Genomic DNA, 72,089 nt, shown 5'->3' with positions numbered 1-72,089 from the left:
GTAGAATGTTAAATGTGATGATTATGAAAAGCATAGGTTTATTTTAAAACTTCATTGCAGAGGACAGAAGACGACTTCCGTCACACAAACTGGTAGAAGAGAATCAGATAATTACAGACTAGAAGTTTTAGAAGATGATAAATGACATAATAAAACAGTTGACCATGAACTCAAACCAGCTCCGATTGAGTGACACATCCCCAAATGCTGTAATTAAATACCTCAGAAACACTTCTTGCAGTGAGTAAGCTTTTCTTCCTTTATACTTTCAGTAGCTTGAGAAGTACAGTCAGTTTTTTAGGTTACTAGATCAATGGTTCTGCAAATATGGTCTACAAGTCTAGACCAGAGATCAAAGCAGCCCAGAGGAAGCACAGAAGGATTATGAACAAGTCCAGCCTCAGGAAAGGACCAGGCTGGCTGAGTGGCCTTTCAAAGGTCACACAGGATGCACAGTGGGCTCACTCCCAGGACCCCAGGCTGGTCTGAGGACCATGTTGTTCATCCATAAAACACTCCTAACCAAACACTAATGAGCTAGTCTCTGGTGCTCTTCTTGAAGTCATGGCTGTATTTCACCTCTACCATTGATTCACATACTTCATCTCTGGGACTGCCTATCAGCTTGGGTAGGTGATAAGCAATGAGACCTTTTGCAGTACTTGAGTTCTTTCATCACTCTGGGATGGGACTCAGCACGGACACCTCCTGCCTCACTGATGGAAGTAAAGTCTCTTTCTAATGTGAGTCCAGTGAGTACAATCACAGGAGACTCTTCAGACACACCATTCAAGTGTTCTCTTTTTATTTCTATTTCTTTCCAATGATGGTGGAAAACAGGGCTGCACATACCTCTGAAGTCTTATGCCTCCATCAGTGTGCAGTTTGGAAAGTTAGCTTTACCACACTTCGTACATGTTCTGGATTCAAACTAATATGCCAAAAAAGTCAATCCTCACATAAACATTCAGCAACATATCTCTTCTCTGAATTTTACCAGATAGAGTATGGAGATTAAGGTGTACTCTCATGATGGAAGGTAACTCCCTTCAGTATGGCTACTGGCAATAATAAAGACAGACTTGTTACCTGCTGTGGAGATTGTGGTTTCCACTTTAATGTGTGATAGATCAGAATGAACCTACCAACACATCTGTTTTGGCACTGCAGTAAACCATCTTTAGCACCTCCTGGGTTAATCCCCACACTCTGCCAAAGTTAGAGGAGAGCCAACTTTTCTCAGTTCACCTGTTCTGAGCAAAAACCACTCTCTCCAAAGCCTTAGTATGCAGAAAGATAGCAACAGAACCTACTGCTACATATTCCCTTGCAAAATTTTCTTATGAAGAAGATACAAGCCAGGCACAGTGGTGCATGCCTGTAATCCTGGGGCCCCAGGAGGTGGAGGCAGGAGGATCGAAAATTCAAGACCAGCCTTGGCAACTACTTAGTGAGACTGCCTGAAAATTAAAAGAAAGGACTGGGGATGTGGCTCAGTGGTAAAGCGCCTCTGGGTTCAATACCCAGTACCCAAAACAACAAAACAAAACAAAACACATATTTTCTATTAGGTACAAAGTATCTTCAGGACAAACAAGAATGTAATTTCCTGATTCTTGAGGTCCCCTTTATACTATCCATAAGTCCTTCCTAATCCTAATGAGACTCTAGACTTTTTCAGGTCTTTCAAATTTTTTGTCATCCATAATCTTCCAATGAAATGCAAGTGTTAGGTTTTTTTGTTGTTTGTTTGTTTGTTTGTTTTTAATCAATTCATAAGTTTGAGAATTCCTGACCTGGAGATTTGGATTTAGAAGGATGTAAGGTGTGAGACCCTTGTTCCAGAGAAACAAGACGTATACTTTAATTCCTGTCATCATTCACAGGAAGGGGAAGTCATGGAATCATGAGGTTCAGACCACCTGAATCTGGATCCCTTCTTTAACTTACTAGTTGTTTGAACGTGTGCAAGTCATTTCACCTCTTTAAGATTCTATTAATTCGTCTGTGAAAATGTTTGATAACAAGCTTGACAATATGTGAGCAATACATCTCAGCAATAATTATAAGTTCTGCTGTGAAGGTGCTATGTTTTGAATGTGTTCCTTAAAGCTCATGTGTTAAGATCTCAATCCCCAGTGCAAGCAACTGGTGTTGAGAAGGAGGACTATTAAGAGGTGATTAGATCTTGAGGGCTTCATTTTTATGAATGGATTAATGTCATCACTGAGTGGGTTTTGTCTGTTTGGTTTTGGTACTAAGAATTGAACCCAGGGGTGTTTTACCACTGAGCCACATCCCCAGTCCTTATTTTTTATTTCAAGACAGTCTTACTAAATTGCTGAAGCTGCCTCAGCCTCCATAGTCGCTGGGATTACAGGTGTCCACCTCCACACATACATAAACGTGGATTTCTGATAAAAGAATGAATTTGGTCTCGCTCTTCCCTTTCCTTTCCTTTCTCTTCTCCTTTCCTCTCCCCTCCCCTCTTTCCTTCTCTTCCTCCTCCTCCTCCTCTTTCTCTCCCTCTCTCTCTCTCTCTCTCTCTCTCTCTCTATATATATATATATATAGTATATATATATTGTATATATTGTATATATATATTGTGTATATATATATATATATATTATATATATATATATATATACTCCATCTCTATGTATCTCTATCTCCCTCTCTGCCCATGTGATGACTTCTGCCATGGGATGTTGCACTAAAATAACCCTCAACCTTGACCTTCCCAGTCCCTCAACCTTGACCTTCCCAGCCTCCAGAACTGTGAGCCAAATAAATTACCCAGTCTGTGGTATTTGTTAAATCAGCACCAAACAGACAAAGACAAGAGGCAATGTCACATAATGTTAAGGCTTGTGCGTTCTGAAATTATACTGCTTGAGTTAAATTCCTGACTCCGTTCCATACTAATTATGTGACTAGGGAAAAATTAATTTCAAGTTACAGGTTTTCTCCTGCAATCTAGGATGAAGGTTGTTATGAAGAATAAATGAGAAGGAATTGCAATATATCCATGGAAATTATGTGGCACATTGCTTGGTGTATACTAAATGTTTAAAATATTAGTTATCATTATTATAGTACTGTAGTAGTGGCAACAGCAGCAGTAGTGGTTGCAATATTGCTCTAAGTTGGGAGACAACTTGTAATTATTAACTGTGGAACCCTTTGGAAAATGTTCTTAGCAAAAATAATATTCTCATTCCTGACTGAAGCTCATTACAAATACCCATCTTCTCTGAATAGTAAAAGGAACTTTGAAAGAAAATTTGGGATTAACTGGAAATACACAACCAAGAATATTCTAGATGGGAAACATATTTTCCCCCCTGAGCTGTCCATTTGATTTATTAAAAAACTCTTTCTTGTGTCATACTAATAGCTGGGATAATAATAAAAATTGTGATAATTCCTACCCATATTTCTAATATGAAAATTTTCACTGACTTAATATTATGAATTTTAAAGTACTTACCTAAAGTTCATTTATTCTCAGGAGACATTATTACCTAATAGTAGTTCAAACAAACGATTAGAAATTAAAGCAAAAACAAAGTATATGTTTAATGCTCTTTCATCTACAGTCTTGGGTAGAACATTATAGCCCTGGGCCATTGCTGAATATTTTTTAATCTGTTTGCCTCATTTGTGAAAATAGGGAACCCAGTATCTGCCCTGCCTGTCTTCCAAAGTTGTTATTGAAGTTCAGAAGAGAAAAACTTGGAATGAATAAAAATTGAATTCAATAAAAATTGAAGTTGTTGTACAAATTTAAGTTATTCTGTTTCAAAGTGTAAGTTCACTACCCCACACTAACGCTAGTTCAGAGATTTTGTTTTTATTTACTGAAAAATATCTTATTTGGTAGGTTGGTCCATTTACTCCATCAGGCCCGACTTTGACTCCCCTTCAGGAGGAACAGTTTTAGAATATGCCATAAGGTGTTCAGGATGCACATCCATATTCTTTGAGCACAGGGGACTGTACTTCCACAGCTGGAGCCTCTCACAGGCTGCCTGAGAATTTTAACAGGCCTTTTCAGAGCTGTGCACTTGCCAAAATATATATTGACATGATAAACCACAATGGATTTAAGTGTTTAAAGTCAAAAATACACTTTTAAAAATAAGTACTTAAGTTGGCTGATTGAGCAAAACTACCTGGATGCTGAATTGAGTTTATGTAGAATGAACCAGAGTAAACTCTCATTTTAACATTTTGCATTGAAGCAAGGAAAGCCAAAGAGGGAAAAGCACAATGCCATGAAACATTTCCTCATTTCTACCTTATGAAACAATTGCAACTTGTAACAGAATTGTAGAGCCAAGCCAACAAACCCTGACAGTCTCTGTAAAAATGTTTAGATTCAAATTAAAACTAAATGTGCTTCCTATGCCCCTGGCTCTGTCTGCTTCTTCTTGTCTTAACGCTTGTTTTTCACATCCCCTGTAATTCCCTTTCTGGTGCCCAGAAAATCTGCTGCAAAAGAATCTCCCAAGTTTAAAAACAAATTGCAAAGTCACTTCAGGTACCTATTTTTCATTTATTTATCCTATATTTATATGTACGTTTTAAGAGACATGTAGAATCTCTCTTCCTTTAGTTATGTCTAACTACTATTACACTTTCCAGTCACTGAACTGTTTTAATTTGGATGGAATATTGTGAAATATTTTGATTTGAGCAACTTCTTATATGAGTGGAGCATGGAGAGTGAACTCCAGTGTTCTGAAGTGTGGAGATGATTTTGTCTTATTCATTGCATTCATGCAGCTACCACTGCATCCAGCATGTCCTGAGAGGCGATATACTGTTGACCCTCCACATCTGTGGGTTCCACATCATGGATCCCACCAACCACAGAAAGAAAATATTTGAAAAAATTTGCACCTGTATTGAACATGTACATACATTTTTTCTTGCCATTATTCCTAAGTACAGTATAACAGCTATTTACATAGTGATTACATTTATTTTAGCTATTATAAATAATCTAGAGATGATTTAAAGTATACAAGAGGATTGCATAAGTTACATGCAAATATTACACTTTTATAAAAAAGCCTTGAGCATCCACTGATTCTGATATCTGTAGGGGTATCCTGGTACCAATCACCCAGGAATGCTTTGGAATACTTTGGGAACTCCTGCCCCTTGTCACATCTTTCAATGTACATGTTCAATACAGATGCAAAGTTTTTCAAATATTTTTCTTCTGCGGTTGGTATTATTTTATTATGTTTAAGTTTTCAAGCACCAACTTGGAGCATCCCAAGGGAGAAACCTGGTTTAACTAGATAGGTGGTTAAGAAAACTCCTGCCACTTGTCACATCTTTCAATGGGCACAATGTTAATGAAACTTAGATTACACTAGGGTTGGCCCTGGGAAGATTTCGAATTTGCGGAAAGTCTCTTCCATATGTCCTAAATTTGTTCTCTGGTCCAGGGATGGGAATTGGAGAGGAGTACCCCACTGTGCCATAAATTTATAGCAGTAACTCAGAGATTGCCAAATTCTCCCTGTTGCTTAGATAGACCCTCCACATTTTAACACATGGACTCATTTGGTGTGCTTGCCCCTGTCAGAGAGGAAGTTTCCCCAAAAAACATGGTCATTATAGCATGTCCTCCAGCAGTTAGGGCAATAGATGGCATGCTTCCTAAAAGGGAAAAAGTGTTTCCTCTGCCTGAGATTGTTCTAATCCACTCTCAAACTAGTATCTAGATATTTTATGACAGTCTTCTGATCATAGTTCCAAACTTGACCATGAGTCCTAGAGAAAAGTGGTATACTGAAGCAATAACGTAGGAAATTGGCATTGTATTCAGAAATAACTGAGTTTTTCAGTTAAGATCTTAGAATCCCTGTGGGTGGGGTTTTTTCTTCAAAGATACTCAGCATTCTAGAGATTCAAAATTGAAAATGCTTTTGGACTTCATGTACAGTCATTGCTTACTTTGTGGATAACAATATACGTACTCATTCCCTGCTGTGTGTGGTTTTAAAGTTCATTGCACTTACTCATTGTCCTGGCATCTCTGGTGCATTTTGCTGCCTGGACCCTGGAAAGCTTTGATGCTACTATGCCCTGGTGCATTTTCTTTACTTCAGTAAATATGATTTCCAGGTTCTTTTAAGACCGATCCTTCATATAACCACTTTAATTTCCACATTCTAAGTCCCCGGAGATGTTCATTCGAAAAGTAAAATTCAAATACTTTACATCCTTTGGGGAACAGCACCAGCTACCACTGCCAGAGAAGAACAGGCTTTACTCCCCTGACCCTTACCATGCTGAATAGTTCCATACCCCAGCTTCCTGGTCTGCCAACCTCCTTTCATCCTCACCCTTGAGGCACCCACACCAAGCTCTTATCTTACCTTATGGGTTCTGTCAACAGCACTTGCAAACTTTTAATATGTTATCTATTTCATTTATCATGTTTATTGTAAATTGTCTGTATCTCTACTTTATTGTATACTTTCTATGTGGGCAGAGATCTTTGCCTATTTTGTTCAGGCATGAATCTCAAGTTCTAAGGACTGTGTAACACACAGCAGGTATTCAACAAATACTTGCTATACAAATAAATGAATGCTGAACATCTCTAATTTTCAGGTCATTATGCATGCCCTGCTGACTCCAAAATCTTTTCCTTGCTTGCTTTCCTTGTAGTATGAAACTATGGCAAAATTTTACATTAAACTTTGTCCATGTCATTTGTGTTTATCTCTTTCCTTTCCTCTCACATTCCCCATCCCCAAGAACTTTTATTAATCTAAACACACTCATTTCTTTGACTTACCCTAATCCATATTCTTTAAAATGCCTTCTCTCTTTTTGTTACTCACTTTCAAATTAATTCATCCATCATTGATTTTATCGTTGAGAAAAGTATTAAGAATCTTGGAGCCATAAGTATTTCTGGAGGAAGGTCTCTATTCAAACTAAATACCATAATACTGTCTTTGTCAATATGCAGTTACTATGTCTTCTTGAAGATGATTGAGTTGCCAAACCATACAGTCTCATTCAGCTAGCCCTCTCCCTTAGAGATACTCAGATACTGAAATAACTATCATGAGTCTTGTAATCACTCAGCACTAAAAAATTCTTACTCAAGACTGACTTGGATGCTATTTAGGAGCTCAGCAACATGGAGATAGGTAGTATTTATCTATTATTCTAGCAAATAAAAACCAAAATGTAAACTCCTTGATTTTCCAGATACATACCCTGTTACTTTAATGGAGATTTCATGACCACCTTTTTGCTTTTCCCACTACTCAAAAGGCAGGAATAGAGACCAACAACAGCCAAAATTTATCAGTGCTTCCTAGAGTCCAGTCACTGTGTTAAGTTTTTTGCAACATCATCTTACTGGATGAACAACCACTTTCTGAGGCTAGCACTTTACAGTTGCAGAACATGAGACTTTTAAGCTTAAAGAATTTTTTCCAAAGCCCACAGTTAGAAAGAAGTTAAGTGATATTATAAACCTAGCCAGTGAAAACAGTAGAGGTCACACCTCCAACCACCAACAATGTACTTCCTCCCATACTATATCTTCTCTCCTCAGTTCTTTTCACCTTCTCTCCCATCCCCTGATATCAAAATTTACAAATGGACAAGGAAATAATGAAATTAATCAAGGAGATAATAACAGACCACAATCCTAGTGTAAATGCTCTTGCCCCAGGTATGGAGTGTCACAAGGCTATGGGAAGCTGGAGATGAACAGCCTGTGGGTAGCAGGACTGCAGGAGAATTAGCCAGGTTTTTTTGTTTGTTTGTTTTTTGTGGTGGTGGTGGTGGGGCGGGGGTGTTGGTGGGGTGGTGGTTTGGTTTGGGTTTCCTAAGAACTAAAGAAATGTAGTTTCTTATGATTGTGAAAGACATTCTTCAAAAGTGGGAATTATATATAGACGTTGTCAAAGGATTGGAATGCTGTTCTACAAGGTGACATATACATTTGAAGTAAAAGAAACAGAGAGATGAGAGGACATTCTGGTTGCCAAGTGTGTACATTATAAACTGAAAACACCTTCACCCTGATCCACAGGTCCCTGTGTCTTTAAAGAGCCCGTATATGTGTCAAGAAACTTGTTAGTACAAGAAAATAACAAAACCAACTTACTTATCCAGGAAAAATAAAAATTCCATTTTGCAGTCATCAAGACTTTTTGCCTTATTTTTCTCTCACTATTTCATGACATAAAGCATTTTTTCATCTCTTGCTAATGTCCCCGCTATCAATTCAATAGCAGACATGAGACAAGGTGGATAGGACACATAGAATTGATCATTTTGAAAGAGTTCTTAGAATCAATGAAAAGGTTTCATGGACAATCAGTTATCTAGTAAATGGTGCTGGTTAATTTATAACTTCTTCCTAAAATATAATGGATGTCCCTACTGAATTATTATTTTTTGTATACTAGTTCAGTAATATGAGTGAAATGAATGATCATTTAAATAATGGTCACAGAGCTGCAAAGGAAATAAAAGACAAAGGGGAGGTAAGGTCCACTGGGACAGAACAGGGGAAAAATATGGAAATCACACTGAATAGGCAGGTTATCTGAACTGCATGGGTCTTAGTCCCGTGCCTTGCAAATGAAGAAGAATATTGACTTCACGGGGTCATGATGAGATTTAGATATGCTCACATTTCTGACAGTATTTTATATACTGCAAAGTGCTGTTCAATGTGAAGATCCATTATGGTCTCTGCTTTTGCAGTTTAGGACAAGATATGACAGAATTTCTGTATATAGTGCAGGGACAAAATGATAAGCACCAACATGTAATTGAGTATGGAGTTCCGGAGAACCGTACTCAGTGCTAAGACACAGGGAATGGGTAAGGAGAGGAAGTTGCGTCTGAGGTTTAGAGTTACTTCAGAAGGGGACTAGGTGAAGTACAATCAGCACAGAGAGAGACTTCAGTGGAAGTGAAAAGAGGCTAGAGCTCAGAAAGAAGGACAGCTTTTAAAGAGAACAACTCTGGATCGTGGGTAGTGGAACAATCTAGCCAATGACCAGTTGTATTATGTGTGTCATGTCCTGAACATTGATGAACAATATTGAGTTTCTTCTCAGTGACTTGGTAAATATTTCCAGTTCCTTTTACAATCTCCCCATTGCTTGCCAGGGGAATTTTTTGTTGTTGTTCTTGCTTACTGGATACTTTAGGTGTGTACAAGGGAACTGGGATAGTGGCAGAGTGTGATTGAGAAGGAAATGAGAAGGAGAGAACGTTCTGGACCAAATTATAGAATGAAACCATAAACCAAAAGGAGTAATATAAAAGAACCATCAATTTGACTTTTTGTAACCTTTCCTAGCAGAAATGGAAAGGTTTATTTTTTATTGTGGTGGGTTTTTTTTGGCAGGAAGGTTTAAGGGGACAGTTAAATAAAACAATTGTTGTGTCCAATGTTAAAGCTTTATTAGAGTTGACAAAGAATTTGCTGAGACCTTCGCTTATTACAAATAAATCAGTATCTATATATACGCCCTTTGAATATCAACAATATCTATTAGCACAACATATGGGAGAACTTTTTTGGGTTTCACAATAATCTATAAGTTGTTATTTTCTTAAGTACATGTTTCACATAAGGAAAAGTGCTCAATGATGAAGTAATTAACTCATGACCATCCAGGTAATAGGTGGCAGGGCCAGATCGCACGCCCAAATGCTCTTTCCACATCCCGCCATGTTTTACCTTGTGTCCTAAGCTAGACTTGTTAGTTGAGATTCTAGCATGGGGACCTTTATTTCCATTGTGAATGGTTGTTTCTCTTTCAGGGATCATTGTGATCCAGTCAGTGTCCTGCACTCAATGGGATCACTGTCTTCCTTTCTCAGCATCTCATTGGTCTCTGTCATTCCCTCTCTCTTTCCCTGCTTGAACTTCCTTGTAGGCAACCTGCTCCCTTCCCCAAAGCCTACCAGTAATGAAATGCAATGCTTTCAAATGACTCTTTCTTTTTATTTCTTTAGGAAGCCTACCAAGATTTGGGGAAGAAACTCAAGTTGGTCCCAAGCCTACTTGCTTGTGGTCATCAAACACAGATAAGTAGCAGAAAAACTGAGTGTACAGACCTGGGTCACAATTGTAGACTGGGAAAACTCTTGTAGGTAAATAGATTTTTAAATTTAATTGAAGAGTTTCCCTAGAGGAAAAGAGGTATTCCAGAACAGACTTGCATTTCATTGTGTAATAGCACCATCCTGTTTTCAAAAGAAAAGCCCAGCCACTCTGAGGGTAATCCAACAGACTTCAGGGATGCCGGGGGACTGAATGCAAAAGCAGACTGGATCCAGGCCTCACAAAAACTACTCTATACAGTTACAGGACTGTCATGTGCTGTCTTACACAAGCAACCACTCTTAAGATTGAAATTTGTCAGTGGAAATTGTTCTTTTGTTTGTAACTGAAAAGCAAAACAATTCTACCTCTGTGAGCTTCCCTTTTAAAAAACGAACAACAAAAAAAGGATTTGATGTTTAAGCTACATTTTATTGCTTATTCTTCCTCTGCAAAATAAAAACACAAGAAGGAAAATTAAAGGGTGCGCTTAGGAGACTTCATTTGTTTAACGTTAACACCTCTAACCGTGCACCCAGCTACCTAGGGCACATGGTTTGATTGCCATAGTAGATTTGGGATGGAATGAAGAAGAAGTACTAGAAATCCTGAGTGGGGATGCCAGAAAGGCTTTAAGAAAGATAATGTGTGGACTGTGCAGCAACAGAAAGGAGACAGAACTGCAGCAGTTGGGGTACCACTATTCAAGTTCAGAAAACAGGATGCCCTTAGGGATGGTAAGGGTGGCAGGAAGACACTGTGTATAGAAGGGATATAGTTATTTTCATGTCTTACTCTTGGAATCTAAGATCATGGAGGATAGGGATTGGGTTTTGCCAATCCAGAAACAAATTCTTTCATAACTTCCTACAAGCTGCCCACTTTATGTGTCAGATCTCAGGGGATTTTAAATCAGGGCAAGGAATTTGGGGATTAGCCTGAGATGGTAGACAGGTCTTTGGAATTTTAGGGAAGGAATTATTGCATTCCCATTGGAAGAAAATTCACCTGGTAGAGAGAAGGAATTGTAGTAGTACAAGAGTTGATGGGGTTAACAGTTAACTCGGTTTCAGGGAACCAGGATGATTGTAATAATCTGTCTCAATGTCTCCAGAACGTTTTAAAGCACAAATTGGATTAAACCCTCTCCATCTCAAAAATCCTTCATAACTTTCTTTTACAAATAAAGTCTAATGTACCAAACACAGCATTCAAGGCTCTTTGTAATTTGAATCCATTCTACCTTTCTTGCTACCTTCCTTTGCATTCTCTGGCTTTAACCAGTAAGGACTTCTCAAATATGTCACCTGTGAATGCCACTTTGTGCTTTTTAAGGGTCCCCATTCACATAGGCATTTTTTATGAGTCGTACTATGGTGCTATTTCATTCTTCCCTGAAGCACAGTGGAGTTCTTTGAAGGCTGGGATGGTGCCTTAGAATCCACATTCTCTACAGTTAGCCTCAAATGATGGCACTTGGCAAATATTCATTAAGCAGAATTGAACTGTAATAGCAGTATTTATACTAGGACTATTTCATACTTTTGAACTCTAGAAACCATAAAAAATGATCCATTTAACTACATAAAAACATAAAACACTATATAGAAATTTTTAAAAAGCCAAAAACAAAAAGAGGAACTGAGGAAATGATACAGAATACATATGAAAAGATACATCTACCAAAATACATACTCCAAAAATTTCCCAAATCATTCACACCAACAATCTAAAAACAAAGAAGCAAAGGAAATGAATACACCAGTTCCATTGTTCCCTCATCAGACTGACAAGGAGGAAAGAGTTTTAAAATACCAGTGGGACTGAGGGTGTCAGGAAAGAAACTCACAGGCTTTATTTATGGAAGTGTTTCTCTTTGGCAGGTAATTGTCAATATTTACAAAGTTCAAAATGCAGAAACTTTTAACCTAGGCATTCCACTCCTAATGAATTATTTCACAGATAAAAATATTCAGGGCAGAGACCCAGCTAAAAAGCTGATTGTTGCAACCTTGTTGGTAACAACATACCCATTAATAGATTGGTTCAATAATGGTATTCTGTACAATGGAAATGTCAGCCACTGACTAAAATAGAGTAAATCTACACACCACTAACAGAAAATTATCCCAAATTGTGTCATCAAGAAAAATAAGTAAGTTACTATATATCTCATGTATTAAGATGTTTGTTTCCTGCAAAGCAAATGTATACAAAAATACTTGTATATGCATGGAAAGTCTTGAACACTCTTGACATTAACTGCTACTGGAGCAGATTCATTGTACATTGTCTATCCTTTTGCAGTTTGAACCTGCACATTTTTCAATTTCCAAATCCCCCATTTCCAAAACACATGCATTTGTTGGCCATTTATTACACATGAGATGCACACCAGGGTAAAACCATGAAAGATACTGTTTATTTCTCCCAGGAAGGTACAGATGGTGATAATCAAAAGGGGTGCTTTTACATACTACAGATGCAGTGTGCCACCCTCCCCCATGCTATTGAGTCTGTCATGAGATACTTCCTAAAAGAGTGAATACAAGACAGTAAATGACTTCTCTTTTGATATCAAGACTTCCCTGATATCACGGCATCCACTAACATTCTGACACTAATTTATCACATTAATTAGCTTCTCTTCCCTTAAAGCAGAATTTGGAGAGAAATACAAAAGTGACAAATTTAACAGTGGTGGTAAAGGAAACCCTTTAGACTCTACCTCTCAAAAGTGACACAATGAGATCTTGAACAATCAGCTTATAAGAAGGGCACAATGAAGTTACCAGCATGGTGTAGAGAAGCTAAGAATCAGGGAATTACTAAAAAGAGATTTTGAACTGAACAGTTTTGCCTGGTGGAGACATTACATATTAAATATATTGTTTTCCAATCAAAAAATCTCAAAAATGGTTAGTTTGTCATCAAAATACTTCACAGAAACCAACCATCAGAGAGCTATGCCATTATCCCAAAGCTACAAGAGTCAAGAGAGTGGGGTGCTGGCATAAAGATAGAAATACATAGATCAATGGAATACAAAGTTCAGAAAAAAACTCACAAATGTATAATCAATTGATTTGCACCAGGTGTTGTGGTCCACGTCTGTAATCCCAGCCACTCAGGAGGCTGAGGCAGGAGTATCACAAGTTCAAAGCCAGCCTCAGCAATTTAGCAAAGCCCTAAGCAACTCAGCGAGACCGTCTCAAAATAAAATATAAAAAAGGGGCAGGGATGTGGTTCAGGGGTTAAGCATCCCTGGGTTCAATCCTCAGTACAAAAAAAAAAAAAAATCAATTGATTTGCAACAAAGGTACTAAGACAATGTAATTGGGGAAATAACAGTCTTTTTAACAGATAGTACTGGAACAACTGTATAGATGTAGAGAATAAATAAAGTTGGACTCCAACTTCAGACCATATGCAAAAATTAACTCAAAATAGATCAAAGATCTAAATGTGAAAGCTAAAACCATAAAACTCTTTGAAGAAAACAGGTATAAATCTTTGTGACCTTGGATTAGCCAACGCTTTTGTAGCTATGACACCAAAAGCAACAAAAGAAAAAATTAGAATTTTATAGTGAAGAGGGCAATAAATACTCTGCTGACTTAAAAGGTTAATGCTGTACAGCTTCACATTCACCAAAATTAAACTTTTGTACTTCAAAGGTCACCAGAGTGAAAATACAAACCATGAAATGGGAGAAAAATTTTGTAAACTGTATATCTGATTTTTTTTGTATCTAGTATATATAAAGAATCCTTACTATTTTATAAATAAAATGACCCAATTAAAAATGAAGGAGCTGAAGAGACATTCTCCAAAGATATACAAATAGCCAATATGCACATTAAAAGATGCTCAACAAACATTACTAGCCATCAGAGAAATGCAAAGCAAAATCACAGGAGATAGCAGGTCACATCCTCTAGGACAGATGTCATCAAGATCAGATTAACAAGTGTTAATGAGGATGTTGAAAAACTGGAACTCTCACAAACTGTTGGTGAACTGTAGAAAACAGTGCAACCACTTTGGAAAACAGTTTATCAGGTTCTAGAAAAAAAGGTTTAATGGTTATTACATGACCCAGCAACTTCTATGTATATATTCAGGAAGAAATGAATGCTCACACAAGGAAGGCCCTGGTGGTTAAGGCAGGCACCCACGTCTGATAGGCATATTAATAAGACAAAAGTGGTAAAAATAAATAAATGGAAATTCTAAAAGTTATGTCAGGAGAAATAGCTACATAATGAATATTGATACTAGTATGTACATTCAAAGAGGTGACATTAAAATTCCAAACTCTTAAACAAGCATGTACTGAAATGCTTCTCACCTAAGTAGGAGGTCATTCCCTTCAGGTCCTATTTTAATCCATTATTTCTACAGCATTACAAAAATTGAAAGAATTTTTGAAACAATCCATTTTTTATTCAAATAGAATCACATTTAACCATCAAGGTCATATGATTTAAAAACTTTCGAGCTCTGTTTTGGACTCGAATAGCTGATTGTCAGCAGTCATTAAAATAATGCTCTTGATCCAGGATCAGGTGAGAAGGGACACAGCAATTTATGTTCATTGATTTTCTACATTAAATCTTATTAAATAATTTCTCCTTATAAAACTATTCTGTAAATGAAACAAACTAGATTTTTAAAGGCAGCAAGTATAAGGAGAGCTGCTACACAATCCACCAAACTGAATACTCAGTTTTTATATCACAAAATGAAGGTGAGCTCACCAGATAAGCCCCCATGTCCTTCCTTGTCTACCTCTTTCTGAAAACAGAAATCCTTCCAGGGGAACCCATTTCTTTTTGTCTTTCTATAGTTCAAAAACTGATAATAGAACTTAATAAGGTTACCCAGAATTTATGGATTGCCATCTAGGATCCTAAGCCTTTCCTTAAAGAAAAGAAAGAACACCAGTTCTTTTTCATGTCATTTATTCAGAACAATTTTCCTGCAACCATTTCCCCCCTAATAAATTTATTAACCTTATTTAAACAAAGATGAGTTAAAAGAGAGATTTTAGGTGTAAGTCTGGGGTTTGAGAACCATCACATATCTACCTTAACTCACCTTTCCACTCTTTCCCCTCACCTCTACACACTTCAAACTCTAGGTGAAACAGACATTGCACGTGCAAGGAAAGCTTTCCTTCTATCATGTTGTTCTTCTCATCATTTCCTTTCTTTGGAAACACGACCTTCCTTCTCAGTCCCATTAAGTCTTTACTTGTTCACATCTAAACTTTCTTTCGAGACCCAGCAGAGAAACTCAACTCCAAAAGCCTTTCCTAACTCTCCTTACCTGTAGGAAGTACAGCATGGCAGTGACATATTATCATGGCACTGAGAACAAACATCAAAGACACGGCACTAACTGAATTCTGTCTCTCCTTGTAAAACTTCAGATCTGTCTGGGTAAGGCCAGTCAAGTCTTACAAGATTATAGCAATTGTGCATTAAAAATATTTATCTGCTTCCAGTTTACATAAACAATTTTAGGGCAAACATTTAATAAGGCATCTTTCCCATTGCTCCCAAGATTTCATCTCTTTCTGCTGCTGTGGGCATAGATGGTTTCACTCCGTTCTGTCTTCTTTGGATCATGATGGAATTCTGTGTATAGGCATAAAAGAAGAAACCAAAATCAATCATGTATGAAATGCTAATCATTTGCCAGTGATTTGCTACTACTTTCTCAAAAAGAAAACTCTGAAAATCAAGTTAAATAAATGCAAAATGTAGTTCTGGGACTCCTGATAAATGTTTCAAACAAACAAAATGAAAATGCTTATCCTCACAGAAATATGCTAATAGTAATTGAATTGGGGACATACCATGTGAGTACAAGAGCATAAGAGTGTATGTATACAGTCTACCAAGAAGAGCTACTGTGTAATTGCTAGATAAAACCAACAGTCCATTTAGCAAAATAAAAGGAAGTAACTGGATCCAGTGCTCAGGGAAACAGAAATTACATATCAATGCATTGGGAAAAATGGAACCATTTTAACTACCACGAATGGCGGTGGGAAAGGAGGCAGAAATGGAAGCCTAATATGACATGACAGCAAGGTAAGTTATATGTTCTATTCACCTTCAGGAAAACTAAATTTACAACAAGGTTATTATTTTAGGGCTGCAGATTTATGTACTTAGGAATACTCGCTTATATTAAAACTGCATTCAGATACCATAGAGTAGGATGAAATAATTAAAAAGAGTTCTCTAGGATCCTTCAGGGTTGAAATAACAACACAGAGGATAGCAGAAAAGTTGTTTCCTTACGGCCATCACTGGTTCAGGACTGTGGCTATTGGTTAATCTTGGGTCTAAGTTTCATGCCTAAGAGATGGGTTTTAAAATAAAGTTCATCAAGCTAGGCTTACCCAGAATCTCCGGCAGTTTTTGTACTTCAAGAAATAACTGGAACATCTTTCCCTGTCATAATTATTTTCATCCATACATCTGGTAGAAGCATCAGATTCCTTAAATATGTAAGAAACCCATTATTTAAAAGGTAGAATGAGATCTTAAAATGATCTGAACAACAAAAACTTTGAAACTACTTCATCCCAAGACAGATAAAATGGACCATTTTATTCAATAGGTACAATAAAACAGAATAATGTTGCCAACTATCCTGGGGAAGATATCTTACTTTTTCATAGTCTGGGCGAGTTTTCTGAATATCTGATCACAGGAGTTTGAGCCAAAGTATGAACTGGGATCATGTGATCCAGAAACTGTAGCAAAGAGCAATACCCCAAAACCACTGCTGCATAGTTAGAATGAGAAACAAGTCCCTTGACTCACAGTACAGCTCTCCTGGATTTTCCAAATTCTCAGTGTGATTTGATGTTTGATCTTAATGCTGATTTTGAGATTTCAAATAAATTGCTAATAAGTGGTCTACATCAAGGCAACCTAAATTAACACCATTCACCTCAATGCATTTTTGGCTATCATTCACTCTATTATGCAAGTAAGTACACTATTATGCAAGTAATTTTAATAGTTATCATTAATATCACTTCAAAACCAAAGTGAACACAGGGCTGTGAGTTTAAAAGAGGGTAGGTGCCATTTGGGAATTAAATTTAAGCTGTCTGAACTGGAAGGAGATTGGATAACAAACTTCAAAGTGAAATGGATGATTATAAGCAGCTATCTAAAAGAAAGAATTAACTAAACAGGTAGGCAATTTGCTTCACATATCTAAGAAGTGTTCTATTTAAACAGATTTACTTAATCGAGTTGTTGAAATCTGAACTAATATACAGAACAAATGTGTATTTTTGAAAAATGCACATAGGATCAGGCAATGTAATTTCTCACAGCATCAATATGATGACAGCATTGTTCAAGGGTAGCAAAATTACAGGAAAGTATTATAAGAGATACCAGATTGATGCAAATAAAAGATTATTACAATAGAATATCCTATCTATAAGATAACTTTGCGAAAACCTTTAGGCTTAAAATAGGTTTTCTATTATCATCCAATTTCTCTCAGTCAGGTTGTCTCAAGGACATGATGAAATCACTGCTATTAAAACCACAAACTTCAGTGGCAATTTAAAAATGTGATGCCTTCTAGTTTTCCATATTTGGACTAAAGATTTGTTTTTAGTCTTACAAATGCCTGTCTACTTTTATAGTGCCAACTAAATGTGTGCATATTTTACAAAGAAGCAAAATTAAAGAAGAATCTTTATTAGCTATATCATGAACATCTAAAAATACTCTAGTGAAATAAAATACACTGGTCAGGAGTAAGTTTTGTACAGAAATAACTTTATTCAGCTACAGAAAACAGATGCCCAAAAAATTAGAAGTCTGTTTTATTCAACTTAACACTCATGAAAATGAAAAACAAACCACCCTACCGACAAACAAGGATTTATGTCAGGATCTCTCAGTCGCCGCATCACCACAGGCATCCTGTCTTCTTACTGAAGGTTGATGGACAAAAAATTGTTAGGCAGTGGATGACAGAAAATGAATCAAGAAGTTTCACTGGCCCCACAAATACTGAAAATTTAATTCTGGCATAATGATCACTTAGAATTTCATGGATCCTCTGTATTTTGGATATGTTTCTCCTTTGTATTGCCATCGTGCCTTAATACAAAGCCCATATTGAAATACATCTATTGAAATTTGATTATAATGCCCAGTGAGAAAGATAGTTCAAGTATATTTAGTTGTGGCTTACTTAAGTGTAAGCAACTAAATATACTAATAAAATCTAATAATACTTCCTTATTATACACTGATTAGCATATCAAATAAGGAAAGAAAAATCCAGTATAGCCCAACTTTAGCAAAAACTTTAGCCAACTGATGGACCAGAGTGACTACTTTGTGGACAATAGGACAGCCAATATAGCAGAAAACCAAATTATGGTTTAGTTGACATTCTGCAAACCCAGAGTTAAAAAAAAAAAAAAAATCAAAAAACATTTCTTCAGTTAACTCCATTTGGGAGGGTTCAGCTGAAATCGGTATGGCTATTACCTTCAAAGAAATGTCATAGAAAGGACTAAAAGCAAAAAAATTAAAAAAAAAAAAAAAAAACACTTAAGTAAACTATTTCAAAGTAATTTTGGTTTCAATATATTGGTATACTACTAATAAACCACCCACAATATTTTTTAAATGCTCTGAACTAAGCCTAAAGAGCTGATCTGTCTTGTAATCCCAAATCTAGTTCTAGCTTAATCATCCTTCTACCTAATGGTCAAAGGAGAAACCAGCAAATAATGTATTGTGACCTACAACACTCCACTGAGTTAAAAAAAATGAATTTGTCAGTAAGACCACAGAGGTGAGAATTTTTATATGAAATGGTCTCAACTTTCTGTGCCCAAGAGGGGAATCACAAAAAATATCAGTAGTGTTAAAAGAAATACAGTATATTCAGAAAAAACAACCAAATCAGATAAGCTTCTAAAAAGTGTAGGTATTCTCTATCAAGAGTCAACCAGTACATCTGGGAGCAAATGTACCACCAGTAAAGAAGGCCTACCCATCCCTGCCTCAGCCTGGAGGCCTGGGGCTCAGATACAGATCCTGAATCCCCATGTCAAAGTTGTTAAATGTTTTTATTTTGTTCTATTGTAGTTCTTTGTTTCCCCCTTTTCTGATGACTGATTTACAAATAATGTCAGATTCTGGGAAGGCTCTGGAAGTGGGGAGGAGAAGCAAGACCAGTAGTTAGGGAGGTTGGGGGTCTTTTGCCAAAAGCCTGACTAGAGTGATCTGGATAGTTTGGCAAGTCCTGAATGGGAGCTCAAGATATCTCTTGTGTAGAAGGGTCCCTGGATTCTCCATGGTGCCCACCTCCTCCTTCAGCCATGTTGAAAGTAGAGGCAGAGAACATAAGAACTTACAACAGGCCATTTCTCACTGGAAAGGAAAACCTGTCATCTGGCTTGATGGAGAAGGTTCTACCTTATACTCCTAGTACAATGTGTATACAGTGTGCTAGAATAGTACATTTAGAAAGGCCCAAAAAAATATTAAAATACTTGAATGGGTTTGTATCACATTAGTGTTATTGAGAGCATCTGCTTTCCCAGCTGAAGCTTTTCTTTTCAACACAAAAAAATGTATAAAAATACAAATTAAAAAAGGGAAAAGACAGATGTCCAGGTTGAAGGAGTAATTGCAAGGAAGGGCAGGAAAGCCTTTGGTTATTCTGAGGTCCTTTAATTTTTAGTAATCATTAAATAATTTTCTGATTTTCATTGAACAATACATGAAAACAGCCAGTGAACTGAAACATGTTGGCAAAAAGGAAATTCAAGATGCCATTCAATTATATCTGAAACCTTTCACTCTGGAACACAATTCTTTTGCAGGCTTGGCTTCTCCTAAGAAAAATAATAATAATGGTGCTAAATAAATTCACAACTTTCTTTTCCACATCTATCCTGTGATGTGAGAACACAGAACTCTAAGCTGTTCATAACTTTAGTATATAATAATCTTAACAATGATCAGACACAAAGTTGGGTGCCTTACATGAAAATATTCTACTCTGTATTTCATTATCATTATCAGTCAGAAATTTTTTAAAAATAACAACTAGGTAATATCACATACATCCCGAACACGTTCGCTGCATTATTCGCATTTTTTTTTACGTTTCATTTTCTTTTCCTTCTGGATTATAAGCACAAGTCACTCTAAGTTTAGATTTCAGAATATCACCTCCTTTGCATGATTTCCTATGTTTTAACTGGAAATGAAGAGGAATGTCAATTTACAGAGGGAAGTAAAGCTGAAGGACAAGATCGAGTGCTCAGCTAAAAAGGCCTTATCTCCTTACTTTTTGAAGGTACAGCACTAAACAAATGTTACAAGTCTCTAATACTAGCATAATAGCTAGAAAGAAGCCCAAAGATTTGAGGGAGGGGTCACATCTGAGGCATAACTCTAAAGTCCACTCTAAAGAGCAAACTCGTTCAACAAAGTAGTTCTTGATTTCTCATACAGTACTTCACGTTCCCATTCTTCAAGTAGCTTTTAAAGGGAAGGAAGGAAAGGAAGGTTACTGAACACGTGCATGCCCACTGGCAGGTCAGAGCCTAAGCAGGGTCTGTGACTGCTAAATCGAGAAACAGAAATACACCATGCCGTTAACCACTGTTGGGTGCAGAGGGCCAGGGAAGGGTCCATACCGGAGCCGGGCAGAGAAGCCGAAGGAAAAACTGAAAGGATGTGAATTCGAGTCCGCGCTGCCTTCCGAGGTACTGCCTGTTAACATTAATCGTGGACAACGGATATAGGTGAACACACCTTTCTTGGTACTGCGACGAAGAGGGGTCAGGGACTGAGAGAACGCAGAGAATGGGAAGCCGGGCAGAAGGGGAAGGCATTCTAGTTTCGAAAGCTGGATAAAGAGGATGAAGAAGATCTGAAGATGCTGTGACAAGACAGGAGTCACTTTCCTCGCCCCGGGCCATACAGACCCGGGTGGCGAGAGAAGGACTAACAGGAAGCGGCCCGCACTGCGTCAAGGCCTGAAGAGAACAGTTGTGCGCCGCAGAAGTGGATTTGGACCCCGTGGCGGCCCAGATGCGCCCCTTTCTTTCCGCTTTCCTGTAGCGGCAGTGGAGGGAGGGGCGGGGGACCACTCACCTCGGGCTGCCGCTTCGCCAGCGCCCAGGCCGTCTCCAGCTCCAAACACGTCAATGGCTCACGCAGCAGGACCTTAAGTAGCGCGCATCCCAACGTGCTGCCCCCGCTCCCCGGCGGCCGCCCGCCCAATCGGCGCGCGGCGCCATCAGACTGACAGGCTCTCTGAGCTTTGCGCGGCGGAGGCGGGCGGGCCTCGCCCCGCCCTCGGCTGGAGGGAGGAGGGCCGAGGCGGGAGGAGTGGGCGGGGCGGGGCGCGCAGTCCCGCCTCCTCCCCCGCCCCGCCGCGCCCCCCGCGCCGAGGCTAGCTTCTTAACACTTCGGCTTGACGGACGGGTGCTACGGACCAATCGGCAGGCCGGCAGCCGGCGGCGGCGGAGCCGAGTGGTCGGCCCCAGGGAGGAGCGCGAGAGGGGGCGGGCACAGCGGCGGGTGGGGGCCGGGGGCGGTCCGGCGGGAGGCGGGGGCGGTGGCCGAGCAGGCCGGGGGAGGCGGCGGTGGGCGCGACGTCGGCGGCGGCGGCGGCGGCGGCAGCGGCAGCTGCAAGTTGGGCTGCAGGGGCAGCGCATACACTACAATGGCTGCTGGAAAGAGGCGTAAGGAAACAATTTCCAGGCCCGCCGCGTCCAGCCCGAAATATGAGAAAAAAATTATTAGAAATTCCGCGGGCGGTGTAAAGGCGGCGGACGGGCCGGAGGGAGGATGTTAAAGCCCCGCGGTGAGTTCTCCCGGGGTCCGGGGCGGCGGAGAGGCGTTTAGCGGGAGAAATATCAGGGTTATTTAAATTATGGGACTAGCTGAGGGGGCAGAGGAGCAGCGGCGGCGGCAGGAGGAGGAAAAGTTTGTGCTACTCTCAGCCCCTGCTCAGGACCCCAGAGAGAAAAAATAATAATAAAAAATAAAATAAAATAATTAAGCGGGGCTGCGAGAACTCCCGAAGTCGCTTCTGACAGGGCAGGGGGCGATGCGACTGGGGACCCGAAGGTGAGGTCGGTGGGAAAAAAAAAAAAACCTTTATTCAGGGTCTGGAAAGTTTGAAAAGTTTTCCTCCTCCTCCTCCTCCTCCTCTCTGGTGCTGTGAATATTGTGACAGCGGCAGCGGCAGCAGCGAGAGCGGAAGACATTAGAGACCCGAAAAATAAGGGAAAAATTAATATAAATTCAGTTTTGAGAGTAAAGTCTCCGCATTTTCCACCAAAACATCCCGGGGGAAGGTCGCTTCCCCAAGGGCCTGGCGGAAACCCGCAGTCGGCAATATTTGGGGGGCACTTTGAGTGACTTGGGGTAACTTTGCCCCTTTTTCAAAAGAGGTTTTTCTTTTCTGGAGAAATGAATTTGTTTTTGCCCTTTCCTCAGGTGGGCGAGTCGGGGTCGGGGTGCGGGGTCTGCGGGGAGGTGTTAGCCCGGGGTGTGTGGCTGCGAGGGGGGAGGGGGAGGGGGTGTTAAATGAAAGCAGGAGATCGGCACAGAGCAGGGACAGCTTGTTGTCAGTATCATAAACAACCAAAATGGAGGGAGAACTCAGGCATATAACCAAATAAAAATTTTTAAAAAATCGCAAAAAATCCCTAAAAATCCGGGATGCTCCCCCTTTTCTCGCTAAAGGTAAAAGTATGAACCGCCTTTCCCCTGAAGTCCATTTTGACTTTGCAGGGACCAAGGAGTTAATATTTATTTATTTTTTAAAACTTTCGAAGGGCAAAAGCCTTTTATAACTCAACCGACAATGAGAAAACGTGAAAATCCGATGCAAGAGAAGCAGGGGGAGGGAGGGGGGAGGTAGTAGTGCAGAAACTGCTAAACTTATTGGTAATGTGGACTGATCTGAGATAAGATAAACACTATATTTGGTATTTTATAACTCCTTTTTAATGATCTTTGTGGGGTTTGGGTTTTTTTTTTTTTTTTTTTTTTGGTGGAAAAAAAGTGATGCCATTTTCTTAATAGAGTTAATATGTGTGATTGGAAGAATAAACCTTTCCGGCTTTAGATTGCATTTTCGTCGCATTTATGCTTCAGGTTTTGTTAGTGGCTCCCTCCTTTATTTAAACTGGGCTTTCCAGAGGAGGGGTAGAGAGGTGATGTTGCACAGAGAGACTGGAGTGCAGGACTGGAGTACCTTCTGGGGAGGGGTAGGGAGTTGCTTAGTTTCTCCCTTCCTGACACGTTTGCTTCACCTGTTCATCCTCACTAAGGAATGTTAAGCAGAGGTTTTCTGGCTTTATCTGTATAAAAGGATGGTGACTCTTGCATCACATTGATGTTAATGGCAAAGTGCTGCTGATGTTGGTTCCACGTGGGATATGGGACAGAGCTGGGCATTTTAAAGGGACAGCTTCTCTTTTCTTACGGTTTTCATCACCTACCCAGACTCACTGTCTGAGGACCAAAAGCAGAGGTGCTGGGAGGGTGTGGTGATGGAAGAGCCTTCTCTTTCCATTACTCAAGTGCACCCACCTCTAGGAGTGATGGAGAGAGAGGAGGGATAAACAAGCTCAACAGTAGATGAATATGCATATAGCTTAGTTTGCATCCAAGCTGTTCTTTTGTGTAACAAGCCCTCCCAGGAACTTTTCATGTTACATTGCTTTGCTTTGGAAGCTGATTTTGGAAGGAATTGTGGAAAAATGGAAATAGTTTAAGGTGTGTGGTGTAATAGTATAGCATTATTGAACAGTTATGAATTCTGTGCAGTGAGATCAAAGAGCTATGTATGCCATAATGTGATTTTACAGCCATTTTGTAAAAGCTGTAAAATACCTAATATTCAATTTGGCTTCAGGTACATTGAGGACTTCTGGTTCAAATTTACAGAGTGGTGAAGATTCTTTAACATCATAAGCAGTAAGCATTTCTTTGTGGGGGGGAAGCATATACACCAAGACCAAGGAAAAGTTTACATGTATATTCATTTTTAAAGCCCATCCTATACATATGCTATAACTTTGAAGCTTTGAAATAAAAATATTTTAAAATTCTGAAAACTGTCAGTTTGCATCTTTTAAGTTGAATTTATTGGTGTTACTTAACAGGAAATGTTTACCAATCATAAACTACTATCAGCTCCTATGTTTTAGATGTCCACAGTGTTTTCAAAATTTAAAATGTGTGAGTTGTTAGCTGCACTGTATTTGGGATTAAGGTTAATCTTGAATAGAAGTTAACTGGTGTTCGTTTTCCACAGGTATATGGAATTTCCGAAATAAATTCCTATTGTCCTTTGTTTTTATGATTTATAGAAATGGATTAAAGTTAGAGTTGAATTTTTAGATTTTTTACACAGAGTGTTTTTTCTTGCCATACAATATACACAAATTATTGTTTTGTAGTCTATTGTATGTTAACTTGTGTTACTAACTGAGCTCTTTTGGGCACCTTTCTATAAATACCTCCATAGCAACATTATATTGATGTGGTAGTGTTTGAGTACATCATCTTGTGGCTTCTATTTTGGAAATAATTACAACTTTCTAAGAACTCATCTTAAAAATTAATGCCATGAACCACTGCTAAATCAAAATTGATTGGAAAGGGATTGATCTACTAATGGAGAACCCCCTCCCAACAATCTTCTGTCCAGAGGTTTTAGAATGCCACCAATAATTACAAAACCTTTGAGGTTTATCTTACATTTTCATTGTTTTTTGGCTTAAGACAATTAAATTGACTGTAAGTGGTCAGAATTTTTCTATTTTAAATAAATGGGACTTTTGGATCTTGAATAGTTGCCACTTTGACAAGCCAGATGCTAATATCAATAAATTCAATCTCTGTAAAAGTGAAGGGAAAGTATTTCTTCCAGTTATATTAAATCATTGAACTGTTTAGGTTGTTCAGACACTTCAGGTTATGGTTAGGTTATTGTCAGTCTAAATTGAAGTGTTGGTGTTGTGGGATTTTTTTTTCACTTTTTTTATATAGAAATATATAAAAGATATAAAACTTCTTATTTGGGTTTTGCACAACTAACTACTTGCCTGTATTAGAAAATGCACTCAGTGCACAAATATGAAATCTGTAATTCCTTAGAGAATTACTTAGATAGGTTACAGCAGAATTATTTAGATAGGTTACAGCATAATACCTAGTTTGATTTGGTTGTTAAGGTTTTTTGATGCCTTACAAATATTACCTGTTGAACATTCTTTTTGTCTGAAGCTAGTATAAAATTATACCAGTTTAAAGAAATAATCTAAGTATATTGTATACCTAAAATGCTATTTCATTTAGAGAAATCTCACAGATTAATACTTTCATTTGAAATTTATATGCCAATTTTCATATTCTAAATTCTAAAGAATTTAGCTGCTATGGCAGATGATTTTCTAAGTGTGGGTTAATACTGATAAAATTCTATATATTTATTATGACCAAAATATTTTAATAAACAGACATTTTACAGCTAAGTAAATTAGTGAATTTTCTTTCATCAATATAGTTTTAAAATGTTAAGGATACTCTTTGTGTTTTAATATCAATAAAATATGAGGAATTTCCCTTCATTTTTAACATAATCCTAGTTGTCACTGAATACATTTTGGTTTGGTATTCTGGAAATGTACCTTTCTTAGGATTAAATTATTGTTTTCTAAATTAAATGTAATATTCCTGTCTTAACGGAGATTTGAAAAACCAGACAACTAAAACATATCTATAACAATCTTTAAAGTTTTATTTTAGTAATCATTTGCTTCTTGAGCTGTGTAATGAAAAATGGTCATACTTCTAGGAATGTTTTAATATTTTTTGTTTAGAATCTTATTCTTTGAAAAATCAAGATATGTGAAAAATTTCCTGTTACACACACACACACACACACACACACACACACACACAAAGATAAATTTTATTGAATAACTTTACATTGCTTTGAATACATGTTCTTTTTTATATGTTTATAAATGTATAAGAAATAAATATAAATTTGTTCTCTTTGTATTGGTAATATCTTAGATTCTTTAGCTGAGTGAAGGAAAACTGAATCTGTACAACAAAATCCAAGATAGTGAATATGTTCAAAGTGAAAGGGTTATAAATTGTCCCTTGAGCCAGTTCTTAAATGTTTTAAGAACCTGATAAACACCTTTTCTGGAACATTGAATACTTTGGGGAAAAAAATCAGTAATTGCAAAAAAACAAAGGTGAACCTTTAATTTCTTTAATTTTAACAGGAATTAATGTAGGCATCATATTTAACCAATTAGTAAGTGTTTAGGTAGCCTTGGAAAAGTATTTACAAATAAGTTAAATTTGAGGGCAGGGTACATCAGATTGATGAACTGTAAAGTTAACTATGACTTTATAATTTATGCATGAGAATTCTTTTCTCTTTTATCATGAGAACACTACAGAGGTAACTAATTCTTGTTTTTTGTATCTACTTCATTGCCTAAATTTTTTGAAATGCCCAAACCTAAATTCAGTATGTTACTGCTTTTGCTTTATATCAGGGCACCTTTTATATCTCATTTGTAAATTTAATTTTAAAATTTGAGAAATTAAGTGAAAATTTCAGATTAAAATATTTTATAAAATTACTGGTGTATAGGTGTATACTTAATTAACATTTGAAGTTATGAGATATACCAGTACGAAAACATAGTAGAAATTATTTTAGAGGTATAATTTGATTTTTACTTTTAGTTGGCCTCCTAACCTATGGTTTATGTTCTGCTTAGTGTGTACACCTGTCCCTGCCTCCTCTTTGCAGGGTGATGTTGACCAGGATATAGTGGTGTGAATCTGTCTAGGGCACTTGAATATTTTTGTTTTTTGATTTTGTGTTATGTATTGGTATTTGTTGTTCTAAGGATTTTGCTTTTTTTAAAATAATGTTTATCAGAATTCAAAAAAGATGATAAAACAGAAATAATATCTCATTTTTTAAAAGTGAAGTGGTGTGATGTTGCATTAAAATTTGTTAGTATTTTAAAGTCCCTGGATGTCTTGTAAACAAGAGTTACTACAGGATCATGGTATTAAAACTAACCACAGTGTGTGTTGGGAATTTGAGATGACTACCTAAGAAGTGTGTGTGTGTGTGTGTGTGTGTGTGTGTGTGTGTGTAGAATTAATGAACTTATGCAATTATATTCCAGGTAAATAGGAAAAGCAGTTTGCTTAAAACATTTCCTTTCTTTGTTTCTAAGTGGAATCTTTTCCTAATTTTAAAACATAGAAAAACCTAGAAATGTGAAAGCATTAAAAAGCAAAAATGTCTTTGTGATACCTTTTTAAAACTAAAGTTTTAAACAGTGAAAGTGTGTAACAGCAGCATAAGTGTGAATTAAAGTGCTCAAAATTGATGGTAAAGAATTAGGTAAGTAAGAATTTCAGAATAAAATAACAATTATGATAAATTTAAAATTCAACATATGTAAATAAAGAATAACCAACTATGAAGCAAAAATTACAATTTTACTAAAAAATAAGTATGACAATTGGGGGAACCTATCAGAATATTTTTAATCAAATTGCTAGATTTATAATGTCCTTTTAAAAATAGATCCTCAAAGCCTCATCTTCTTATCTTCTTAGATTTGAATTAAACTAAAGTCTAAGAATAATTTGTAGTAATAATTTGAGTTATTTTTTTAAAAATAAGAAAAAATCATTTTCTGCTATTTAAAAAACATTTTAAAGATTATTTTAAATGTGTACCTGTGTGAAATGTTCTGAGAACCTTAGAAACTATTGAAAATTGTTTTCTTCACTGTTTATCAGAAAGCTGAAAACTTTGTTAGTGAAATAAATTTTAAAACCTAAGCCTAAACATATTTTGCAACCTAAGCCTAAACATATTTTGCTCTGTGGACTTTCTTGGGGCAACTTAAATTTCTTACAGACTTAATAACATTTCAAAAGTTTTTCATAAAATAAAGACAACATTTCACCAACAAAGTTACGAAATGCTTTTAGGTATATAGTGGCTGATTAAAGGAACTTTTCTTTCTCATTTATTACCAATTGATTTTTCTGAAGGAGAAATGAAACCTGTTAGTGTTATATTCTGGAGTAGAAGTTGTCTTTAGTATTAGAAAATATTTTGAGAGTGCAGGAGGCATCTTTTCTTTAAGGCATCAGAATCCTATGTAGCATGTAACAGGTGATAGAATTAGTCTTGAACTCTGCCTTTTTTGAGAGTGAAAGTCTCATATTTAGACTTCAGTTATTAAGTATCTAAATTATTGTCTCAAACCAGTAGTAGAGGTGCACATGTACATATCGATTATAATTATGATTTCATATCTTTTAGTCTCTGAATATAAAAATACTAATCCTCAAAATAAATGATACAGCTAAAGGGCTGCCATCTGACTTTTTTAAAAAAATTACATTCCTTTCATCAATAGTTTAAATATTAGACTTTTTAAGTTACATTTTTGGAGAGCGTTAGACTAGAAATCAATTAGAGAATGAGGAATTTAGCCCTTTGGCTAAAAAGCAAAATTAGAAAATGTCAGTTTTGTTTCCTTGAAGATACATTAGTAAACGTTGATTGAATTGTTCTTGATCAGGAAATTTTAAGAAATCAAACCTAGAAACAAGTAGTTCAAGTGTACAAGTTCAGCATAGCACCAGTTGAACTTTAGTCTGCTTGATTTTTCCCAATAACTTAATTTTATTTTCTTGTATTAATGCTAGAATTATGTAGAGGCAACATTGCTTTTCAGCATACCCTAAAAGATTTATAATAAGTAGGTTTTATTTTTATCAACTTCAGGCAATGAAGTGAAAATACCGTTTTTTATATAGGAGTGTGTTTCCTTTATTAGGTTGCTTTTTGCATTTCCTAAATATAATTCTTTTGAAGTCTTCCATTTCAAAGAAATTAGCTTCATTACTTTAAAACTAAATTTGTTATAAATTTGCAGTTTATGCGAGATTTGTCAATTTCTATATTTGGACAAGCCTTATTATAATCTTAAAAATAAATATTAAATATTACTAACATATCTGATTATACGCTACATCCCAAACATGAATTTGCTTTCCTTGTACCTTTACAATTGTTTTCTAAATAAATCTAAGAAAATCTTTTTCATATGTTTAGGAAATTTGTTATTGTCTGAAGTAGCAATTGAGTAAAATTTCAGTCGTTTGTTTCTCTTCTAATATTAGTAGTATTTTATTTGAAAAATCACTACTCAAATGCATAGGATTACAGTATTAAAACAGAACTAGACATAAAATAAAACAGGTTAATTATACCAACAGTATAGAAGCAGCCTTACTACTTCTTATTTGAAAGAGTTTGAAATGTTTCAAAGAAGGAAAATGTCTGAATATAGGGCACACCAGATGGGTTAGTGACATTTTATGCTTTTCTTTTTCTTTCTTCATTTAACTTGAGCATTGTCAGAGCTACTGTCATGCAAATAATTGATTTAGCTCCGCCAGTGTAAAGTACATATATCAGGTTTAGCTTTAAATGTGTTTTGCTTCATTTTATTTCTAACAAAAAGATTTAAGAAAAAACATATTCTTCCAAAATAATTTGGCATACATCACATTTAAAAATATATTCTGCATAAAATATATTACCATAATTGTTTGCCCAAGATGAAATGAAAATAAACTATCAAGTAATATATATAATTACACATAAAATAAGGCTTTAAATATTTAACTGAGTATCTTGATTTACTACTGAACCATATGGAATTTTAATCAATGAGTTGTTTTTGTATCTGAATCTATTTTTAAGCCTAGAAGTTTGTAAACAAAATGAATACATATAAAAATCTGGTGGTCTGAAAAAGTTCCTCAACATTTTTCTTTGACAATTAATAAAAATATTTCTTTTTCAAATAGCCAAAATTACTTGGAAGGTTTTGGTGTAGTCAATTATTCTAGGTATTTTTCAAAGAAAAATGGTGATGAAGGGGGTAGTACTCAGGTAAACATATATTGTATTTGAATTTTTCAATCATTAAGTATTTAATACAGTGATACTTTAGGGTTTCTTAAATGTACTATTATAGATTTTTTCTTAAAAGCCCTTCTTTGGGGGCATTATAAAACTTATTTTAAAACTCTTAACTTTGTAACTACTTTTTATTTTTTAAGCCTACTCCTGTTCCCATGATCAGGCTATTCTTAAATTCTTGTCTTGGAGCACTTTTAATCATAGTTTGGGTTATATTTTTAAATACATACTAGAGAGGCAATTGCTCAACTTAAACATTGGGTCTGATGTGATGCTTTAATTTAATCATACTCAGTTCATCTTTTATTGGTGAATGCAGGAAGAGGAAGAGAAAGCAGTTTGTTATGAGAGAAGTGCAATTGATCCCATACAGAGGCTGACTCATAATAGCTTTTCTACAATGCCTGATACCTCTGCCAGAATTAAAAAGAATTTCTTAATTAAAACCAAAACACCCGTGTGTCTAAGAACTTTTTTTCTAATCAGATTTCAGGCACACATACTTGTGTGCTTCCATTGGCCATCCCAAGTGTTGTTGCTATTTGGCTCTATTTTGTTCTCAGTGCTGCCACCCCGTGTTTGGCAGCGCCTCTACTACATGCACTTATTTTCTGTGCTTTATTATCAAGCGATAACATCCCAAACCACTCCTGGAAAGTGGACATATGTATTGAGATTAATATAAAGGGTTTTGTGGTATGCTGTGTTTCTGTGTTTAATGCTATACTAAACCTGGATTTTTAAAAGTTACGAGGTTCAGAAGTATGGTATTCAACTGCCAAAAGTGAAATTTGGACATGTTTAAAGGTAAATACCTTTCTGTTTCATCTGTCATCTCACTAAAATAAAGTAGAATTGGACTAGTTTTTTTTTTTTCACTCTAACTTGAAATTGATCAAATAAGGAAGCAGAGGTTCTGATCCTTTATTAAGATGAGAGCTATAGTACAAGATTTTTTTAATATAGCCAAGTTTTAGTTAAAAGTTCTTTCTTGTGAAAACAAAACCAAAAATGAACACAAAAAAAGAACTGTTTCTGCTTAAAAGAAAGAGAAACTTAACTTGATTGGTTAAATTATTCCCTGAATCACTAGCCAACATGACTTTTAAATTATATCATCCAAAATATTTTGAGTATTAATACTGTGCTCCAGCCATGAAATACTTTGCCTGGATCACAATCTTTGCTTTTACCTATATTATCTCATTTCATTTTCATAGCAGTCAGTAAGCTAGGAAGTGTAGACAGAATGCCTATGCAAGAAACATTAATGATTTCTGAAATTGAAATTGTTATTTATTGTAAGTCTTTAGAACTGATGGTCCATAGAAGCTAATTATTATAAATTGATTTGTTAGTATAAACCTATACATTATGTGCATGTTTAGGTTATTATACTTATAATAAATTTGTTACAGAAATAAATTTTTCAGTCATATTTTATATTGAATAAATAACTCAAGTTAGGAAGTACTGTATGTCTACTTATTTTTAAGCTATACATAAGGAATTTGGGGAAATTTATGCACTTTCTAAGTTAAAGGAAGTTTTTAAAGATATAAATCTAAACCTTTGTTTTATTTCAGATAGGCACAGTTTTATTAATTTTTGCTTTAAAACAAGCTAATGGAAAGTCATCTGATTGTAGAATAAAGAATCAGCATTTCTTTCTGAATTTTTGAATGGTTTTAGTTTAATTAACAGTGTAATTCTATATGGTAACAAATGAAAATATTGCTTAGTTGGTTTAATTTTAGGTGTTAGACTTCTAAGAAAAATGCTGTTGATCTTCCCACCTAGCTGAGTTGAAAGAATTCAATACAGAACACAGTATTGTCCCTATGACTATAAAATTCCAAGTGTGAGATCTTCAGTTTTGTTTTTCATATAATTCTCTCCATAGGTTTGGGGGGTTAGGGATTTCTCTCTTCCTTTATGTGTCCCCCACAACACATACAAATACCACTTTCAAATAAAAAAAAAAATGATTAACATGGGAAATATGATTAAATATTGAATCAGGATAGGAAATACTCCTATTTCTCAACTAGAGAAAGAAAAAACCTTTAAAATTGCTTCATTTCATTCTTTGTTCTCTTTAGTAACCTTAAGGTAAAGCTGGATCTGCTATTTTTTTTTCCCCCACAGACAGATTTATTTAGGAAAGCAGGTATACTTTCAAGGGATAATATGGGCTATCTCTAGAGAGAGACACAGTCTGCTAAACTTATTTTGATAAATATAACGAGTTGTGAAGACTTGTCCAAAATCACAAGATTTTTACACTGTGATTTAAAATATAAATACAGATGCTAAGTTTCTTGCCTTTGTTCAACTCCGAGACCCCATGCTGCTACTTAGAATGATTAGTCATCTTTATCAACCATTGATATCTTCTACAGTGAGAGAATGTGATTTATTTTTGTTTTGCATCCCATTTATTAAAATTTTATTCTTGTGCTGAGTAGGAACCAGAAGTGGTGAGAGTGCCCTGTGCCAATCTTAAGGTACTTGTTATTTGCCTTCTACTTTTTCCTTTTTAAAATGCCTTTTTTATGATGAACTAATGTACAGAAGATCACAAAGCAGCATATTAAGAATGCCTAATGAATGATGCAGAATGAAAACAATAGGTATTGAAGGGAGGGAGAGGTAGAATATGAGATGGGTTTTAAAGAAGGCCTGAGTGAGAAATAGGAAGAAGAAGAGAGGATGACATTCAGATGAAAGAAATGGCTTCAGCAGAGGTTTAGAGGACAAAATGTCCCTTTTTTCCACGCCCATCAAGACCAGTAAGACTGGAGAGGATGTCTTGTGAGGCAACAGTGCAAGGGAAGTCCATAGAAAGGTGTGCTGAGGCTTGACCACGACCTAGAGGAGTTTGTACTTGTACTGTAGAAAGCATTGAGCAGGGAGGATGGGTTAGGAAAATTAAGTTGACTCAAAAATACAGAATAAATTGAGGCTTGGATATGAGACTAGAGTTACAGAAATCTTATTAGCACACTCCACTTTGAAGTGGAGATCCCCTGGCATGCAGAGGACTCAAGTCTTTATCGTTGGTCCATTCTCATCAAGTTCTAGAGATTTATTTTCAAGTGCCTCTTTGCTATAGTTCTATGGATGGCTTTCAGCATTCCTAAAACTTGCAATTCAGACTCGAATAATGGTATTAGTGGCCCTAGGACTCTTTGAGGCTTCCAGTTAGAGGGAGGGACTTTTCTCCATTTAGTTGAAATTTTAGTTGTAGGTTTAATACTTTTGTTGTAGAGATGCTATTGGAGTGGACACATAGAGGAAGAAGTAAATTAGACTCACAGAGGAGGTGGCCCTAGAGTAGGAGATGAGAAGGATGAAAGGCCTAATTTGCATAGCGCATGTGGAGTTCTGTCTTGCAGCTGAGTTATCAAGGTGACAGGAGAGAACAGAAAGATGGCAGAGAAGGCTGCAAAGCGAGGAGACTAGAGCCAGGGTGTATCAGGACGAATACCACAGTGGAGAGTATTTAATCTGTAGAGAGAGGGACCCACTGAGATTCAAGCTAGGTCTGTAGTGATGCAACATCTCTCTTACCTGTGTCTCAATTCTCAGTTCCTTTGCTCATTACTGGTAATACCAATTCTCCACATTTAACCTTCTCCTGAAACCCCCTTTCCCCGACACTTTCACCAGATATCTTGCCTAATTCCAGAGAAGACTAGGTCAGTCAATGCAACTCCCCACCCAGCTCTTCTTTGTCTCTGAAGTACTCTGTGGTGGTGCCCAGCCCTTCTTTACAGCCCCAGGAACAGTGGTCTCATTGTGGCAGTTGTACTGTGTATGGCATGTGCTGGCCCTGCCGGAGTCCTCCAGCCACACTTGGTCCTGTGTATCATTCACCCATTCCATCCTGGAATTTACCATATCTTCCTCTCTACCTGCAAAGTATGCTTAACTTTCCCTGTCAAAAACCAAAGTGAAACCCAGGATCTTTGCTTTTGTCCTGCCCCCTACTCAAATATCCTCCTTCTCACTGAAGCCAAACTATCTGAAAACATGGTCTGTGTGTACTCTGTTTCCTTCATCTCCCCATACTCTAACCATCTTCCCATCATTTTAAGCCTGCATTTGAAGGAAACACCCTTCAGTAGCCCCCAGGCATCAAATCTCATGGCATCTTTAACATAGTACCTCCATGTGGCTGTTCTACAAACTCTTGGCTCTTGCTCTTTTACCTCATGTTCTCTGGTACTTCCTTTGCAATTTCCTTCTTCCACGTCTTCTTAATCATCAACATGTTGGCATTTCTCAGGATTTTCAGGGTTTTTGCCTCCACTTTCCTAAGCATTGGCTCCCTGTCCTGTGATTTGCAACTTCCTGCAATAAAAGCCTCTATCTCTGCCTTTCTCAATCCTCCATTCCTCTTTTTCTCTTTACATCACAATCGCTCTATGTACAAGGACACCTTTCCTCCCTTCTCTTAGGCATTCAACAAATTCTTCAAAGTGCCTGCCACAAGTCGGTACTAAGCCCTATCCCCCCTCACTGAGAAAAGGTGGCAGTCAGCAGTGTCCCTTGATTGTGCAGGTGGTAGAAAGACAGTAAGACAAGGGTGAAGAGTGTTGGGGGCTTGGGGAAAAGGGACCCTTAGGAACAGTGTACAAGAAGGACCTCCTGATAAAGGATCCTTTGTGTAGAAGCCTGAGTGATGAGAAGGAGCAAAATCTCAGGAAAAAATCTGGAGGAATGCTTCCAGACAGCAGCCCTGGTATGATATAAGTGGACTTAGCACCCTGGAGACAGAGTGAGACAGGGAACTAGCCCATGCAGGATGTCCTGTATTCTGTATGGGGACTGTCAGCCCAGAGTTCAGTGGTGCTCCAGAGCAGAGCATGGGATGCTTTTTGCAGTCTGGTTGTCATCTCTGTCCTCATCCTCATCCTGCTGTCTTCTGTTTGTGTCTAGCGGACCCAGGCATCATGAAGGCATCCCCTGTGGGCAGAGCACCCTTGAAAGCAGCTTCCTGAGACTAACCTCTCATACTTGGTTCCCTCACCTTCTTTCACAACTCACCTTTAGAAGGCCTGGCCTGCTCCCTCAGTCCAGGAGAAAAAGACATAACACATAGAGAGGACAGGATACATACTCAGTTCATACCCATAGAGGCGAAAAAGATGCACATTGACTCTGGGTCTGTTTTTCTCCTATCCAAAGGGTCTCCGAAAGAGAAAACACATCTGGTCAAAGGGAAGAGAATGACACACATTCAGAAGGTGGAAGGTGGGCAAGACAGGCACATTCCAGGATGGGCAGGTCAGAGAGTTATGCTCACACCAGGATATGAGAGGAGGCACATTCATTCCTGCTGGTCGGGGGAAGAGAAACACTGACTAGGCCAACTAGGAGGGTGAGAGATACTCATCCCAGAAAGGCCTGGACACGTGCAGAATCTAGACATGGGAAGGAGACACACCCCCAGAGTTGGAGGAAAGAAACACAGACATGCCCTCAGCAAGAGAGAGAGACTCCCAGAGGGAAAGAAGGACCCAAATGCATCAATGTGGTGGGGCCCAGGAGATACACAGACATACACAGTCCAAGAGAAGAGGAGGGGAGCTTGCACACACATGCCAGGGAATGAGGACAGCTGCTCATACCCCAAGGTGGGAAAGCAAGTCAACAGGTAAGAGCAATTCAGAAGGAAGTTGGTATGCAGGTGCACGTACACACATACACATACGTGCATTTAAATGAGGGGACAGAAATTCATGGAGAAAGATGCACATGCATGTACACACGCCAGCAGGGGAAAGAGGCAGACACAGAAGGCAGACCCACCCCCTCTCACAGAGGAGAGGAATGGACCAAGCATAGGATAGTACACACCAGTCAGTGAGAGGAGATGCATGGAGAGAGGCACATACAGCTCAACTGTGACTTTGGTACTTGCACCACTGCCCCAGTGAGTCGGGAATGGGAGAGACTGGCAGTGCTGTTCAGTTCCTGGGAATGATGTGTCCTCACACCCTACTTTGTTTTCCATAGAAGGACAGCCATAAATGGAAGTCAGCACTACGCTACTGAAGGCACCTCCAGCTTGCCCTTGTCCAGTCACAGATCTCCAAACAGAAGGTCATACCACATTCCTGCTACCCTAAGTGTAGTAGTAATGTAGGTGTCATAAATTCATCTAGAAGATTTTTTTTTCCTCGGAATTTAAAGTGCTTGTGAACCACATCCATCTTGCAAGTAGGCAGTAAATAGATTTCAGGATCCTGTGATTCAGCCAGCACAGTAGGTTATTACTGAAACACTAAGACTTCCAATCCACCTTGCCTTTGACTCCCCAGAATCCTGCTTGAAATTGTTTTTTTTACCCCCACATTTCTCCCGACAGCATCTTTTCAGGCCAACTCAGTAGTGCTTTGTGCTCCCAGAGTCTTCCTGGAGTACCTGTATGATAGCAATGAGCCTGCCTTACCTTAAAACAAAGGTGTATTGGGAATTGATCTTTATCTCTATATCACCCTCACCTGCACACCATCAGCATTCAGGAATTTTTGCAAGACTAAAGCAGAGACTGCTCAATTGGTTTTGGGGTTGAGCTGGCTCCCTCCTGGCTTGCACTATGTCCCATTCCCCACAGGAAACCAGATCTTACAGGCTTCCTACCTATTTGGAGCTGGACTAAGTTGGTTCATGCAGGGCAACCTGCTCAGCACTGGCTGCAGCTGCTCAATGTGCACTTCACACTGCTCAATGTGCACTTTCGAGTGTGTCTGCCCATCTGCAGCCTTCACCAGGCCCTGAGACTGGCTCCATCACCTTGCCTCAGCCTCCCTGAATTGAATTCTGTGAAGACAAGAAGTTAGGTGAGCTAGGGAATTACCTCCCTTCTCTAGAACAGTAGTATTACCTGACATGATGCAGTCCTTGTTCTGTGCTCACTGTTCAGGGTACCTACACATAGTGATGCCTTTAAATCCTTCTAGTAGTACCCTAAAATCCTAAAACAGGTACTGTGGTTCAACTTCATTTGTATTCTAGCCACTATCTTTTTTGGCTATAGAGAAGCCCTGTTCATCTTCCCAAGGATCGATATCTCTTTCCCTGTCCCATTGAATATGGAATCGTGTTCAGCCCCACTGGCTTCCTCTCTTCAGCCAGTGACAGTGTTCAAGATTCTTAGACCGTAATGGTTCACAACCTTTGCTTAGCCATCTCCATCTGGTGTTTCTCCTACAGGCCTCACATCCTGGTCTCCTTTCCCAAACCACACCAATTCAGGTTCCCACCTCACTACTCCACTGCAGGAGTTTTGGCCCAGATCCCATTTGGCAGAGGCCTCCTGTTAGGTGTGCACACACACGTGTCCACACACGCATGCATGCACCCATACACCACTGCCAAGTTCAGTGGATGCTTTCTCTGGTATTCAGTCTGCCTACTCCAGGAATCAGGTCCCTTCCCTACAGTGTACCCATTGCTTACACAAGCCATCCTGCAGCTTGGGACAGCTCCTTATCTTGTACATTTATTTATTTCCACCCTTACTAGAATTAAAAATCACCCAGTCATTGTATACTAAATGATTGCTTGACAGCCAAAGTTAAATGCCCTCTTCAAGAATATTGCTAAAAAAACTAATTTATATATTGAAAGTTCATGACTACTAAAATTACTTGTTCCTTGGACATCAGTCTCGAACTTAAAGAAATCAGTATTTGGTTTTGGTAGAGTAGAAAATCACTTACTTCGCCTGTGACCTTTGTGCCAAGATCGAAGTTTCAAAAATGATCTTGTATATTCCGTAGTTTCCAGAAGATGTACCATACCCTGTATGTAAATCATTTCTGTCTTTGTCAGTCAGCCAGTTTTTATCAAGCACCTACTGAGTTTGTAATTCAGTTCTACATACTAGGTTTATCTTACAATGGCATGCTGCCATTAGAGATAGTTTTTAACTTTCATTATATAATTTAAAGTTACACAGAAGTAGGGAGAACAGGAGAGTGAATCCTCATACCCCTACCCAGTTTTGACATTTATCACCTTAGCAGTAGACTTGTTCTAACCAGACCCTACCCATGTGCATCCCCTCTCCTATGAACTTTCAAATTTATTACTATTTATTTTTTTGGTGATACTGAGGATTAAACCCACAGGCACTCTACCACTGAGCTAGATCTCCAGACCTTTTTATTTTTTACTTTGAGACAAACTCTCACTAAAGTTGCCAAGGCTGGCCTTGACCTTTTGATCCCCCTGCCTCAGTCTTCAGTCTCTGGGATTATAGGAATTGGCCACGGTGCTTGGTCTGTGGACCATTATGATGTAAAGTTATATCATGCAGTTTTTAGTATTTCCAAAATGTGTGAACTCTTTTTAAAAGGTATAATCACAACACAATTTTTACATCCTCAAAAAATATTAAGTTCTTGATATCATTAGATATCTACTTAGTGTTCACATCACCATAGTTGTCTTTTTAAAAGTTTGGTTTTTTTTAACCAACTTGCATAGTTCAGATCCAGTAAGGCCCATCAATAGATTTAGTTGATTTTTACCCCACAGATTACCCTTTTGCTTCCCCCGCCCCTGCTTAAAATTTGTTGAAGGACCGCCCATTTGACTGAGTGGTAGAGTACTTTCCTAACATGTGTGAGGCCTCGAGTTCCATTCCTAGCACTGCAAAAAAAAAAAAAAAAAAAAAGTCAAAGAAATGCTTGTTTTGTTTGTTCTTGTTTTTATCCTGTAGCAGTTGCTACAAGTTTGGATTTTGCTTATTGTATCTCTGTTGTATTTTTGACATACTCCAATAACCTCTGTATGTTGTATTAAGATTCAGGCTCTACTTTTTGCTTCCAAATATAGTCTTCCAGAATGAAGAGTTAAAAAGATCGAATATCAATGAAGTAAATACCGAATTAAGTGTCATAAGCAATTGGGATAATATAGCACATACGTAGCAAAAATACTTATATGATATCTCATTTCCCATGCAGTATTTGTGTTCCCATCACAAAACATATTAAATACTAATGGATATTTCCTTCTGTTTTATCCTTTCTTTAAAACTGAATAAACCAGGCGTCATGGCGCTCGCCTGTAATCCCAGCAGTTTAGGAGTTCTGAGGCAGGAGGATCTTGAACTCAAAGCCGGTGTCAGCAACTCAGTGAGACTCTGTCTCTAGATAAAACACAAAATAGGACTGGGAATGTGGCTCAGTGGTCGAGTGCCCCTGAGTTAAATACCCAGTATACTGGGTTTGATCCCCAGCACCACCAAAATAAATAAATACCCAGTATTCCCCACCCCCCCCCAAAAAAAATAAACTGAATGGAATTTTGTTTTGTATCCTATTTGTTAAAACATAGAATTGTATAAAGGTTATTTCTCATGTACTTAGATGTTATTTCTTTGGATTCTTCACAAGTTAGATCTTTTGTGAATAAGTCATTAGCCATGTCATTTGTCTTTAAACAATGCAGTGATGAACCACCTTGTACGTGAATCTCTATGTGCATCTCAGATTATTTTCTTCAGTTAAATTCTTATCTGTAAAATGAGTGGACATAAAGATAAAATGCCCAATTCTTCTTTGGCATGCCAATTGTATGGCTAAACTGACTCCAGAAAAGACTTCTAGTCACTGGTAGTATATAGGAGTGACCATTTCTTAACCTTTCCCTATGTGAGCCACAATCACTTAAACATTGTCATTGTCTATACTTTATTTCTTTTACATGTATTTATCTTTTTAGTTTTGCCTTCTTAGTAGTCATCTCTTGCTACCATCATTACAATTGCCTTTAATCTGGAGTTACTAGTCTTCCCTACATAAAAAAATTCCAGTAATAGAACTTAACAATGTTCCTGGAAAGACTGGTATTAGGCATTAATGGTATGTGCCTCAGTACTGAATGCACGAAGTGTTTGAATTTGTAACATCTACTTTGGCTCATCAGAGCCTGTGTTCCTCCTTTCTGTTGGCCCCACTATGTTTTAAACCAACGATGTTGCTATTGTATATTAGTACCACAAGTTTATGTTAAAGGGAGGACACCTGCCAACCAAATTACTCAGAATATGCAAAACAGCTTAGTTAAGGGAGAAATTATTCACATTATCCAACAATTTACTTTAAAAAAAAATAAGGATTCAAATTAGCATTTCAATTATCTGAGGGATGTCAGTTGAGATATCCAAAGTATTAGTACCATTCAGAAGTCAATTAAGATGCTCTGAAATAATAGGAGTACAAACTAAAAATACCTCACATTCACATAATACTTTGCAGTATACCATCATTGCTTGGCCCTGCTTCAAATCCTGTGAATTTGAATCCTAAAATGGTCCTTGCTGACCACAGCTTCATATTCTTTACCTTTGCTCCAGCTGACTCCTGCATCTCTCTCACCAGAATTTATGCTCTCACTTCCTCCATTTCTCTGTGGGTTCCCTCTGGTCTCACTTGCTCCCTGCCACCAAGCTGGCTCTAGCACAGTTCACTCCATCACCACTCTCTATACCTGCCTTTACTCTTCCCCATCCCAGAAGAATTCTTTCCTCCGGCCTTTTCGCTGGTGGTACACCTTCAACCTCAGGGATCCAGTCTGGTTCCCTGAAACAGTTCTTTCCAAGATTATCGAAAGCTTATGTGTAACTAAATGTAAAGGAAGGGTCTAGCCTATCTTGACTGCTGTTCCCTTGAAACTTCCTCTTCTTTTTGCTTCTGTGACAGGACACCTTCTTGGGTTTTCTTCCTGCTCAATGGCCTTTCCACTAGGCTTCCTCTTCCATGCATTCTGAGTGGTAGTGTTCCTCCTTTACTCATCTTCAGGCTCCCTCCCCATACTCCTTTGGTGTTCTCTATCTCTGCCACCAACTCCCTTCCACTCTAGTGTTTAGCTGATCTTTAAAACTTTCACTGGAGAGTTAAATAAGATGCTATTCAAGGTCTATACAATATGGCTCTTACTTATCATTAGTAAAATTCTTACTGAGTGCAGCTCACTGTGGTATGTGCTTTATACACGATTTAATTAGTTGTATACAACAACTTAGTAGAATTTGATTACCCTACTTTATAACTAAGGAGACTGAAGTATAAAAAAGGTAAGTTATTTATTCAAGACCACAGAACTTGTCCATGTGACTCTGAAATCCCCAGACTAGATTGCTTTCATAAACACAGCAGACCTTAACCTATTCCTTCTATTGTTGAAGCCAGTGGTCCTGTCACAGCCACTGCCCCCAGCTAGGCTTTTCTACAGCCTCATGCCCACTCCTTTCATATAATACCATGGCTCCAATCAAAGGAAGCTAAACCATCCCTACCTGGTGTGCACACTTCCCAGGCGCTGCCCTTCTCTGCTCCTCCCGCTCTCTGGGACATACTGCCTGCCCCTCCAACCTCACTGTGCGCTCCACATCGTACCTCCTACTCAGTTCATTTGCCTCTTCCTTCTCAAACACCCTTCTCCAAAGCTTGGAAGAATCTTTTCTTTCTGTGAATTTTCATTGTACCTAATCTTTATTTATTCTGTGGCATTTTCTACTTTCTATTTCATGTTATCAGTAATTACCAATTGTAAACATCCTTTTGGGATATTTCCCCTAAGGGACTGCAAGCTCCTTTTTGTAGAACTGCTCACCAATTAATATTTGTGTTCTTCATGACATCTTGATGATTAAATTAAATGATAGAGATTTTTTTACCTGTAAGTCTGTCTTGCAGTTCATTCCTGGCACCTCTCTGTACAGGTAGAGGGACTGTCTGGTCTGTTGAGGAAGAAGAACTTTCTAGATCTGACCACAAGATGGCACAGTGATTGCAGCATCTGGTATCTGTTGAGGGTGAGCCAAACCAAGAAAACGATGTGGTCTTGACTGGTGTATATTCAAGGGAAATCCAAGAGAATTTTCAAACTTAAGCATCTGTCGGTAGAGAAACTCTTTTCTTCCGTGGATTCAGTTGACCAGCAGGATGGAAATCCCCCTTCTTCTTTTTTTTCTTCTATTTATGTAAAAAATATTTGAGTACCTTCATGAGCTTCCTTCCACACTGTATTAGGCATGCAGAAACGGGCAATAAAAGGCAAGATCGTGCTCTGATAAACTTGTATTCTGCAACTTCCATCAAAAACCAAGTGAAGATACTACAGACAGAACCAAGAGTTTCTATGCTATTTCTTGTTACTTCTGAAGTCACCTTTGCCTTCTTCCCCAGCCTAGATCAATCCATAGTTTTATGTTATCCAAATGAGTTTGACTTCAATAAGCAAAAATCCCACCAGTCAGCATCTACCAGTGACTAATTTTGTTTCAGCCATGTTTATATGGTCTTCTATCCTGCTTCCCATTTATGCAGTTAATCAAGAATTGACTGTTCTCTTCTCAGTATGTCCGGTATTGCACGGGTAAATATATGGGAAGGTACATACTCAGATATATCTATCATTCATTCCTTTATGATTAATGCCAGTAAAGTTGTTTAAAGCAAAGGAAAATAAGTCCAACATTGTGGCAGGTACCTCGAGATAAATTTGACATGCACTGTGTTGGTGCTAAATGTTTGACAAGTTGAACCTAATGTAAATTTACTCAGTTAAAATCACATCTGCCTTTGAAACATCTCCCAGGAGTAAACAAGAATGTAAAAATAATAGAAGTATAATGTTTTAGTCAGCTATTTCGCTGCTGTGACTGAATAATCTGACCAGAACAATGTTTTCTTATTCATTGTACACATATGGGGTACAACTTTTCATTTCTCTGGTTGTACACAAAGTAGAGTCACACCATTTGTGTAATCATACACGTACATGGGGTAATGATGTTTGTCTCATTCCATTATCTTTCCTTTCCCCACCACCTTCCCACCTCTCATTTCCCTCTATACAATTCATTCTTCCTCCATTCTTCCCTGACCCCCTCCCCCTGCCATTATGTGTCATCCTCCACTTACCATTAGTTTTTTGGGATTGGCTTGTTTCACTTAGCATGATATTCTCCATCTCCATCCATTTACCTGCAAATGCCATAATTTTATTCTTCTTTATGGCTGAGTAATATTCCATTGAGTATGTATACCACAGTTTCTTTATCCATTCATCTATTGAAGGGCATCTAGGTTGGTTCCACAGTCTACCTATTGTGAATTGAGCTGCTATAAATGTTGACATGGCTGTGTCACTGTAGTATGCTGATTTTAAGTCCTTTGGGTATAGGCCAGGGAGTGGGATAGCTGGATCAAATGGTGGTTCCATTCCAAGTTTTCTGAGGAATTTCCATACTGCTTTCCAGAGTGGCTACACCAGTTGACAATCCCACCAGCAATGTATGGGTGTATCTTTTTCTACACATCCTTGCCAACGACTATTGTTGCTTATATTCTTGATAATAGCCATTCTAATTGTGGTGATATGAAATCTTAAGGTCGTTTTGTTTTGCATTTCTCTTATTACTACAGATTGAACATTTTTTCTTGTATCTGTTGACTACTTGTAAATCTTCTGTGAAGTGTCTGCCCAGTTCCTTAGTCCACTTATTGATTGGGTTATTTGTATTACTGGTGTAAAGTTTTTTGAGTTCTTTATAAATTCTGGAGATTAGTGCTCTATCTGAAGTGCATATGGTAAGGATTTTCTCCTACTCTGTAGGCTTTCTCTTCACATTGTCAATTGTTTCCTTTGCTGAGAAAAAGCTTTTTAGTTTTAATCTATCCCATTTATTGATTCCTGCTTTTATTTCTTGTGCTTTGGGAGTCTTGTTAAGGAAGTCTTGACCAGAACAATTTGAAAGAAGGAAAAGTTTGAGGGCTCACAGTTTCAGAGGTCTCAATCCATAGACACCAAGCTCCATTCCTCCAGGCTTAAGGTGAGACAGGACATCATGGCAGAGGAGAGTGGCAGAGGGAAGCAGAGAGTCTTCACTCTCCAGATACAAAATATATCCCCCAAAGCAACGCCCCAATTCCAGTCTCCTCCAGCCACACCCTACCACTTCAGTTACCACTCAGTTAATCCCTATCAGGATTAAATCACTGATTGGGTTAAGATTTACAACCCAATCATTTCTCCTCTGAACCTTCTTGCACTGTCTCACTCTTGAGCTTTTGGGGGACATCTCATATCCAGACCATAAAATATAGTAATATAGAAACATCAGGTATCACACATTGTTTTAAAACTATGAGAAATTACTGCCTAGCAGAACAGACTTCTTTGTGATAGGAGTCTAAGCCAAATATTCCCCCACACCCCAGTTTTGGACCTGGCCTCTTCCCTGTGGCTTCCCTCCATACCTAATCCCTCCACCATCCTGATTCTACAAGATGGGATACTTTTCCATCCTTGCTTCCGTTTCAGGAGGGTGAAGACAGGGGATTTATTTGAGAGGTTATGTAAAAAAGAAATTCCCATGTTGTGGAATTCACAGTGTGGAATTTTGGTTACTATGTGTTTCCGTAGAGTAGGGTTTTTTTTTCTTATATACAGTAGTTTTCTCTGATTTTTTTTGGAATTACAATATTTTCACAATTGTAAGTGCATTATAATCTTTTACTAACTATAGTTAAGCCCACAAGCAGAGGGTTAGTGCATCTTTTGACTAATCACATAGTCATGGACTAATGGACTAATCACATTTTACCAAAATTACCATTCAGTTTAACTCAAAAAATTACTGCCAGCTCCACGTGAATTGGTTTTTTTGAGCTGTGATTTGAGTCTGTCTATGACCATGACTATCGTTAAACTTGAGATGTACCAGAAATGAGAAGATCAAAAGTATGCATTTCACCACATAATCACTTTAAAGGTGAGGCGGTCTCTGATTTGTCTTTCCTTTGATTAAGATTCTGTGTAAGGGCCTGTGCCTGGGGTGAGGGAAACAGCTTCTTATTTTCTAAGTCCACATTAGAGCATTTTGGAGCAGCACTTATTTCTGAGTAACCGTGAACATAAAACTTTGCATTTTAAGCCTTCAGAACCATACTAAAGACTTTATAATACATCACTTTGTTTTCATGATACTGCACGGTAAGTATTCCCATCCTTCAGAGAAAAATGCTGAAGAGAGATTTAGTAAATTGTCCAGAATTAAACTGATTGTGAGGGTCAGACAGGAGTTAGACCCAGTTCTGATTCTCAAAAGCCAACCTGCCTCTCCACTACTGTTCCTCTTCACTGTTTATTCTTTTCATCTGGGCAAAAATGTTTTGAGACCTTCTTTGAGTCAGTTTTACAGGTGTGGTTTAAAAATGATTTCTAGAACTATACTGCCTGAGATTATGAAAAGATCTCTCTATAACATGTCCCTGTGTCACAGTAGAGAAAGGGCCTAAAGTGTGAGGCAGACTGAGGAATTGTTAGGCAGTGGAGAAGGGGCTGTCCAAAGTCCTAGGCTGATGCTTCAAGAGAGAGGAACCCAGTGCTTCACACTGATGATTTGAACCCCTTTTGTTAATTTTCTATTCTGCATAGGCCTAAGTGACTTTATAATTTAGGAAACACAGTTTCTTTTTAAAAAATGCTAACTTAAATAGAATTTGAAAGATCACCACTAATTCTGTTTCAGAAAACAACAGAGGCCACAAAGATTGGATATGTTCTAAATAATCTGAAAATAGATCCAGTAGTATGGGAGTAGGAGGAGCAAGTTGTACATGGACCTACATTTAGGACAACTTATAAATTATCAGAATAATTTTGGAAGTTTCAACTCCTAGTAACATGATTCCTTCATCCATCTCCAGTTTGTGTCTCTTAAACTTTGCTCCAAAAATAGTGAATCTCCTGAAACTTCCCAGACCCCTCATCATATAATTTGTGACTTCCCTACTTGGAATACCTGCCTGCACTTAACTGGTGCTTATTCTTTTATCTCGGTTCCAGAGTTGACTTTGCTTATTTTATTAATCAAATGCAGGCCTCCTAATTAGCATGGTGCTTCTTGCTTACTAAGCTACTACTAATGAATATGGAGATGATTCTCAATTTACATTGGGGTTACATTCCAATAAACCCATCATAAGTTAAAAATACTGTAAGTTGAAAATGCAGTTAATACACCTAACCTGTGGAACATCTTAGCTTAACCTGTCCTACTTTAAATGTGCTTAACACAAAGTCAATTTTATATTAAAGCATTGAATATTTTGTATAATTCATTGAATACTACACAGAAAGTGAAAATAGAAGAGCCTGTGGGTTGCTTTCACAATGTTGCAAAGTCAAGAAATCATAAATTGAACCACTATAAATAAAGGACCATCTATATTTAAAGGGGCTGTATAAAGGTTGAATGTAGACATTTCAGTGGATACTTCCCTTGGTATTTCATAAATGAAACTTATCCCAGAACTATTTATCTGTAGATCTTAGTTCCAGTTAGAGAGTATTCCTGGAGCCTTTAAATCATGTAGTGTGATATGCCAGTTCATAAGCAACAGGTGAACTGCACTGGCTTCCTCCAAGTTCAACAGCTGAGAATGTGGCCCTAAAAACTGCCTAGATATGTATCCTTCCTAGTAAGGATTGAAGGTTACTCATATTTAAGCCGCTGTTCCTCACATTCCCCACCCCACCTCTGAATGGGAAAGGAGAGATTTTGATCTTTTCCAGTCATTGCCCTTATAAAGGATTTTAGTTTAATAGTTTACAGTTTTCTTTTTGTATTTCAGTAAATTCCTATGAAGATATTTCTCATCCTCATGAATTTTGTTTTTTCCAGTATGAAAACCTTGCCACTTTGTTTTCAACAGATTTATTGAGGTATAATTAACATTTTATAAATTGTACTTATGTGAAGTAGACACTGTACCCACTTGGGCCATACATATACATCCCTGAAACCATCACCACAGTCAACATAGTGAGCATATCCATCATTCCGAAGAGTTTACTCATGACCTTTTTTGAATGGTCCTTCCCTGTCCTAGCTCTTGTCTCACCTTCTGTCCCCAGATAACCACAGATCTACTTCCTGTCAATATAGTATATTTTGCATTTCCTAGACATTTGTATAAATGGAATCATACATTATCTATTCTTTCTCACCCGGCTTCTTTCATTAAGCATAATTATTTTGAGATTTATCCATGTTACTGCATGTATCAATCATTCATTCCTTTTTATTATTCATTTAGTAGCCCATTTAAATTTACTACAACTTGCTTTTCTTTTCACACATTGATGGACATTTGGATCTTATCTAGTTTTGACTTTCACAAACAAAACTGACTTCATATACAAGTCTTTGTGAAGATGTATGTTTTCATATCTCTTGAGTAAATACACGGACATGAAATGACTGTGTTATATGATAGGCTTATGTTAAACTTTTTTAAGAAACCACCAAACTGTTTTCCATAGGAATGATACCATTGTTACCATCAGTGATGGATAGAAATTCCACTTTCTTCCCATGTCACCAGGACTTGATACAGTCAGGTGTTCAGTCTTTTTAATTTTGGCCACTCAAGTGAGTAGATAGCATCATCTCATTGTGAGTTTTGTAATTTTTTTGTTTGTTTGTTTAAGTCAGATGGATAATGTGCCTGTCAGCAGTGTAGTAAGGTTTGAGACCGGCACATCTCACACAAAGGCATGAAAACCCAATCATGCTCATGAACCACAAAAGAATTTCATTGTGATATTAATTTGCATTTTCCTAATGACCAGCGATGATACACATCTTTTCATGTGCTTTTTGCCATCCATACGTATTCATGGGTGAAATGTCTATTCAATTGTCTATTTAAATTGAGTTGTTTGTTTTCTTACTAATGAGTTTTGGATGTTCTTTATATATTCTGGACATGGGTTCTTCATCAGGTGTATACTTTGTAAAGGTTTTGTTGTAGTCTTCTAGTGACTTGTCTTTGCATTCTTTTAACAGGGTCTTTTGAAGAATAGTATTAAATTTTGATGAAATCCAGTTTATTAATTTTTTAACTTATGGGTTGTACTTTTGATGTTTTTACCAAAGAATTTTTGATCAATTGTCCCAGAGATTTTTCCACTTTGTTCTTCTAGAAAGTATGTAGTTTGGGTTTTATATATGTCTGTAATGATGTAGAGTTAAGTTTTTTATATGGTGTGAGACATGGTTCCAAACTCATTTTCTTGCTATATGTACAACAAACTTTTATAGCAACATTTTTAAAAACATTTTTGATAAAAAAAAAATATATATATATATATATATTTTTTTTTTTTTTTTTTTTTTTTTGCAGTACTGGAAATCGAACCCAGGGCTTGTGCTTGCAGGGCAAGCACTTTACTGACTGAGCTATCTCCCCAGCCCCTAAAATAATTTTTTAATTATAAAAGTAAGGCATTTTTAAAATACAGAAAAATGTAAAGCCTGTATCTTGCCTGTCTTATATTTGTAACTTGCTTATGTACATTTAAGGGTAACTACAGTGGGAAGAGGACTAGCATATGTCACAAAATTAGGATCATAGTGTATGCACTTAATGCTGTGTCCTACTTTTTTTGAAATTTTAATATTATATATTTTCCCATATTAAATGTTATTTACTATTCTTTAACTGCTCTTCCCCATGTAATTAAATAATCAAAACTGCATGGTTTTTAGTAGCTACATAGTTGTTCTATCATATATATATATTTCACCCCTTTTATTGGATATTATTAATTTTATTCTTAAAATTTGAACACCTTTGTTTTTAAATCTATTCTAATTTTTTTGCTTTAATTTTTAGAAATGGATTATCAAGTCAATGTATATGAACTTACACAGTGTTTTATAACTGCCCTGCTTCTTACCTTGAGTACACGAGTGCAAGATGCCCAGACTATTGGGGCTTCAGTGCACTTCACTCATTTGAATCCTTACAAAGTCTATAAACTACACTGAACTGAACTGCAGCCAGACAGTCATCTTAGAGTTTACAATAATATGCAGTTCTAACCACTGAGTTCTTCTGGCTGTTAAGCCCACACCAACCACACATACACACACATTTTTTCTTTGGGGAAGGGCCTTTTTCTTTTTTCTTTCTTCCTTTTTTCTTCTTTTTTTGGAGGAGGGGAGTGCAGGGATTTAACCCCAGGGTGATTTACCATTGAGCTGTATCCTTAATCCTTTTTTTATTTTTTATTTTGAGTCAGGGTCTCACTAACTTGCTTAGGACCTCTCTAAATTGCTGGCCTGGAACTCGTGATCCTCCTGCCTCAGCCTCCTAAGTCTCTGGGATTATAGGCATGCACCACTGCGCCCTGCTGGGGAAGGGTTATCTTAATTTTACATTCTTCAGTGCAAAAACCATCCAAAATCCATGGAATTCTTTTCTTTTTCTAACCTTCTATGGTACTTGTGTAGACCATATAATATTGTTTTTAACTGTTGATTTATCACACTAGTCATCACCAATACATTTGTTTTAACAGTTGTATTTCTTAACTTGACCAAAAATGCATACTCTGCAACCACAGCTAACTTTCCCACTCTTAAAGAACAGGGATCATGTCTGTTAATAGCCATGGTGATCAGATCTGTAATGTTTAAGTGTTAGGTGTTGGTAATACTTACTACATCAGTGTCCCATATTTATCTTAATAGTGGTACTGCATATTATTGAGCATCAGCTCTGGCTTAGAGACAGGAAGCAATTCTGCATAGAACTTCTGGCATCCTTTTCTGTCTTGATTATGCTCCTACATGTTGGTCTTCAAAATATGCACCAACAGAAGGACATAGAAGGTAACATTACCCAAAAACACTGGTTACTTGAGAAAACATTTTTGTTTTTCTTTGTATATTGTAGATGGACCTGCCCCTGAGACTTCACTTGGAAACACATAGAATTCGCATCATAAAGACAAACAAAGATCTTAGAAATTGTCCCCAGTTCCTTATTCTGCTTCCACCTTAGGGCACTCAGTTGTTTGTATCTTTTGCATGAACAGAGAAATCAAGGAAAGAACTGATGGGGCAGGATTTCTCCTTGGCCATTGCTCAGAACAAACTAGACACCACAGAAGATTTTTCCAAAAACTGTTCTGAAAACTCTCCCAGAAAAGATAGTGGATGGTTTTAGAATAAAAAGAAAATAAGCAACCAACTTGAGAAATGGCAGTAAACTTGGAATAATATTGCACTGAATAAAAATATGAGTAATGTAAATGTGATTTGGGGGATATGTATATATATATATAATATATATATAGAGAGAGAGAGTGATTTGTTTGCTTTTCATTTTTCAATGTACTATAAATATTTTGCTTGTTTCACATTGTTTCTAACAGGATTTAAGAAAGATTTTTTTTTTCAGTAAAGGACAAAGAAAATGTGATAATGTATAAAAACAAGTTTGTTCATATGCCATTAACCAAATTGGGCCTGACTTTTCAAATTTCAAACTAACTCTTCTTTTCTTTTTAGGTTGCCTCTTGGTGCTGCCTTGGCGGTATTTGGCACCCAGAATGCTTCATTCTGTGACGGTCTATTAATAAGATTGCCTTGCTAGAGTTTGGAGCAGGGCTTCAGGTAGGTGGCTTTTATCATTATATGGCATGACTTTCAAAGTGATCTGTTATTCCAGTTCCTAAATAATGTAAGATATAATATTACAAGCTTTGAAAAGCATGCCACATAATAAGCATGCCACTTACAATTTTAGGATCCAATAGTGTATATTGTAATCAGCACGACTTCAGTAATAGTTACAGTCTAATGGAAGGCAACAAACAGTCTTCTTTCTGCACAAAATATGTAGCTGCTGTAAAAGCTTGTTTGTTCATCTTCACCAGAAATCCCCCAGATGAACTCTTAATTGAATCTTCCTTCTCTGAATCTTGCTCAGAGTGGCAGGGTATCCCATGTTGTCACTATATGTCTGTCCACTGGGGAGGATCTGATTAACTATTGTCAGGTGGAGAAAGGGGATTAGATCTGCTTCCTGCAATGGGGCAGACGCTTGAGTAAGGCTAGGGTTGTTGGGCAGAGGACACACACAGGCATCTAGATTTCCCAGTCTGTAAAGATGTGGCTCAATAGCACAGAATCAAAGTGTAGTATTTGAGAATACTACATACGTGGATTTGGCACCAGGTAAGTCTGTCAGCAGGACCTCAAACAGAGGATTTGGGTTTAGGCGCCAGGACCCCCAGGATGGAGAGACTAGGGAAAAACAAAAGTGGCTGTTCCATGTACCAAGGAATGGGCTCAAGTTCTTAAACTCTCCATTGATGGCAAAAAGGGGCCCCCACCCTGGGGAAAGTAGGACTTGGGCTGAGAGCCAGGTAATCCCTCACAGAACATGTAAACAGAGATTCACAATCAAATTAAAGGTACATAAATTAATTTGGCTAAAATTTTCTAATAAGCAAAACATTCTGTGGAGATTAAGCATTAAAATCAAGTTAGCTTAAATTTTTGGCTATCTACATACTGTAAATATTTTAAATAAAAACATTAATTTTTTAGTTTTATGAGTTATAGATTTTCTTTACTTTTTGTACTTCATTATAGCTTTTAAACAGTTTTTCATGAAGCTACTTTTTAGTAGCTATAAAAAGGGAAAAAAAGTTACTTTTACTGAGATAAATTCCATTTACTCAGGTTTTCTGTTTTCTTTCTTCTGTATCTAACCAGTCAAAATTTTTCTCTTACATTTTAATTTCAAAAGAACATCTTCTCTAAAGATTTAGAATTTTACTTTGTTATTTTTTCCTTCCCCTAGAACTTCATTGTCTATTTCCAAACAGTAAATCATGGTCAATAATGCTTAAGGAATTATTGGAACAGTATATTTGAAGGCCGAAGTGTTCTGAAAACGCTAGTCCACTAAGCGCTGGCCAGGTTTGTCTCCTTGCCCATTTAGCCTCTGAGTAACGTGTGCCTGAGTCCCCCTAGCTTTCAAGGCCTGCCAAAGCAGAGAATGCTTGTCACCAACACAGAAGCAGTACAGATTGCCAGGTGGTTCTCTTGTGCCCCTAAGTTCTCACCCCTTTTCCAGAGCACCCTAACCATTTGATTCTATTGGATTTGTCTTTGAGCTTGCTTTATAACTGATGTGAGATTTCAGGAGCCCTGAAATACATTTTATCTGCTTGCTTTGATTCTTGAAATTTCCTGAAACAGACTACAATTCTATTCAACAAATATTTATCAAATGTCTTTTACATGCCAGGACACTAGACAGGTTCTGGGCTTACAAAGATGAATAATAGCCTTTTTGTAGATGAGTTTATGGTCACCAGAGGAAAGACAGGTCATTTCAGAAGAGCCTTCCCCATACTGGAATTAAAAGATTCTGAAAGGAAAGATTTTCAAGTTCATTCTAACACAAGTGGAATTGATCAAGGAATATAAATATCAAATCTCTTTTAATTGTGCCTTCAAGGGGCGGAACCAGGGTCCTCTGGAGACCGAGGAAGTAGTGGCCATCTTTGGCTTGACAGTTTTGCCTATTTCCCTTCAGGTATGTGGGAATAAATAGAAGTGATTGTTTCCAGAAGTGATTTTATCCTGGACAGCCACAAGGTGCAATTTAGGAGAGGTTGATGGCAAGTGCAGAGACTTACCTGGGTGTGGATTCTGTTTTCATTACATTTTTAGTGCTACTTGAACATCCAGCATATAACATTAGACAACATATATACCTCCTTGAATAGCACAAGCCCATATTTAAAGTGTGCATTGTTTTGAGATGTCTTAAAACTAATTCTCCACATGAGCTTTTGTAACTAAGTAACACTTTATTTCCTTAGCACTTCTCTTACATTGTCTGATTTCTACCTTTTCATTTGAATTTGCAGATTCAGTGTGAGTGTGAGTTCAAACATTAAATCTGCATTATTCTGTATGTATGATTTTAATGGCATTAGGCAATTAACCATACAAGAATGGTTTTTAGGGTACTTCAATGTGAACATTTTTATAGTTGGTGTCAAACATTTTTTGTTGTACCCCCAGAAACTTCAGGGAAGTTAGTGGTAGTAAGATAAGTGTATCACAATTTGTGATATATGACCTGTGGTCTGCCTATATCATAGAAATAGCTGGATTATGAATATTTTGGAAATGTTTTTAAAAATTTTTTAAAGCCCAGAAAATTCTCTAAAGTATTGTTTAAACAATCTTACTTTTATTGTTGCACTTTTTTGCTCTCTCAGGTATCATTACTTCCCTTTTGCACAATTCCTTCTATTTGCAAATACTAATTTCCTTATGAGAAAAAAATGAAAATACCTCAATTTATCCTCTGTTTTTATTTTTTTTTATTTTTATAAGAACATAAAATCATAGGGAACCCACACACACATACACAACAGTTAAAATGAAATGGTAGCTTCTAAGTTATAGATCAGTAGAGGGAGCTTTTTAAAAAACAGAACCTTTTTAATTCAACATGGCATTTTCATTCCATAATATAAAAAAAAAGAAAAATATTTCTGAATGAAAACATAATATTTGTTTCATTATTACACCTTCCTCAGGTGTCTATTCATTCAGTGGATATCCAGAGAACACATGGCCTCAACAGAAACTCCTATGTAGATAAATAAGAGAAGTTATGTTGGGATTTCTTGGAACTTTGGAATGTCAACTTTGAAATTCGTTGATTTTTTTTTTCTGTTGGTTCTTAAAAACAAATAGATTGGCAGTTTTCCTCCACTTGTTAGTTTTTATTATTTTCATATTAAATGTAAGATATTTCTAAATATCAGTAGGCTAATTTCTTCTTAATTCTTTCTTTTTAAATTCCAAAAAGACTTAGAACTGCATTTTAATGAGTTGCTCAAAATAATTTCAAAAATATCAAATGCACTAATTTGTAAAAGATATTCTTATTTTTTATTTATTTTAGCTAACTATAGAAAAATAAGTACTATAGTTTTCTATATTCTGGTTAGGACATGAGGTCTTTGAGGACCTACTGTAACTCAGGTGAGTTAGATTCACACCTTCACTCTTTCCTGCTTCACGGATACTCTGGTTCCTTTCTGTTCTCTGTAGGGATCACCAACCTCATCCAAGTGTCACACCATCTCACCTGCTCTGTGCCAGGCACCAATACAGCCAGCAAGTTTTTATTGGGAAATTCATAGTAGGAATGGGGGCTTCGATTAATGTTAACTACTCATGCCATTTGATTCCTTAGTGATAAAATCATCCAGAGCATGCTTGTTTTCTGAAGCAAAATAAGTATTTCGAACAGCTTTTTTGTTATTATAATTGCTATTATTTTAGTCTGAGACTTTTTTAAATAGATGCTAAGTTTTGACAAAATACCTTTCTATTGGTTTATTCGGTTTGTTAGACCAAAGCATATTCATGCTACCTAATTTTGACTTGAAAATGTTATGTTCTACCTTACATCTTCTGTGGCAGTTGAGCAAATCTAAAGGTCATTGTTTTTGCTGGTTTTAATTTTTTTCATTCATCCAACAGTTATTTTACTGCCTTTTTATGGAAAATAACAGTGAATAAAAATGACACAGCCCTGCCCCCATGCTGCCTATGGTCAATTGTGCATTCTCTCCTGGGTTTTTCTAATAGTATAGTTTTTTATTCTTTAATAATAAGTGATTTTACAAACCTATGAAAATTGAATGCTGTAAGAATTTCCAAATTATTGTACAGGATCATTGAGGTTGTTTAAAAAAAAAAAATTGTTCTAAGTATGCTATTGTCCTTACTTCAAAATTGACTGTCTTCAATTGTCTTACTAATAGTTTCTTTCATATTGTTCAAAACTCTATTAGTGTTTCATTCATGTAAATTAAAATATTATCAACTGGTAAGTTTCTTTTGTAATCTACCTGATTTACTCTACAAAAAATATGCTTTAAACAAATGTTGACATATTTTGAATTGTTTACTAATGATATTTTATGGTTAGCATAAGAGAGAATAAAACTTGGACAGTTGATAGCATTGTCCTTACTTAAGAAAATTTGTTTGACTTTTAAATGTGAAAGAATTATTGATGCAGGTAAGTAAAAATTCACAACTGTTAATAAAGTGACTATCAGAACTATGAACTTTAAAATACAGAAACGGTTTAAATATAGATCTGTTCTTTGTCATAGGAATTGGTTTTAGTGAGCTACCTGATGTGTGATTTATTTTTGCTTATTTTTTTGTGTGAGTCACTCCTTTAGAATAATGTAAAAGTCTGGAAGATAAACCTCTGTATGTGTGCACAGACATACAATATTCCCTCTAACTACTGTTTCTGTGTATTCAAAGTCACTTTGGGGAAAAGAAAATGCCCGTGTGGTACCAATAAAAACTGGAAGAGTATTCTGAAATGCTCTTTAGTCTTAGAACAATTTAAAATGGGTATGTGTATTTTCTACCTTCCTTCATAATTCTTCAGACCAAGGCAAAGAAGAATGTTCATGACTTGAAAAGCATCTTTGATGCGCAACTGATCTTTGATATGTTTTCCAAAAAAGTGGAAAAGAAAAACATAAGTAAATTTATTACAGTACAGAATTTTCAAAACAGTATTCCTAATACTTTTAAAAGTTTTTCATAAATATATGTGTATATATATATGTATATATAATGCTTATCAATCCAAATAATAATTAATTCTAGTCAGTTTTAAATTTTCTTTGGGGCAATAATTAGCAGTTTTTTGAAATTATTTGGCAGCTCAAGAATTTTAAATAGATGAATTTAGGGAAATTATCCATAACTTGGGTTAACTAAATTAAAATGATAGCTTTATTATTTTGTTTCAAAACAAGATATATGTTTTTATTGAAATGCTTAGACATTAAAATTAATAAAATACCCTTGAACAGTATACATAAATTAAAAATTTACATGCATTTGAGATGCAATAAAATTTATATTATTGGGGAAAAGAAGAAAATATAGGTAAATTTATTGTCTACTGGTCAACTTTGGTTTTAGATTTTTTTTCCCAAATCATTTTCCAATAGATATACCAGTTATTATTTTAATTGTTAAATTTACTTTCTAAACTGCCTTTTATACTTTTTAAGTCTTATACTTGTTTCCTTTTGGAGATAGTTGGCAGCTCTGAGCAAATTGGTACTATCCCCTCTTTTGATCTTTTAAGTATGATAAGATTTATCCACTTGCAAATTGTTTTGCTAACCTGCCCTTATTATAGAATGCAGTAAAATACATATGAAATAGAAGTTTGAGGATATAAGCACCTTCTTAACCACTCATTATGCCATCAAATTGTTCAACTCCTATGGGCCTCTCTTAAAATGGCAGTGGTGATGAATAAATGCATCCAACTCTTGGATTCACTGAATTCCAGGGAGGTAACAGAGGTGAAAACACACTATATTTTATAAGGTATTTATGTTATTAAAATAACATAATATACAAAATGGTCTTTCATTTCTTACTTACCCCACCCAAAACTCACTATGTTCCCTGGGCAAGTAAGTATTTACAAAGTTAATTTTAATCATTTTGCAGTTTTGATGTGCATAATTCAGTTCTTCCATTTATGCATGTCCTGTGCTTTACAAAAGAATGGAGCTTTTGCTTTAACTTTTAAAGTATCTTTTATCAGTCTAAATTTTTATTTTTCTTGTCTTTTAAACTGTGAAAATAATGCTGCTTTTACATATGCCCTTAGTATTTTTGTAATGATGCTTGAATGTCCTCTATTAATATTCTTTAGTATATCACCAGATTCTAAAACTATATAAAAATTATATTTCAAGAAAAAATATTAGATTGGTGTTTATAACTTTAAGGTTTTTTTTCTTAATCTTTGGCCATTGTATTTTAACTACTTGATTCATATTTCAGGTTCTTGTAAATAATGATTTCTAAATGTTTAAAAATACAGAGTTTACTAATCTCTGTATGCCTTATACTCTCTATAATAGATAATTCTAGGTCTTTCTGCCTTTTGACAATTATTATTTTCATGTATACTTATACAATCAAGAATTAACATATTTGTTTTCTTAAGCATGCTCTCAGTCTACTGAAGATCATGCTACTGATGAGAATTTATATGCCATTTTAAGATTTTTTCAGCAGTGATCCTGTAAATCAAATGATGCCTCTTCCTAATACCTCCTCCTCCTGTATCAAATCTATATTTAATTTCCCTTGCATGTTTTAGAAATCTAAACAGTGCAGAATTGTTGCTACATCTCAGCAATCTTTATAGTATTCTTAAAAATAAATTGGCAAGTATTAAAAGTAACAAGTATGGCTCTGAGAATCCCCAGTTGCACAAGTGTGTGCCGTGTGAGCGGGAATGCTTTTACCAGGAGGCTGTGATTCTTTGGTGTGGTTCCAGATGTGCTCTCCAAGAAGGACCTGAGTGTGTCTCTTCGATAATATTAAGCCTAATGAAATTTTGATCAGTTTAGTTTCAAACAGTAACCCTAATACCCAATTCTCTATGTAGGCAAGCTAGGTTTTTTCTTTTTTTTAATTGAATTTGGGAAACAAGTGGGGAGTCATTCAGCATCACAAATTATCATTTATCTAGGTAATACTATTTTAATTTTTATTTCTGCATTTATTTTTCATGTAAATGTGCTTAGAACTAATAAAAATATGCAACTGGTGACAATGCATGACTCATCAGCAGAGTATGGAATGTAAGCATGTGCCATGAAATTGCAATTCTTTCATCCTTTATTTTCTATCATTTACATACTAGTTCCATTTGGAATATAGTCCATTCTTTTTTTTTTTTTTTTTTTTTTTCCCATAGATTAGCCAAAATGGGAAGAATTGGATTCCACTCCCTTCCACGAAGAGTTAATGGGACTGGCTAAGATCAAAATCTGAGGCTTTTTCCATCTGAAATCAGGTATGCATTGAACAAAAATCACTATAATACTGTGCATGCACCTTTAAAATATTTGACCGATATGCATATTATGAATATGGTCTTTTATTAGATATTGGGCTCACAACATTATATTTATCCTGTAGTTTTAATGCACCTATGATAACTAATTTGAGTTTTGTAATATATTAAGATTAAAAGGTATTATCAGCCATGAAAAAATTTCAGCTGGTCTTAGAAAAGTGTAATATTTGAAATTAGTGCCTATCTTCATTGCTCAGTATGTACATCCAAAGATAACCATTCATTTGTTGCTCCATATTGAGTATCACCAATTTTAATATAATCAAATTGTTTATATATTCTTTCATGGTATACTTTTCATACTTTCTTCCCAATAACATGGGAGATATTTTTTCCAACTGGAATTCTCTGCATTACAGTTGGATTCTATAACACAATGACAGTTATGACCAATCTTTAATATATTTTCAGATACCAGTTAGATAAAAGGATGTAGAAACTCTATTCTGATTCTGCAATGGAAAAATGATCAAATTTTTCTAAATAGGTGCATGAAAGCATCGTGTTAGGAAATCAAAGAATGAAAGTTAGTTTTTTCTTCTTGCTGTGACAGAATGTTTTATTGCAGTTTTCAGTGCCATTATTGGTTACAGCAAAATAGCTGCGTAGGTCTAATTTCTGAGGGAAGCAGAGAAGCTGTCTTCTAAATGATAATATAACAGGAAGAGAACAAGCCCTTGAAGATCAGAAAATCCAAAACCAGAAGGAACATATTTTGTTAGCATTGGTAATGTCAGTGGCGTTATGTTAGTGTCACTTTTAAACTGCAAGGGGAACTTTAAGACAATTTGAACAGTATGAAATCCTTGCCTGTATCTACTTAATCAAGAAGAAAGGAGGGCTGGGGATATAGCTCAGTTGGTAGAGTGCTTGTCTTGCAAGCTTGCAAGCACAAGGCCGTGGGCACTGCAAAAAAAAAAAAAAAAAAAGAAGAAGAAAGGACACTTGATTAACTTGCCATACATATGCTTTACCATTTTAATCAAGTTAGTGGATCATTACTGTATTTTGTCTGTTTAGCCTCTGTTAAAATACAAAGAGACTATTGGAACAGACACCTAAGTTTACCATAATGTACTTATTTAGTGCTTCTTGAAAAGTATAATTGGAATCTGAAAGTGAGAATAATAGACCTAGCTTGTGAAGGCAAGTGTCAGTCTAATATCAAAATACAAGTGATACAAGGAAGTTGGTTTCCATTTTTTTAATATGTAATAGGATGAAAATACAGTTTGTAGTTAGTAATCATCATTTAGCTACCTTCAAATGTGTATTTAAAGATCAGGTCTTTTTAAAAGAGGCTTAGGTATTATCATTTCTGTGGTCTCTTATAAATACCTCACTAAACTACCTTGAAGAAACATTAAGAAATTATTTAATACATACATTAGTTGGATCTTCGGAGACTTAGTTTTCTTGGTTTGAGAAATAGAGTTGATAATATTTGTTGTCTCTTGTCTATGTAGGTTTCAATTCAGTTTTAATCTTTTTGTTTAAATTTTAAAAATCATACTCTGCTGTACAATATATAGTTTTCATTCTTTCTCACAGTATCAATAATGAATTGAAACTCTGACATCTGACATACATTTTAACCAACCTAAAACATCTGTAGTGATGTATTCATGCATAGGTTTTGTATGCTATCAGAAGTCCCAGTAGGTGTGGTGCCACTGAGGTTAGAGGTGTGTCAAAGGCTGACTCCCTTAGCTCTTAGGGATGCCTAACAACTCCATCTGATCTAAGCTCAGTGTGTCTAGTGAACTAAATTATTCTCTATAATGTAAAATATGTTGAAGGACATTAAGCATCTCGCTCCCACTATAATGACAAGGAACTATGTTCTTCACCTAATAACATTGAAAGGTTTTTACAACCTTTTAAGAATTTGTATTTGTTAAGAAAGTAAATCATTTCTATTCTTGACTCAGGAACCCCTTAGATTATAATGACGCTGGTTTAAAGAGTACATTTTCATTTTAGGTGATACATTCAACTCTTCCATGCCTTTAATGTCTGGGCTTAAGTATTTCCATGGACTCAGTGGTTTTCAGTTGATTGCCTATTTGTACTTATTAAAAACAAGGTGTGACTAGAGCTGGCAGGTATAAATTAAAATGATTTTCAACATTAAAATATTTTGCTGAAACATTTTTATATTTTTAGTCAGATTTTTGTCCTCTGACCCCTTATGAATATTGAAGCTTTATAATGCCACTTTTAGAATCATGTTTTGATGCTTCCTGAGAGTTCCTGAAATCACTACTGCTATGCCTAAGTACATTTGTCAGGTGGAATTTCAGGGTATGTATGAACTGTTCATTCTGAGCAATGCATTTATATGTGTTATGACAAATATAAAGAAACCTACAGATATTACATTGGACCAGCTGAATCCATTTTATGGTTTCTTTTTTAATTCAAAAGCATCACATAGCAAATAAAATTTTTAAAAATTGAATTTAGTTACAAACTAGTTGTTTCTTATTTTTTTTTCCAGTCCCTTTTTGCTTTCTTTTACGACCACATGAAACTTGAGAAGCCACCTAAAGCTATATCATTTAGTGGAGTTGGGCAGTTCCCAAGTGTCCAACAAGAAGGCCTGGTTTAGGCTGCGATGGCCACTGTCATTCCTGGTGATTTGTCAGAAGTAAGAGATACCCAGAAAGTCCCTTCAGGGAAACGTAAGCGTGGTGAAACCAAACCAAGAAAAAACTTTCCTTGCCAACTGTGTGACAAGGCCTTTAACAGTGTTGAGAAATTAAAGGTTCACTCCTACTCTCACACAGGAGAGAGGCCCTACAAGTGCATACAACAAGACTGCACCAAGGCCTTTGTCTCTAAGTACAAATTACAAAGGTATTAAACTCTATTTGTCTTTCAGATTATATTTTCTCTTATGTTGGCCATTTGAAGCCATTGTAAACGTATGTATTTGTATACACATTTTTCAGCTGATTTGCAGAGAGGAAATGTTAAGTAGATTAGACAATGGCTAGTTTTTACTATTCTAAATCACATACTTTTGTGTTCGTGTCTTTGGATTTTTTTAAATAAAATGCTTAATGAGAGTAGAATTTCTGTTTGTAGAAAGAAATTACAACAAGAAAAGGGTATGGACATTTACGTGAGTATATTCAGTCATGCTCATTTGCTTTTGTAATGATAACTAAAAACCAGCAAAAACTAAAGTGGCAACTTAAATGGCTCAAGTTTTGCAGTATTTAGGTATAATAACTATCCTTGTGGTACATAGTAAGTTAAGCAGATTCCATTATTAAGGGAGTTCTGTGTTAGCATGGTAGTTTTAGCTGCCCGTTTGAAAAGTGAATACAATCCATTTTCATTGTGGCAATTACTTACAGAATATATCTGTGTTTAAAGGCACATGGCTACTCACTCTCCTGAGAAAACCCACAAGTGTAATTATTGTGAGAAAATGTTTCACCGGAAAGATCATCTGAAGAATCACCTCCATACACATGACCCCAACAAAGAGACGTTTAAGTGCGAAGAGTGTGGCAAGAATTACAATACCAAGCTTGGGTTTAAAAGGCACTTGGCCTTGCATGCCGCAACCAGTGGCGACCTCACCTGCAAGGTATGTTTGCAGACTTTCGAAAGCACAGGAGTGCTTCTGGAGCACCTTAAGTCTCATGCAGGCAAGTCATCCGGAGGGGTGAAAGAAAAAAAGCATCAGTGCGAGCATTGTGATCGTCGGTTCTACACCCGAAAGGATGTCCGGAGACACATGGTGGTGCACACTGGAAGAAAGGACTTCCTCTGTCAGTACTGTGCACAGAGATTTGGACGAAAGGATCACCTGACTCGACATATGAAAAAGAGCCACAATCAAGAGCTTCTAAAGGTCAAAACCGAACCAGTGGACTTCCTGGATCCATTCACCTGCAACGTGTCTGTGCCTATAAAAGATGAGCTCCTTCCGGTGATGTCCTTACCTTCCAGTGAACTGTTATCAAAGCCATTCACAAACACTTTGCAGTTAAACCTCTATAACACTCCATTTCAGTCCATGCAGAGCTCGGGATCTGCACATCAAATGATCACAACTTTACCTTTAGGAATGACATGCCCAATAGATATGGATGCTGTTCATCCCTCTCACCACCTGTCTTTCAAATATCCTTTCAGTTCTACCTCATATGCAATTTCTATTCCTGAAAAAGAACAGCCATTAAAGGGGGAAATTGAGAGTTACCTAATGGAGTTACAAGGTGGCATGCCATCTTCATCACAGGATTCTCAAGCATCATCATCTAAGCTAGGGTTGGATCCCCAGAGTGGGTCCCTAGATGATGGTGCAGGGGACCTCTCCTTATCAAAAAGTTCTATCTCTATCAGTGACCCCCTCAACACACCAGCATTGGATTTTTCTCAGTTGTTTAATTTCATACCTTTAAATGGTCCTCCCTATAATCCTATCTCAGTGGGGAGCCTTGGAATGAGCTATTCCCAAGACGAAGCACATTCTTCAGTTTCCCAGCTACCCCCACAGACACAGGATCTTCAGGATCCTGCGAACACTATAGGTCTTGGGTCCCTGCACTCACTGTCAGCAGCTTTCACTAGTAGCTTAAGCACAAGCACCACCCTGCCACGTTTCCATCAGGCTTTTCAGTAAGATTCTGGGACATGGATTCATTACAGAAATGTATGTGTAGCCCTGCCTTAGGTGACCATTTTTATTTTAGTGCCTACTTTAAAACAGTGTAGAGATTTCTGCTTTTGTATAATACCAGTTTTCATTAAGCCAGTATAAAATAGAAACTAACTTTTTAAATGAGCTTTGGAACCATTTGTGTTCAGTTATGTTTACCTGGATATTTTGTCCTGATTCACTGCCAATTGTCATAGTCTCAAGAGTTTTATTTCATATAGGAAAGCCATTATTATTAATAAAGTTTTATAAGTCCCATGTTCAGATTACTTTTAGATCTTAAAATTTTCATTTTTGTCTGGTAACAATGGCTCTACCTTTTGACTTTTGGCTCATTTAAAAAAAAAAGAGAGGAAAAAAAAGAAACATTTGAAATAGAATGTAAATTTTATAAAATGTATGTGAATAACTTGAGAGTTTTAAAATTTTTACTAGCCACAAAATGGATTCATAATCAAGTGTTTTACGTGACTTAAGAATCCAGTTTGGGGAGATAGCAGATGTTTCTTAGACATACCATAATTTCAGATAGGTATATTTTGAAAACTTATTATTGTCTGGCTAAAATATTTGCTAAAAATTTATGAGAATATAAAGAAGATAAAACCAAAACACAAAGCACCAGTATTTAAAGCAAAAAGACTCCTAGTGAGGTAACATGGCATTCTGTGTTACTTATTAGCCAGCCCTTAATTAGTGGCCATGGTTCAGCCTTCTTAACTTACTATCTTTCCATTTAATAATATTAATAGTGTATGGCATTGGAGCCTTCGAGGGTCAGTATATAGATAGTTCTCTTTAATCTACACCACCTTTCACAACCAGAGGGTGGTTCAGGTGCACCAACAGTTTTATTTGGATTGTTGGTCCACAGTCTGGAATATAGAGCCATTTGGGACAGTAGGTGTGTTAATCCCAGAGTGGACTCAGCCTCTAAGGTGTGATAGACTCATAAGCAGGGAGGAAGGTACAAAGTATACAGTTGAATTTGGAAACTTATCTAGGAATCCTGTCCACTGTTGCCAGCATTGAAAACTGGACTCTTTTAAAAAAGTAAAGTAAAAACATATCACTTACATCCCTTGCTGAATTTGATTCATCTTTTTTTCTCTAAGAGCCAAAGCAGAAAACAAAAATAACAGTTTTGCCCCATGGTGTCTATCCTATTCATTAGAAATCCATCTTTCCCTCCTGTTTTGAAGTGAGGAATTTAAAGTTGAATACATTAGAAAACTATTTGAGGAATTACCATGAAGTTTTGAGTAACTAAAAATATATACAGTAAAACCCCACTTTAACACATCTCTGGGAAATGGGAGAAATATTGCAAAAAAGTTAAATTTATAGGGAAATGAAATAAAGTAAAACAAGCACTGTCTTAGTGAATGTGAAAATCAAAAATATTGTTTTCACTGAGTAAAATAGGTATAGGTTTTTTGTTTTTTTTTTTTTTCACATTAGATAACTACCAAAATCTTCTCAATGGTCCAGTTATATTTTTTCAAAGGGTTGTTTGGGACATCAACCTAAGAAACATATCTATCTATTAAGCACTTCTTAACACCTTATTGTGGGACCCCGTCTGTAGGGGGCAGGGGGAAGGGGGAAGGTTTATAGAAGAGTATATATCTCTTTTAAAAAGAAAAGAAAGAAAAATATTTTTGAGCACTCATTAGCCCTAGATGGGAGCTTCTTTTCCCTTTTGTAGGGCCAATTATCACTGCAAATTGCAATGTTTACCAAGAATTTTTAAAAATGAGTGCAGATTACTGATTATAATACATTATTTAAAATATTTGGGAATAGTATAATTTGTGGAAAACTGTAAATTGTAATAATGTAAATGGGGGTTTCACATATTTTATATATATATATATATATATATATACACACACACTCGTATATCGCACTTCATAGAATCAAAGTTGCTCTCTGAAGGAGCTTTGGCTCTTCGTATTTTATCATTGCTCCTATTTTATTTTTAATCCTAGGAGCAGTAGTTTTTATACTTATGTATTTAAATTTTATTATGAAAAATTACATTTTATTAAAAAAGTGTGTTCCAAAGGCATTAAAATTATATATGTTAATAAGGAAATACATTTTTAAATTTTTCAAACTGCTCCTAAGCTTTTGGTTAGGAGAATATTTGCTCTGAAAGTAGGCTTTCGCTCTGCTTCATTACTGCTTCCTTTAGTTTCTATGAAACAGATTGCTTACCTAAATCTTTAGTTGAATGATTAGTGTTCAATATTGCTTTAATCACCATAAAAAAAGGAAAAAGGAAATTTGGTGACAGAGCACAGATAAGTAGAAAACCTATTTTTAAATAGAGATCACAAACAGCAAGTGTGGAAGCACTACTTTATTGTCTAAAATTTGCTTTAAAAAAAGTCAAATTAGTGAACTGAGACAATGGCCTTCCGTAGGCTGTATTTCACTACTAATTAAAAAAAGGGAGTACCAGGATTTATGAAATAAAGCATTTTAGAAATGGAGAATGGCGCCATATATGTATATATATATATTTTTAAACCTATTCTTGCCCAGCATGGATTCAAAGACATGGAGGCACATCTTCCAGGGCAGTAGCGTTAAATTTGTGGAGTCTTTAATTTTCATATATGCACCTCTTTGCCTGTTGTTGCCCCACAGACTTGAAATAACACTTCAAAGTAAGAGGAAATTCAGCTAATTTGTTTTTTAAATTGACTGCAGTGGTCACTAAACCCTTTTTGATAGAATTTCTATTAAAAGTGAGGCAGACTTGTTTATATTAATTGCACAATGTTCTAACAAGGATGTAACACAGAATTGGCTCTTTTTCCTAGGAAAAAAATTGTCATTTGTTTTTATTTGAAGTAGATTAAAGATGATTATTGCCAATACTGTTTTCATTCTCCAGTGGCCAGAATAGTCATCCTTGAAATTTCTGGTAGTGCCTTAGCTTTGTTAAAAAGGGGATGGGATTAACATTAAATAAAAATATTTTAGTGTAGAATTTGGAGCTCAGACAAGATATTGAACCTCATTCAGTTTGACTTCCACATGTGTGTACAGACTAGGTAAAACACAGAAGTGTAAATGTGGAAGGATCTTGGCACTGTAAGCAATATTACCCATTGATGTATCCAAATGTCATCTTTATAGCTATTGGTCACTGTTAAAATTTTCATTTTAAGATCCTATTATCAAGTTCAGTTTTTGAAACCTTTTGATTGTCCTGGCTGGTCATACACCACTCTGTGCATCTTTTTAATTCTGTTTAGTGTTTCTGTCAAGCTGTGTATTTTTGCCTCTTTGTTGCTTGTGCTTTATTTTTCTTAGTCATTTGTGGAATATAGTGATATATTGTGTTAATTTGGACAGTAGCGGTTTTTAAAAACCATATACTGACTGAAACATGAGCCAGAGCTGATTGCTTTATTAAGCTAATAATGAATGTTATAGAGTACATACTTTCAGGATCATTCATCTAGTGAGCAATATACATATTATAGGCCAATATTTTTTTTAAAAAAATAGAGCTTGGTCAACCTCTATACTACACATATTACAAGATATAGCACTTTCAAAATGAATCTAAACCTTTACAGAAACTTTCTTATAGGTTATGCCTTTTATTTTAAGACTTATTATAATTTGTTTCAAGTGCCATTAGATGATATATATGTAGGCCTTTGATATATAATGCTTTGTGTACAAAATATGGTAGATGGTATTTTAAACAGGTACATTTTTACAGTGTTTTCTTATCAAATTGCTATATTGCACAGAATCAGTGTGTGTCTTTTCATAAGGTTTTACAATGGTTTATTTTTTTACAAGGTTTACGTGTTTCAAAGCACACTGTCTTCCCAGTCCATAAGTTAAATACCAGTTCACCCAAGTTGCTTCTAGCCTACTGAGATCCATGTGATGTTGGGGGAGATCTTTTAAACATTGAATATTCATCATTAGCAATGGCAGACTTGTCTCTGACAAATGAATGCTTGAGTAGAGTTTGTCTTGTTTTTCTCACTGTGTCAGCACAATGTCTACAATACAAATAGGCTGTTGTGATTACATAGATCTATATAGGTTGTGTTACATAGTTTGTGCTTAAAACACCACAGAGAGCTCCTTTGAGATCATATAAAACAAGATAATTCTACCAGTCTTGGTAATGGCACACTAGATCACCGTTTGGGTCCTTGAACAGCATTATCAGTCCTCTGAGGTTGGAAGGCAGTGTCTTTTGATAAGTTTTCTAGTTCTCGAAATGACACAGAACTATTGCTAATGTATAAACACTTCGTTGTATAAGCTTCAGTGGTACAGATGAACCAGAATGAATGTCTATCTTCTCAGAAACTCTCCTTCAATATTACGTTGGATCATGCTGCTAATGTAACTTGGGATACAACTCTTCATGGTGCTACAAACTTCTCTGTCTTGTTCAGTTGTATTTTTTTATCCATAGGAAAAGGACTATATTAGGTGTAAAGGTGTACAATATATTTTTATACTGTGACTTAATTTGTCATTAACAAACTTTTACACCACCACAATGTATTCATGTGCACTTGCAAAAGAAGATCTTGGACATGCAAATGTTACCAGAACAAACCCAGCTTTTGTCCACAAGGTGACTGTAACTCAGAATGGAAAGTGGGCTTCATATTAGAGTGTGGAGTGAAGAACATGCTGTCAGTTACTAACAGCCCTTTGAATTTAACAAAAACTGGGAATCCATTAGGAAATGGATTGCATCATGCCTGAACATAAGCTGGACTGCTGAAATTGTATTTTTAGCTAATGAAAAAGTGTTTGGACTAGTACTCTAAAAATGTTCTAATGGTAAAGTTTTGAGTCAAAATAGAAAAGAAAAAAATCTGCATTCCAGACTGAATTTTGTATATTTTTATTGCATTTAAAATTGCTATTCTGTGATATTGGGAAATCAAGTGGCTTATCATGTATATCATGTACCTAAAATGTATTCACAAACTACTGTTGTATTTGTATAAAATATAGACAAAGATCATATTCGTGTGTGTGTGTGTGTGTATAAGCTCTGTAAAATAGCAGTCACATTATGGAGCTGCAGTGATAAGACATTTTAAACATTCACATCCAAAGAAGCAGGCTATTTATTGTCCAGATACCCAGATTTAAAATATCAATTTGCTGCTAATTAAACAATAGTACTGCAGCTTCTTGTGGCCTACAGTGTTATGTTTGCTGTAAGGAAAAAAAAAATGTGAATTCCACAAAATATGAATAAAATTATAGAGTGGCTTTAGATAATATAGATCTAATCGAAATTTTCATAGGTGATACATTGATGTAACATTTTTTCTTCTAATTATAAGTAGTTTCTCATTTGATAAGTATAAGGTTCTGATTGCTGGCTCTGGACAATTCTTTGTTGTTGAAATTAAATGTAAGATTCTTGGCAGGGGAGGGAATTTTAAAATATTCATGTCTCTAGAGGAAGCACAGAAATTATAAATAAAAAAAATAGTCAAAAACCAAAACTTTAATCCAGGTGAGTTGAGAATTGGGGAGGGGGTGGGGGGAATAGCTTCTTGTTTGTGCTACAATTGGCACTTAGCATTCCTTTAACACTTACTATCTGTCAGAACTATAAACCTTTTAGAAGTTCCCCTGGGGTTGTTTACCTAAATTTTTGCTGAAGAAAGCTCTCTTGACAATTCATGTGGACCAAAATGGTTATCACACATATCATTTCAGCTAAAACTTGTCAGTTAAATAGCCACGAATGAAGCTCCCTAGAAATACTCATTCTGAAAATGCAAATAATACCTGTCCAGGAACCAACTCTGGAAATAATTTGTTTTATATCTCACAGCACCTCTTTGGGTATGATAGGACACATTATTTTCCTGTGGCTCTCCTGCTTTCAAAGGGTAAAGACAATAGGCAGTGATTCCACTGTTAACAGCTTCTCATTTTGCTTTAATTCCAGCAAATCTGAAAGTAATACCAGGTCACTTCTTAAAATTAACACTAAATATGTTTTATTTTAATCCACTCATGTGCAAATACTTCAAGGATAGTTTATAGAAGAAAATGTTTTTGCTTTCTATAGTACCCAAAGAGTAGACTACTATTCTGAAAAAGTATGTTTGGGATTAATTCATTTCAGGTATAAACTTATTTATGGAAAATAAGATGCAATTTACTAATTGCAACATAGACCCAATGGGGCTAAGAGACTTATCCACTAGTGTTGAATGAAAAATTCATGCTAATGGTTTCCATCAAGAAGAGGACAAAGTTCAGTCTGGCTATAGACAGTTGAGTTTTTGCTGTCACTTTTCCTTAATTGAACATTCAACAAACATTTCTTAAGCAAAAGGGCATCACTTTGTACTAAAACCTTAGGGATGTTCTAAAGAAGTCAACTCTATAGAAAGGAACAGTTAGTTTCCTGACCAAGCATCTGAACGAAGATGGCAGCAACATGGAAGTATGGGGCAGAATTTCTCCTTTTTCATAGATCAAAAATGGTGAAAAAGTCTCAAGTTCAACTGCATTCTATTCCAGAAAGAAATAATATTCACTAATCTACTCTGAAAATGTTAACTCTTGGTTGGTGCAATAGTTTTATCTGTCAACTTGGCTAGGCCTTAGTACCCAGTATTTGGTCAAACACCAGCCTAGATGTCACTATGAAGGCATTTTTTAGATGTGATTAACATTTAAGTCAGTAGAGTGAGTAAAGCACATTACCCTCCATACAGTGGATAGACCTCATCCAATCACTTGAAGACCTTCAGAGAACAGACTGAGGTTCCACAAAAGGGAACTTTGCCCCCAAGACAGTCAGACATCACCAGCCTGCTGGCCTGCCCTACAGTAAGTACTTGCCAGCCCCCACAACTATATGAACCACCTCCTTAAAATAAATCTTTCTGGTTGCTTACTGGTTCTGTTTCTCTGAAGAGCCCTGATTAATACAACTTTGTTTCAACTATCAGCCTTTATAGGAGCTGGTTTTACTTGGAAGGAAGTAGAAATACTTTTTTTCTATCCCATTACGGGAAAGCACATAAGCTTCAGAAAAGAAATAGAAAAGAACATAGGGATTGTATCTATGAAATAGTTCTCAGAATATTCTTTTTTAATGATCTTTGCCATTATTTCAGATAAGAATCTTTCACCTAATGAACAAGACTTTAAACAGCTAACGTTGCTTTATTCAGTAGCTACATACTTGAAATGTAAGCTAATGTCTATTATAAATGAACAAGTGGGAATTTCTATAAACTGAAGGTTTCAAAAACAGGCAGATGATCCATTTGTGATAATACCACCGTCAAGGCCCTGAGGTTTTGAGGGTAAAGTTTCTCAGATAAAAATAGACAATTTCTGTTTTATGAAACTTAGAATTTTTGGAAAGGTTTTACTTTATTCCTTTTCTTACTAGAAAGCCATAATCTTTGTTGAGGCTCCTTTCAAAATGTTGCTAGTGCAGTTGGACATCTCATTGGAATGTCAGCAAACTGCTCTGTTTCTAAAAATATGTAATTGATCTGTTAGTACTAATCACACCTGATGACATTTTTAAGCAGATTCCTTAACCAGACTTTCATGCCCTAGGAATGCTCATTGTGTAAGTAGGTTAATAACCTCAGCAATGGTGCCCTATTTAAAGATTTTAAGATACGTCATCTTTCCCTGCCCCAGAATGAATGGCAAACAGTGGCTATAAAACAAAACAAAACAAAACAAAATCTGTATGGGTCTTAAAGATGATTTTGTTTGAAGTTTTCAGGAAAGTGAGTTCAATGAAATCCCAATTTTCTAAGTTACCTTTCAAAGGGTAAAGCATTATTTACTAGTGTATTTTGTACCATAAATTTCTCTGTGTAATATGTCTACATTCCTAAGTACTAGTTTTATTGAGAGAGCTTCAGATTATTTGTTTGAAGTACCCTGAAAATTTCCTTTCATTCTTCACAGCATCTGCCTACCCCACCCTCCCTATTTTTTTTCCTCTTATTTTCATATGGAGTTACTCCCTGGTCCTTATAATAGAACCTGTGCTCATTTGTCCTTTTACTGGCAGGTGCCTGTTCTCCACCCATGGGATACTTTTTTTTCTCCTCCTGCCCATGAACTTCACATGCTAAAATCTTATCCATCCTCCAACCCTTCCTTAATGGTCTCTGTTCCATAAAGCCACCTCTGCTCTGAATAGCAACTTATTTTCCCTCTGAACATTTATTACAGTTTATTAGTTCTCAGGTCATTGCATAGCTTAAGCACTTAAGGGCAAAAACCCCATCTTCATACTTTCAAATGCATGGCAGATAATCACATACCCACTGGAAGAAGGGCAAATAGAGCTCTTACCTAAAAGACTCCCAGTCATCTTAATATTTAGGGCACATTTTAAATTTTTAAAAAATCTATTCTTTGAAAACTTGACCTATAAAATAATGAAAAAATAATAATTTTGACTATTCAATTATCTCTTACATAAAAGCTTATTTCATACAGACAAGATCGCATTATCACACTTAAAACTCCATTTTGTTCTTGCTTTCTTCGCAACAAGTGATCAAAGTTTGAGGCAATCACTCTTTTCACTACTAGAAGCCAAGTTAGAGAAACTTTGAGGAACCTAAATTTTGTAATTTTGCCCCTCAAAGGCTATAGCTGTGGAATCTTCACCTCTGAATTAGGAGAATAAAGGAAAGGAAATCAATAGGTCCCAGATATCTACAACTTTGAAAGGATATGTGATTTGACTTCAGCCTTATCTGAAACACAGAATGATAGAAGTCAGCGAAGCCAAAGCCATATTAAACCCAATTGTCAAATAGAAGTTCAAACAAAAGGTGAGTTCTGACATGTCAAGGTTCTGAAAGTAAATTAACTCCCTTTACTTAGTAATAATAATAATTCCATGAAATACATCTCCAGAAAGCAAAAGATAAAGTGGTGAAAATGATATTAATAATTCTTGGTTAAATCAAAATTATTGATAGCTTTTTTACAAAGTATTTTCAAAAGTATAAATCCCAGTGTAATTCTAATGTTCTCAAAACACAGGAAAGAAATGAAAGATGTGTTAACTCTTTAGCAACACACACACGAAACCACATAACACACAGCAGTAGAGTTTCAGCTAGAATATCCAGTGTTAGTGGGAAGCAAGTTGAGAGGAATAGCAATATTGGAGAAGCTTAATGCCTTTTTTGTTTTGTTTTGTTTTTTGGTACTGGGGATTGAACCCAGGGCACTTAAACACTGAGCCACATCCCCAGCCCTTTTCTTTTTTCTTTTCTTTTCTTTCCTTTCTTTTTTGTATTTTATTTAGAGACAA

At 36.4% G+C, this 72,089-nt stretch overlaps 2 protein-coding genes across 8 annotated transcripts; one reads left to right on the top strand and one right to left on the bottom strand.

The window, feature by feature from the left end:
- Nucleotides 1-11,949: 11,949 nt before the first annotated feature.
- Nucleotides 11,950-21,421, bottom strand: CHCHD7 (coiled-coil-helix-coiled-coil-helix domain containing 7). 2 transcript variants are annotated; one of them, XM_079150955.1, is made up of 5 exons: nt 21,292-21,350; nt 20,832-20,907; nt 18,033-18,098; nt 16,533-16,631; nt 11,950-15,759 (listed from the first exon to the last, which is right to left on the bottom strand). In XM_079150955.1, the coding sequence occupies exons 3-5, from the start codon at nt 18,084-18,086 to the stop codon at nt 15,655-15,657; spliced, it is 258 nt and encodes an 85-aa protein (XP_079007081.1). In that variant the 5' UTR covers nt 18,087-18,098; nt 20,832-20,907; nt 21,292-21,350; the 3' UTR covers nt 11,950-15,654. The 2 variants fall into 2 exon arrangements, with proteins under 2 accessions (XP_079007081.1, XP_079007080.1); XM_079150954.1 differs by lacking the exon at nt 20,832-20,907 and having other exon boundaries at nt 21,292-21,421.
- Nucleotides 21,422-21,817: 396 nt separating this feature from the next.
- PLAG1 (PLAG1 zinc finger) lies at nt 21,818-67,777 on the top strand. Of its 6 annotated transcripts, none has more exons than XM_079148331.1 (5): nt 21,818-22,006; nt 50,613-50,717; nt 57,910-58,008; nt 60,572-60,721; nt 61,456-67,777. In XM_079148331.1, the coding sequence occupies exon 5, from the start codon at nt 61,460-61,462 to the stop codon at nt 62,711-62,713; it is 1,254 nt and encodes a 417-aa protein (XP_079004457.1). In that variant the 5' UTR covers nt 21,818-22,006; nt 50,613-50,717; nt 57,910-58,008; nt 60,572-60,721; nt 61,456-61,459; the 3' UTR covers nt 62,714-67,777. The 6 variants fall into 6 exon arrangements, with proteins under 6 accessions (XP_079004457.1, XP_079004453.1, XP_079004455.1 ...); XM_079148327.1 differs by having other exon boundaries at nt 60,572-60,930; XM_079148329.1 differs by lacking the exon at nt 50,613-50,717 and having other exon boundaries at nt 60,572-60,930.
- The last annotated feature ends 4,312 nt before the right edge of the window (nt 67,778-72,089 follow it).

This window comes from Sciurus vulgaris, assembly GCF_902686455.1.
Source record: "Sciurus vulgaris genome assembly, chromosome: 1".
Classification (NCBI taxonomy): domain Eukaryota; kingdom Metazoa; phylum Chordata; class Mammalia; order Rodentia; family Sciuridae; genus Sciurus; species Sciurus vulgaris.
Note: the sequence above shows the minus strand (reverse complement) of the source record. Positions and strands in the feature narration are given on the sequence as shown.

Coding starts and splice junctions, on each gene's coding strand:
- CHCHD7 (XM_079150954.1), bottom strand. CDS start 18,086: ATGCCTGTGGTGATGCGGCGACTGAGAGATCCTGACATAAATCCTTGT. Junction 16,632..18,032: donor ACATAAATCCTTGTTTGTCG/GTAGGGTGGTTT, acceptor TACATATTTAAG/GAATCTGATGCTTCTACCAG. Junction 15,760..16,532: donor AAAACTGCCGGAGATTCTGG/GTAAGCCTAGCT, acceptor GCCTATACACAG/AATTCCATCATGATCCAAAG.
- PLAG1 (XM_079148329.1), top strand. CDS start 60,689: ATGGCCACTGTCATTCCTGGTGATTTGTCAGAAGTAAGAGATACCCAG. Junction 60,931..61,455: donor TCTAAGTACAAATTACAAAG/GTATTAAACTCT, acceptor CTGTGTTTAAAG/GCACATGGCTACTCACTCTC.